The 72089-nt window shown below is 36.1% G+C and overlaps 4 protein-coding genes and 1 long non-coding RNA gene across 6 annotated transcripts in view; 2 read left to right on the top strand and 3 right to left on the bottom strand.

Annotated features, from left to right (window-relative positions):
* Positions 1 to 20232: 20232 nt before the first annotated feature.
* LOC133321375 (26S proteasome regulatory subunit 6B) lies at positions 20233 to 22995 on the top strand. The gene is made up of 4 exons (XM_061530463.1): positions 20233 to 20256; positions 20318 to 20401; positions 20476 to 20923; positions 22312 to 22995. Exons 1-4 carry the CDS (start codon positions 20233 to 20235, stop codon positions 22983 to 22985), a joined length of 1230 nt encoding a protein of 409 aa, XP_061386447.1. The 3' UTR covers positions 22986 to 22995.
* A 3131-nt stretch (positions 22996 to 26126) lies between these two features.
* Positions 26127 to 36707, top strand: LOC133321381 (adhesion G protein-coupled receptor A3). The gene is made up of 4 exons (XM_061530467.1): positions 26127 to 26167; positions 31432 to 31650; positions 31715 to 31925; positions 31995 to 36707. Exons 1-4 carry the CDS (start codon positions 26127 to 26129, stop codon positions 36705 to 36707), a joined length of 5184 nt encoding a protein of 1727 aa, XP_061386451.1.
* A 559-nt stretch (positions 36708 to 37266) lies between these two features.
* LOC133321377 (signal recognition particle receptor subunit alpha homolog) lies at positions 37267 to 39315 on the bottom strand. The gene is made up of 3 exons (XM_061530465.1): positions 39170 to 39315; positions 38437 to 39087; positions 37267 to 38354 (listed from the first exon to the last, which is right to left on the bottom strand). Exons 1-3 carry the CDS (start codon positions 39284 to 39286, stop codon positions 37278 to 37280), a joined length of 1845 nt encoding a protein of 614 aa, XP_061386449.1. The 5' UTR covers positions 39287 to 39315; the 3' UTR covers positions 37267 to 37277.
* Positions 39316 to 39614: 299 nt separating this feature from the next.
* Positions 39615 to 40177, bottom strand: LOC133321378 (uncharacterized). Its single transcript, XR_009754011.1, has 2 exons — positions 40075 to 40177; positions 39615 to 39713 (listed from the first exon to the last, which is right to left on the bottom strand). It is a non-coding gene; the product is annotated as an uncharacterized LOC133321378 (long non-coding RNA).
* Positions 40178 to 59304: 19127 nt separating this feature from the next.
* LOC133321382 (spectrin beta chain) overlaps positions 59305 to 72089 on the bottom strand; it is a 19794-nt gene continuing 7009 nt past the window's right edge. Inside the window, exons 2-9 of one of the 2 annotated variants that reach the window (XM_061530468.1) lie at positions 67195 to 67675; positions 61489 to 67075; positions 61198 to 61394; positions 60955 to 61123; positions 60324 to 60374; positions 60096 to 60199; positions 59848 to 60014; positions 59305 to 59771 (exon numbers count right to left, since the gene is read on the bottom strand). In XM_061530468.1, coding sequence (XP_061386452.1) covers positions 59585 to 59771; positions 59848 to 60014; positions 60096 to 60199; positions 60324 to 60374; positions 60955 to 61123; positions 61198 to 61394; positions 61489 to 67075; positions 67195 to 67656 — 6924 coding nt within the window. In that variant the 5' untranslated portion in view covers positions 67657 to 67675 and the 3' untranslated portion in view covers positions 59305 to 59584. The remainder of the gene's footprint in view (positions 59772 to 59847; positions 60015 to 60095; positions 60200 to 60323; positions 60375 to 60954; positions 61124 to 61197; positions 61395 to 61488; positions 67076 to 67194; positions 67676 to 72089) is intronic. The other variant, XM_061530470.1, reaches the window with a different exon arrangement.

Here is a 72089-nt window from a genome sequence, read left to right on the forward strand (position 1 = left end):
TTCATAGTAAATATTACTATAATTTAGAACGACAAAGGTTTTTATGTATTTTTGACCTAAAAAAGAACAGTTCCTGACAAAATTATTATAATATTGATTCAAACATTGCCGCAGAAATCATGGAAGCAGTGAAATATGTATATATACGTAAACGAATAACAGCTGACAAATCAACTATCATAAAGGAAAATTTGTTATCGTAGTAAAAAGGAAATCTCATGCATACATATCATGGTATAATAATAGAAGGTAACAGCAAGTGTTGTTGTACAACAAACGATACAACAACCACATGGAAATTTGTTGTTGTAAGTTATACAGTGTCAACATCTTTTGACAGAAAAATGTATACAAACATACAAATTATAAACAAATTATTGGTCTGTTCCCGTACTGCAAGAATCTACTAGATTATACTATTTTCTTCGATATCAGAAAGGAAAATTCGTTATCGTAGTAAAAAGTAGTAGATTCTTGCAGTAGGGGAACAGACTATATATTTTTTTTGAAAATGTAATATTTTCGAATCCTCAAAATAAAATTGAAAAACATGAATGAAAATCTATCAAATTTATGTTTCTATCGCTTCCACATCTTTCCTATAATTGAACCATTGCTATTTCTATGTGTAACAAATATGAAAATGCTGGGAACTGCGAGTTATTCCATGAAGAAAGATTGGCTTCCTCAAACTTTCCCAGCTGGCAGATTGAGTAAATTGAATACGGGAGAATATTTAATAAAGAACAATTTCGAATTGTATGCGTTCCCAATTTTCCTGTTGGATGATTTTTAAAAACATAATTTGTCATATTCATATTGACACTAGTATTACGTTGAAATCAAATCAGTTGGGTTTTGCTGTCACCTTCTATAATTTTACCATACATACATATGTTTCCAATTTGTTCATAAATTACTTTTGACAACATTCATAATTGGTATCATGGTACAATAATACAAGGTAGGGTAGCTTGAGGTAAATAACAAAAAAGCAACTATGCACGTGTGGCCTCTTCCGCCAAAAATAAAATAAATATACGCAACAAGTGTTTGTGTTTATTTGACATTTTTTCAACACAAAACTAAAAGCGCGAAAAATGAATGAAAGGTTATGATTTCTTCCCAAAATCCAGTAGGGAATAACATAAAATGTTTGATTCATCCATAACAAAGTAATTACTCCCAGAAGAACGTATTAAAAACATCATTTTCATTTCAATTAAACTTGAATATATTTCAACTTATTTTGAATTTATTTGACATTGTATTCAAAACATGTATTTTGATTTGATGGAACAAGCCACCTTGAGAAAAAATTGTAATCAGTTGGTAGCTGTGCCCTACCTTGTAATAATTATAACATGAACGGAGCTACATTCCCCTCTGCCCAAATTATCTTTATTATCTGCATTGTCCCATCACCATTCGTTAAAGGGGTATTGATTTCAGTGCCCATTTGCCTTGCTTGTTTAGATGCTTCATTATTAATATGTTTAAATGGTCGGGAATGTAATGTAGCTCAATTTCACCATCTATTTCTTTCGCCAGCACAACTAGTTCTCCCACCAGTGAATTCCTCTTACCACCATTCTTAACCGCCAAAATGCCACTGAGACTATCCGTTAGCACAGCTATTTTCTTGAAGTCACCCACTTCGCCGATATAAATGACATATTCCGCACCAGTGATATCGGACATTACTACTGATTCATCACTACAGAAAATTTCAAATTTGTCATTTTCCAGCTTCTTGATTTTTTCTTGAAACAAACTGCTTATCACTTCACGGCTACAATTTTGTTTATTCTTCGCCACGTCCAGAAAGAAGTCATCATAGGCTGAAACAATTTTTTGCTTTAAATCCAAACGGACACTCTTTTCTCACTAATGAGATGATGTCCTTGTATTTGTTTGCAGTTTTTTTTTAATTCCGGTATTCCATTCATGATGTACATCTTCCAAAATTCGGACAATAGGTCTACTGTGTTCATATACCTTAATAACTTCTTTCGCCGCATTGAGCTGCACTCTGTACAAAGAGTGGGAGTTGATTTCATAAGATCAAAAGATTTCTTCAAAAAAGAGTTTGCTGTGGTTTAGAACCTTGTAATGGACTTTTTGTCCCCAATTGCTTAAGCTGCTGAGGCTGCAAGTCTAGTTTTTTTCGAAATTAATCCCAGATTGAGCCTTTCACAAAGATTCTTGAATTCATTCAGCTTGGATTGTAAAATAACCTTGGCTTCATCAAAGTCCCTATGTTTAGCTAGGATGAAAAAGTCATCCGCAAATTGAAACCTCTTGCAGTTATCATCCACAATTCTATTAAGCTACACGGTATATAAATTAAAAATCAATGGGCTCACACAACTTCCTTGTGGCAGACCGCCTTTAACGGTGACCCTTCGTTTTCCAAGACAGATTTCGTCTACTAATGAAATCAACAATCCAATATATTAGTCGGCCATTAATAGCCAACATGGGACACACACAACCATACGCTTTCTCCACATCCAAACAGGTTCCGACTACATGATTTCCAGCCGCTTTACTTTCTTATACTTCAATAATCAGATCATTGATGCACATTGACGTTGAGTGCGTTGAAAATACTCCTGAATTCGAATTTTTAACGTACTCATAAGTGATTGCATCTAGGCCAGGAGCCGAACCAGAGCTCCTTGAATTCAGAAACGCTACAATGTCATCCAAAGTGAATGGCGAATGTAATTATGGCAGATAATTCGGAGCAGAGAAAGGATTTGTAGTTATACAGTTATCGGACAAAAATCCCATGGCTTCATTATCCCATGACTGGTCACTGGGCTTGTTTTGTTTGTATTTCCTAACATTTTTAATTATTCCCCAGAATTCCTTACTTGACTTAACTGCAGACAAATTATCCAGACATTAGTTAAACTTGCTAATTTTCCGGCTTGAAACATCCTTCCTTAACTCGACTTCGGCTTTCTGAAAAGCATACAAAGGTTCAACTTTGTTGGTCTTCCGATACTTTTTCCTAGTACCATTTTTACGTCTAAATAAAAGGGATGTCTCTTCATTTCATGTCCCAAGTCCACAGTAGACATATCTCTCAAAATAGCCTTATGACAAATCTTAATCGATTTTTTTGGCACATTATTCAAAGCTAAAATGATAATAATCGGCATGTGGTAACTGTTTGTAAGTTTATATACACCAACTTTCCACTCAGATACGTAATTGAAATTTTTCGAGAAAGCCAAGTCCAAAACCGACGAATGATTATCCCCTAAAGTTGGACTCTGTTGTAATATTATTTACCACAATGTATCATAATTACTGTATACTTCATGAAATACAATAAATGAATTCATTCCGATAAACTACATGGTGTCAGGTGGACGAACCGCGAATGTAAAAGTGATAGTAAAAAGAAAAAGATACGAAATGGAATCATCAACTATAAGTAAAATTAATTTCAAAGCCATTAATATGGCTGACGAATGGAAACACTGGATGGCTCTGTTTAAAATATATCTGAGAGCAACAAGTTTGGAAGAAAAAGATAACAAAAGAAAAGTGGCACTGTTGGTGCACCACATGGGGCCTGATGCGTTGCAGATAATTAATTCCTTTGACATAAATTTGGATGAAATCAAATACGAAGATTTGATCGCCAAGTTTGACGTATTTTTTATACCAAAAGTAAATTTGGCCATGGAGCGGCATAAATTCTTTACAAGGAAACAAAAAGATTGAGAAAACATGGAAAGTTTTATCACTGATTTAAAGAACTTAAGCCTTTCTTGCGAATTTGGAACATTGAGAGACAGTCTGGTAAACGGTATTTTTATTTGTGGAATGTCCGTTAGTTTTCAACACATAAAAGAAAGACTATTGAGCGAAGGCGAAATAACACTCGAAAAGGCAATTGATATCGCAAGAAACAGAAGCAGCCCGTGAGAATGCATCGCAATTCTCACAGAACAACGAAACCGGTATGAGTGTAGACTTATTAAAGAGAGGTGGTACTCAAAAGAAGCTTTGTCGCAAATGTAGTTTCTCTCATCAGAACAGTTGTCCAGCCTAAAACACAATTTGTTATAATTGTAAGAGAAAAGGCCACTATGCTAGGATGTGTTTTTACAAACAACAAAATCAAACGCATGGTACTGCAAAGTCAAGATATGTAAAAAATGTATATCAACCAAATGATGACGAAGAGAGCGGTGAAGAAGAGGATTTTTTTAGTTGGGAGTTAGACATCTGTGCGAAAACCACGGGGTGGTACAATAAACAAACTAAAAACTAGTTTTGAAGGAAAATCGAATGTTTGGATTGTGGCTGTGATGATAAATAACAACAAAGTAGAATGTCAAGTTGACACAGGAGCTGATGCTAATATATTGTCAGATAAAGTTGCAAAGAAGCTGGGATGTAAAGCACAACCAACAATAACAAAAATATACACATTTAGTGGAGAGGCCTTGCCGATAACTGGTAAAGTTATGATAAGTTTTAATTTTGAAAATAACATTTATACTAATTTGTTCTATATAGTAAATTTACAATGTAAAATTATTATTGTTTTAAATCTAGCAAAGGTAATGAATTTGGTCAAATAATTTGAACCACGAACAAATAATTAACAATTATTCAGATGTATTTGATGGTTTAGGACTGCTAAAAAATCCATGTAAATTAATAATAGACCCTGGAATAGTACTAGTAGCCGACCCACCAAGAAAAATTCAATTTTCATTACACAATGCTCTTAAATTGGAACTGGATAGAATGGTCAAGTTGAATGTCATATCTAAAGTTGAAAAACCAACACCTTGGGTTAGTTCCATTGTGCTGGTATCTAAGCCTAATGGTAAAATTAGACTTTGTCTTGACCCGCGAAATCTAAATAAAGCTATACTTAGACCACACTTTCCATTTCCTAATGTAGATGACTGCAAAGCAAAATTGTCAAAATCTAAAATTTTCAGCAGCCTTGATGCCAATAGCTGTTTTTGGATTTTTCCTCTAGAAAATGAATCTTCAGATTTGTGTACATTCAATACTCCCTTTTGGGCGATATAAATTTTTACGTCTACCATTTGGCATAAATGCAGCCTCAGAAATATTCCCGGGGTCCAGGATCCAACAAATTCCAGAAACTTAAAAAAAAAAAAAAAAAAAAAAAAAAACAACGCGCAATCGAGAACCTTCCAAAAATATGTATATACATAGTACAGTAGATATCGGTTATAAGAAACTCAAAAAAGCCGATGATTTCTTTCTTATATGTGTTTTTTCTTATATGGAATTATCGGATATAAGAAAGTTGTTTCTTATATGCATACATACGCATATAAAAGTACAAAATTACTAAATTAAAATCAGTTAACAGTTTGGTTAAAAATAGGTGCATATGTTTCTATTCATATATAAAATATTCTTTCAAATACAATTAAAAAGTATTTTATTTTATTACCAACAATCTTACATATTTTCTTATATGCAACGTTTTCTAATACCTTTGGCAGTTTGGTGTTTGACAAACATTTCTTATATCAATTTTTACACTAATGAGATGTAAAAAGGCTCGGTGTTTTTGATAATCTTTCTTATATGCGATTTTTTCTCATATATGTGCTTATATCCGATATCTACTGTAAAAGCAAATCGTGGTAGGCAGTCTCGGTTTGTTGTTGTTCAATGAATAGCAATTGTCTGCTATTATATAGTTAAATAGTTAGTTACTATGTTCTCTAGTTACTTTATACCCAAAAGTGGAAAAAATTATCTAATTCTATAGTTACTGGTAATGCAAAAAGTAATGAATCGATAAACAAAACAGAAAAAAAAATTAATTTTCTTCATATTTCTTATATATTTTTTATTGCGAAAGCAAAAGTTCATAGCTTCATAATTTGATGATGGCAACCCTTTATATTAAATATTAAAAATAAATTTCATAAAATTTTATGTAAATCGATTGACATATTTTCAATAAATTAAACAAAATATATTTTTTGAAGCTGAACATTGCTCTCAAAATTTTACCGTAGTTGTTACAACTTATATTTAAAAGTTTTATAAGCAGTGAACTTAAAAATATTTATAAATATAAATATTTGAAAGCTGAATACTGTAAAAAGCAAATTTATGGAAAAATTGGATACATATGACTGCATGAGACTACCTTGTATAATTATGCCATGGTAAAAGTTTCATAAAAACGTGGGTTTTATACAAAAATATAAGCAATATATATTCACGATAAACAAGATGAGTGCTGTGGATTAAAAATTTCAAGAATCGACAAAATACATATGATGAATCTTGGCTCAGTTTTGGTATTGCAACACAAAAAATCCATAACATACCCAGCAAGCATTTTCTATCCAAAACATATCCAAAAAGTTACTACCAGGCGATGAAAACATTCGTAGGCGATATCGTATTTTTAACAAATAAGTTATACCGTTTGGGAAAAAATGAACCACGTACTCGTTACCTTCAAAAAGTATCTTCTTCGTCACAATTTGAAGTTAATAAAGCGAAACTCCACATTGACACTGTTTTGTTACCTTAAATATTATCGCCTTAGTTACTTTCAACTTTCACTAAGAAGATACGTTTAAGATGTGACGAATGCGTGCTTCATTTCTTTAATAACAGTATTTGTTTAAGTACGATATCGCCTGGTAGTGACTTTTTGATACCCAAAGTAAATAAAATACTTGTATGACTAATGAGTATGTAATTGCAATTGCAATAACAACAATAATGAATAACGTATATTTTGCAAAAAAAAAGTGAACATTTAATGCTAAACAAACATAAAATTGAAGTTAAGGTTAATACTAAACAAAGCTAAAAAAATTATTTAGTTAAATTATAATAATAGTTAATTTTTCAACAATTTTATTGATTTACAGTCTTCGGTTGTTTTTTGTGTATTCTATCCCGAGACGTCCAGTAGACTCGGACCAACTGTGGAACTTGAGAACTACAACTTCGAGGTAGTTAAAGACTTTATAAACCTTGGTACCGCCATAAATAAAACGAATGACACCAGTTTTGAAATTCGGAGAAGGATTGTGATGGCCAACAGATGCTACTATAGTCTAAGTAAGCAGTTTAGAAACAAGGCCACCTCCCGCCAGACCAAACTCACACTCTACAAGACGCTGATACTACCCGTGCTATTATATGGATCAGAAGCATGGGTACTCGCGCAAGCAGATGAGGCAGCTCTTGGGGTGTTTGAGAGAAAAATTATCCGAAAGATCTACGGGACGATCTGCGTCGACGGTGAATATCGGCGTCGAATGAACCACGAGCTTTACAATTTATACGCGGACATCGACATAGTCAGTTGTATTGAGCTGCAGCGACTACGGTGGCTAGGCCATGTTGTGCGAATGAATGAAATGCCCCAGCTCAAAAGGCATATATAAATGAGCCTACTGATGGTTCCCGTAGAAGGGGAAGGCCACGAATTAGATGGAAAGACCAAGTAGAAAACAACATCTTGGAACGTGGTCTTCCAAATTAGTGGACTTGCACACAAGACCTACGCGCTTGGAAATCTTTTTTAAGCTCGGCTTATGGAACAACCGTTCTGTAACAAGCCAGCTAAGTAAGTAAGTATCCCGAGCGTGTAAAATATGTTGTTGACAGAGTTTGTTTAGGTCCAACAACGACGTCTGGGGAAATTTAAGATGGCACATATCTGTAAGAATTAATGTTTTACAAATTTCAAATTAACACAAAAGTAAGCTGACTTGGCTCTTATTATACTATATGTAGTAAATCGCTGAAAACTGGGTTTTTGTATAGTTCCACGCCATGTTATTTCAATTGCTACTTGATCACTTATAACAGCTTTAATTGCTAATTTAAAAAAATGATGACATTTCTTGTACCCCAACACGATTTATTAATATTTTCTGTAATAAATTTTGTATCTAGAACGGTTGCAGAAATTATGATAAAAGTAATATTATTACCTATTGTTCCGGTACTTCATCTTCTATTAGAAGTTTGGCATCAAAATTTTTAAAATCGTCGAAAAAATAAAATGGCTTCTTTTAGACTTTTTATTTCAATTTAAAGTTCATAAACACTCCGACTTTTAACATCTTTAAGATTTAAAAAAATTATATGTAAGTATTGCATAAAAATTTCTTTAGTTTTTAAACATAAATATTGATTGTTAATCAATTTGAGCGTTTTATGTATTGATAATCGGCAGCGGCTTTTATAAAATTATATAGTTAACTCAATTGAAAAAATTTAACAATAATAATAACATAACTGAAATTACCTTGTTTAATGATAAATGATAAATCATTTGTTGACCATTGGTATGATCTAAGTATATTGCATTTTCTGCATAAAATATGTATATTTCAGAAATCATGTTTGCAGTTTGTATTATAAAATATACCTTTATTATTTTTGTGTTTATTATTGAATTAAAGGGAAACCCGTCAGTAATTTCGTTTGGATACTTCTTAAAATAAGAGCCTTATTTGTAATACTTGAAATTTGGAACTCTATTTCGTTTCCAACAATAAAATTGTCACTTTCGTATATTTGTGTGTTGAATCCAGGGGCTGCAAAAATGCAGGACGCAAGTTTTCAAGAAAATTGCCTTTAAAGTGTGGAGAGTTACTAATATTAATCATTTTTGAGATTTGGATAAGTTTCTTGTCGACGTAACAAAAATTGTTCTCGTTGTCCAAGTTAAAGTAAAAATTATCAGTTTTAACAGAAATATAACATTCGCATTCATTACACAAATTTTTCTTCCCAAATGATGAGAATTTAGATTTTCGATTACATGTAATGGCCAAACATTTTTCAACTTCTCTTTTGTAGATTTGAGCGCATACATTATTACTTTTCTTCACTTCCTTTTAATTTTTTGATGGTGGTTTTCAAACCGGAAACCACTAACATTTTCGAGACTTCCATACAATTTAGCATCAGCGTTTATGTGGATGAGACCGTAGAAGTTATGTGATAGAAACGATGAATCGTATAGCTCAGCAACATCACCAGCAAATGATTTTAAAAGAAACTGTGCGTAATCGTTGTTGGATGGGCTCTGTTTACTATCTAGAAGTATTCTTACCGCCACCGAAAGCTTTAAAAAATGTTGATATCTTTCATTAGTTAACACATTTTTGAGTACATATGATCCGGTATATAGAAGAAATTGTCTAAACTCCGTAGCTTTCAACCTCTCTAATTCGTCCAGTGACCTTGGCTTTCTTGAGAATTCATCCGTAATACAAGGTTTTAGTTCGGTTAATTTGTGTGAAAATAGAGAAATGTTCCAAGACGGTACAGATAATTTTTCTCCTTTAACTCGAGTCCACGACTTTAATAATGTTTTGACAACACCTAGGCATATCAAGTGCATGTAGTCTAGGGGTACCTGGTTTACAATGTCAATCTCCAGCTTTTCAATAATACTTTTTTCCAGTCTAACGAGATGTTCTTGTCGATTTCTGTCTCGAAATGAGGAATTTGTTCTCTTCTCGGCGTTGAAATGGGGAAACACTATATGATTTTCCACAATAATCCTTTTTGAACACATTTCTTACAAAAAAATACCCCGTATGTCCTTTTATTCCAAGAACATAGGATTTCGTAGGTGCGTCCATGATCAAGGCTCTCAATTTTATAATATAATTTGTAATTTGTGGAAGATTTAAATAACTAATTTAAATCTTCCACAAATTCACCCAAATATTCATTGGTGTTCTTTGGTTTAGAGTAACCTTCGAATACTCCAATTAAAAAAACCTCATTGTAGGATGGTACATTTCCATGTATGGGCCAAATCTGTTTGGATGAACTTTTGCACAAAGGTAAACCATCAACATTGACATCCAATTCGATTAGGTCACTCTTACAACCGGGATTTTTCAACAAAAAGTCCGTGAGGCAGTCTTTTAACCCATAATGAATATATGATCCCCCTCCAATACTACAAATGTCTACTTCGTTTGGAGTTCCTTTTAATGTCCTGCAGTTTTTAGGTACATTGATTCCTTCTTCTTTTAACAAGACCAAGAGCTTATTAAGTGCGTTATGACTTACATAATTTTGTATTGCCCATTCAGATAATTTTTTCGAAAAGAATTTATTTTTGAAGTTGTGAATTCAGTTTTATCTTCGCCGTCATGTTCACATTCACTATTTTCTGAATTATCATTCACATTAAACTCATCAAAAACACTTATATCATTGCCTTCTGATGTTCTAATTTGCTCAATACGCATTGCCTTTTGCGGTGGATCTATGATGTTGCTTTCTGTTGACTTTGGGAAAAAGGTTGAAAATAATCCAGATGCCTCCCTCTTGTTTCTCAATTCAATTGCCTTTTTTGATGCAATGCGGAAATGAGAGCATTGTGCACTTGGTAGTTAAAACTCCATAGTTTTAATCGTTGATCATTTCTACAAATTCACATTTACACTTAATGAATCTGAAATAAGGTCTGAACGGAATGGACATTGAAAATAAGAAAATTCTAAGGCAAACATATTTTTAATTGAGAATGAGAAACAGATTTAATAATTGTTTACTATTTGCAAGGTGTATTTAATAAGGTGTAAGTGACAATCATATGGTTTCAAACTTTTTTCTTTATTGTTTGTAAAGCAAATTGTCAAAAACATTTTCAATATTACATTTTGATTTCAAAAACTAACTTTTAATTTAGTTTTTTTTAATAATAAAAATTCAAGGAAACTTCATTCATAGAGGCAACGGAAAGGAAACCTAGGCTGCGTTATAACCCCGTACGCCGATATTTAATGTTATGTGTGAAAATCTGTCCAGAAACCCCAGCTACTCATAAAATCGAGTAGATTATGTTAGCCTATATTGGAATCGGCCCCTTGGTGCTTGTCACAATTCTCGGCGGAGGTAAAATACGCCTATGGAAAGATGTTATACGGTCAACACAATTTCCATGATTTAGTCTTTGGCCGGGGATTTATGCCCTTCAAATTTCTTTAAGAAAACAAGATTTGAAGCCACTACATAGAAAAAATAGATTGTAATCCACAATATAAACAACATCACAAGGAGCCATGGGTTACATGTGGAAACTTAAAATTAATCGCGACCAGATCTTAAACTTTATTTTTCACTGACCTAAAACTGCCAATAACCCAAGAATAGAGAAATTCATTAATTATTCCTCAAAGAACAGTTCTTGACAAAAAAATTAATAAATGTTTTTGTTTATTTTTGTCAAAAATTATTGTCAGCATGACAATTTAATTTCTATAACAACAATGTTGTTTTTGTAAAGTATTTGTTGTTGTATCTGATGCATACACCTTATTAAATACACCTTGACTATTTGTGTAAATTACGAAGCTATCGAATTTCCAGCTTCTTTCATTTAACTAAGTAGTTACTACAGACGATCGAAATTGGATAACAATTCATGTGTTATTGTAAAATTACGAAGTATCACCCTATTACAAAAAATAAGTGTCGATGTAGATAATTATTTGAAGATGGAGTTAGAAACTCACTTCCAAATGCTTGCAGGGTAATTACACACAAAAATAATTTTGTGAAAAATGAAATGCGGTCGGGGAACAAAAGATACGCAAATGGCAATATGGCCATAAGATATACATAAATATTGTACAACATAAATTTGGAAATTAATAAAAAAAGTACAAAATCCGAATAAGTTTTATATTTTCAATTTTCCAATATATTATTTTTTTCGAACGAACTACTTTGCTATATATTTGTAACTAGGAATAATACTTAACAATAGTATCTACCTAATTAGAAGACTACTATTCACTACTGAAAGTACTGTAATTTTTTGACTATCGAAATGACTGTTTACTGGTATGACAGACGGGGGACAAATGACTTCTCCAATGGCATACCCATGTTAAATTCACCAGTCTAGGGAATGATGTGGTAACTAGTGGTAGTTACAGGTAATTAGTTAAATGTCTAGTTCATAACCAGTTACTCGAACTACTGGAATGTAGAGACTTCTTGGTGTATATACATGGCATAATTACACAAGGTCTCATTCAGGTATATAACTCCAATTTTTTCATAATTTTACTGTTGACAACATTCAGCTTTCAAAATTTAAAATGAAATAAAAATTTTAAAATACTTAAAATCTTTACAAAATAAAAATTTTTAATTTAAAAAATGTCAATCGACATGCATAAAATTTCATGGAATTTATTTATCAAACTATTTACAATTGATTAATGAGTTCCAAATAAAAAATGTCATTATTAAATTCTCAAAAGAGACTACCTTCTCTAATTATGCCATGATACGCATCTTTACCAGAATTTGGTGGGTTGATTAACAACACCTACAAATAACTTTATTAGCACAAAAAGACAGATCGATTAAGATGTGTTTCAAAATCCATGGTCGAAAAATTGCATTTTTCTGATAGTAGTATTGGAGACCATTGTTAACTATATTTATTATGCGACTGGACTTATTTTTTGGCCATCATCTAATGTCTAAATGAATAATCCATGGAGAAAGAATATCCACTCACTACGTGGACGCACGGGAAAAGACCAAATGCCTATTTCGGTAAATTTAAAGAAAAGCAAAAATTAGGTGTATAATTTTTGTGTTTTAGGTGATTTTTTACTTTCCAAACATTCACAGCATTGCAAAAAAATCCATTCTTTTCAAACAAATATTTTTGGCGCAAATTATAAATTTTGTATGAGTACTAATAAACATCAGCTGATTGACATTTAGATCATGATTAAAGGTATGTGTAAACAATTATGGTGTATTTCTGGATTTCGTTATGTGTTCATATTTTCTTATTGATAAATTATTGACTAGATGGCTGTTACACTATTGACTGGTTGCGGAACCTACACAAATCTTCTATAGACAAAAAACTTATTCGATTTTAAAATAGCTTAAAAAGTTGTATTTGAAAGAGGTTCACGGAACTGAATATTAAAATCAAAAATATATTTATTTGTTTCCCCAAATATATAATTACTGGTTTTCTCCTAAACATGGCATCATTACAGAAGGTAGTCTCATTTGAGAATTCGATCATGGCAACCCTTAATTATTTGGAACTCATGTATCAATTGTAAATAATATGAAAAATAAATTCCACAAAATTTGTTATTTTCAATAAAATAAACAAAATATATTTTCTAAAGCTGAACATTGCTCTCAAGATTTAACAATGGTTGTTACATCTTATATTTATAAGTTTTAGAAGCAGGGAACTTTAAAATATTCATATATATAAATTATTTAGCAATTTTTGACATTGAACACATGTAATTCGTACATTTTGAAGGAATATATTTTAATTTAAATTTTGAAAGCTGAATACTGACAAAGGCAAATTTATGAAAAAAATTATGACATGATGCTACCTTGTATAATTATGCCATTTCTCTTTCAACTGTGCATATACATTAGAACATTTTACCGGGTTAACTACTATTTTTTACTCCGATAACACTTTTTTCCTTTATGATATCAAAGAAAATAGTAAAATCGAGTAGATTCTTGCATTACGGGAACAGACCATTTGATTTATTATGTATAGTAAGAAAGTCAAATTGTTGGAAAAAAAATAAATATATACTTGAAAATCAAAGAAAAGTAGGAAAAGGCAAAGGTAATATAATAGTTAATTAATTTATGGTGCGTTTAGACCACAGCTTTTATAGGGTAATCGAGATAATTTCAAAAACATCCTTGCTTTTGTACTCAACAAATTATCATTTCTCCTTAAAGTATACTTTAAAATTAGTTTATATTCAATATAACTGTCTAACAAAAATACCTCAGCTACTATTTTTTTTTTAATAAATCTTACAATTTGTCAACAAAGAGAAAAGACACCTCTTCCTTGTGAGCTATAATGTCAGAATAAATAAAAAAACAAGCCTTTTTGTTCATTTACTTATTTGTAACATTTTACCAAAAACTCGAAAAATTAATTGAATGTCAGGGTTTCTTTTCAAAATCGTGTTGGGAATATAATTTACAAATTGATTCATTCACAAATAATACATTTCTTCTTGACAATGTTGTAAAAAGTATCTTCTTCTATATTTTTCAATACATTACATACACATTCACTCATTTTATGTACGACTTTGGCATAACAAGCCACAATATGAAATAATTGGAGCAAGAATCTACAAATTTTTTCCATTTTCTTCGATATCATAGAGTCTCCTCTATTGTTATCGTAGTAACAAGTTGTACATTCTTGCAGGTTCTGGAACAGACCAATTGTAATTTATAATACCATGTTCTGACGGACAATAGAACAACGTAGTTCGCTCTCAGAATTACGTATATGAATTAACGCGTTCATACAACACTATTCTTAATTCATGTCATCAGAGTATTTTATTTCAAACTTTTTGTGTCTTGTTTTACACCAAAATTGCAACATATTTGGGGAATCACATATATATCTAAATAGAAAAAATAATTCTCTTTCTCCTATCTAGAGAATGAACCCATATCTATTTACTTTTAATTCATGTTTTCCATTTTTTCTGAAAATATTGTTGTTTTAAATATATTTTCGTGTTTTCTCAATTCAAATGGCACATATAAAAAATTGGATATTTTTTGTTTGGGTTTCTCCTCGTTTTGTATGCTAATTAGAATAACCAAATACCATCGCCATGGTAAAATTATAAAAGGTAACAGGAAATACCAGCTGATTTGATTCCAACGTAATACTAGTGTCAATATGAATTTGACAAATTATGTTATGGTTATTTTGTATGGGGAACTAAGTAATTACTTCATAATTAAGGGTCGAACAACGAATGAGAGAGCGAACGACGCTTGTCTGTACATGGCATAAGTTGCTATAGCCTACATTGAATATTTGTACCATAATATTACTACAATTTACAGGCCTACCTAAAATTCAACTAGCTCGTTCGGCGTTATTCACCACAAAAATTGAATACATGTATTTATATGAATGTTACCGAAATACGTAGAGCGTACGAAATTTCAATTTGAACAATTTCAACTTTGACAGAAAGAATTTTTGTTTTTTCATTTGTTGGAAATAGAAACAAAACATAAGAATATTGTTACGAATATAACTTTAGATTTAAGTTAATTTAGATGAATTCCGTTAATTTAAGAATTTGAATTGTAACGTAAATTTCTACTACGCAGTTTATTTGAATAACTTCACAACAACAACCACTGTATAGATTTTTCTACATCCTTCCATTTCCTCTTTCATTTTCTATTTTGTTATTGTCGTACAATTCTTGTTAAACGTCATTCCTCTTTCTTTGTTATTCCCTCGCCTGTATATGTGTTGTTGTTATTCCTCTTTCTTTGTTATTCCCTCGCCTGTATATGTGTTGTTGTTATTGTAAGTTTGTTTACTCAAGTTTGTTGTTGTTATTGTTCACTCAGTAAGTTTGTTGTTGTTATTGTTACTCAATGTGTTTGTTGCATTGGTAGATTGTTCGTGATCTAGGTGTTACCAGATCGTCTAGAAACTTCTGTAGCGACAGGCAGGGCTCATATAAATAGAGGGAATGGAAAGGCAGTGAGTCAGTTGTGAATCAGATCGCGAATTGAAACCGTCGTGTAAAGTAAAGTGCAAAGTAAAGTTGTGTGAATAAAATCATTGTAATAATCGTAATCCGAAAGAACCTGCGTTTTTATTTGGTACGAATTGTATCGGGAAATAAAACAACGTCTACACGGGATTTAGTAAAACCCAAGAACGTAACAATTGGTGTCAGAAGTGGGATTACGATAATACTACGATGAAGTTTAAGGATCTACGAGTGGAAGACTTGAAGAAGGAGCTCAATAAATTGGAATTGTCCTCTACTGGCAACAAGGCTGAGCTACAAAAACGTCTGTTGGATGAGTTCGAGCGCCGTGGTATGAACATCTGACATATGAGTTTGACAGCAAGGATGAAGTGGATTTATCGGAAATGGGCGAATCCAACGGTGGGGAAGTCTCGTCAGTAGCTGCCAGGGTTGACGATTTGAGAGAAATGCTGGCTAGAATGTTCGAAGAGAATGCCAGAAAGTTTGAGGAAAATTCCAGAAGAAGCGAAGAGAATTCCAGAAAGTTAGAAGAAAACACGAGACGTATGTTCGAAGAGAATTCCAGAAAGTTAGATGAACTCAAGGCAGAGAATTGTAGAATGTTTGACGAAAATTCGAGAGTAATGAACGAGAAACTCGAAAACATTACAGAAGTTATTGGAAGGAGAGTGGAAACCGTGGAGATCCAAATTAAAGAGTTGGATAAGAAAGTGCAGTCGGTTGACGAGAAGATTCTGTCTGTGGATGAGAAATTTCTGGCCCACGACCACAGGTTTACGAATCTGGAGAAGAAAATGTCGGAACTGGAAATCAAAGGTGGTCCGGTGCGAGTTCCTGATAACACACTAAAAATAAAACCTCCTGTATTCGACGGCTCTACGTCATTCAATGTTTTCAAGTTACAGTTCGAGACAGTGGCTTCTACAAATTCGTGGAACGACAGCGACAAAGCGGTTGCACTACTTCTGGCATTGAAGGGCAGTGCTGCGGATGTTATACAGAGTATTCCTGTCGCTTCTAGAAGCAACTATGAAGATGTTATTGCTGCACTGGAACGTAAGTACGGTGGCGGACATAAACAAAACATCTACCTTATGGAACTAAGGGGAAAAGTACAGAGGGCAAACGAGACGCTACAAGACTTTGCAGCTGAGGTGGAACGTTTGGTGCTAATGGCGTATCCAGGAGAGAATCACCCATTGCTGGACCGTATGAAAATCGAAACCTTTGTGAATGGCATACGTGACCCTGAGATTAAATGTGCAACATATGCGTCACCAAAAGCGTCGTTTGCCGAAACTGTGTCGTTTGCCCTTGCCCAAGAGACGGCAAGAATGATTGTTAAGCCCCAGACCTACAAGATTAGCCAACTGGAGACCGAATGTTGCGAACACAAATATCTCGTTAACTTGATCAAGGACGCCATGAGGCGGGTAATAGAAGAAACAAAGTTAGTAGGGATGACTAAGCCCAGGGTTAGATGCTACAACTGCGATAAAGCAGGTCATATTGCACGCGAATGCAGAGCTAAGCGCAAACGATCCAGGTCATCGTCACCACCTCCAACGAAAGATGGTAGAAGAATGGCTCAACAGTCCACCAATGAGTCACCGTTAAACAGAATCGAGCACAGAGAAGGCGGAAAACACGGTAATGCTGATGCCCTGTCTCGTCGGCCATGCAAGGTAGACTACAGCCACTGCTCAAAGGCTGAGTGCAAAGAGAATATCGTGGATGTCCGACGATTGCAGTTTGAGTCGGGAGAAGATTGGTCGACGGAACAACGAAGAGATCCCATTCTGGGCAAAATAATTTCGGCCATAGAAACGGGCAAGCGACCGAGTCGCAAGGAAATTACCTCCGAAAGCCCTCTTTTAAAATCTTATTGGGCCCAGTGGGACAGTCTACTTATAAAAGATGGCTGCCTATATCGCAAATGGGAAAGTGAGGACGGTAAATCTCACCGGAACTTGATCGTCGTCCCAGACTCCAAAATAAGAGATGTCTTGTCGGAGTTTCACGATGGGCCAAGTGGAGGACATCTTGGCATAGCAAAGACCGCTGAAAAGGTAAAGCAGAGATTCTACTGGGTCGGCTGTCAAAAATCCATTGCCGACTGGATCGCCAATTGTGAAAGGTGCATAAAAGCTAAAGGTCCAACACGGAAGAGTCGAGGCTACATGCAGCAGTATAATTCAGGAGCCCCTTTTGAAAGAATCGCAATGGATGTAGCTGGACCGTTCCCCACAAGCGACTCTGGGAACCGGTATGTCTTAGTGGTCATGGATTACTTCAGTAAATGGCCAGAGGTTTATGCTATCCCAAATCAAGAAGCCAGGACAATTGTGGATGTGTTCAGCAAAAATTGGATTTGTCGCTATGGTGTGCCATCTGAGGTTCATTCCGATCAAGGTAGGAATTTTGAATCAGCGATCTTCAAGGAAATGTGTGACTCCTACGGAATTAAGAAAACCAGAACGACGCCCCTACATCCACAATCAGATGGCATGGTGGAAAGATTCAATCGCACCCTTGAAGAACATCTACGGAAAGTGGTGGACAGTGGCCAACGAGACTGGGATGAGCATATTCCAAAGTTTTTATTGGCTTATAGATCGGCCATTCATGATTCCACATCCCGGACCCCAGCCAAAGTTCTGTTCGGAAATGAATTAAAGCTACCTGGCGATTTGATATTCGGTGCTACCCCAAACGACGATGTGAACCAAGATGAAGACAGCCAAAACTCTTTTAGTAAAGTCCACGATGCAGTCCGACATCGAATAAAAATGGTTAGCAACCGCATGAAGGCAAGGTACGATCGAGCGGCAAATACCGATGGGTTTCAAGAAGGGCAACTGGTACTATTGTTCAACCCACAACGAAAGAAAGGACTATGCCCCAAATTGCAAACGCACTGGGAAGGACCCTACAAGATTGTCACGAAAATAAATGACGTCGTTTATCGCATCCAGAGGAGCGACAGTCCCAGGTCGAAGATGAAAGTTGTACATTTGGAGCGGCTGACCCCCTACGGAACGGGAACTGTGCCTATTCGGGACGAACAGGCTTAAGCGGGGGGCAATGTTACGAATATAACTTTAGATTTAAGTTAATTTAGATGAATTCCGTTAATTTAAGAATTTGAATTGTAACGTAAATTTCTACTACGCAGTTTATTTGAATAACTTCACAACAACAACCACTGTATAGATTTTTCTACATCCTTCCATTTCCTCTTTCATTTTCTATTTTGTTATTGTCGTACAATTCTTGTTAAACGTCATTCCTCTTTCTTTGTTATTCCCTCGCCTGTATATGTGTTGTTGTTATTCCTCTTTCTTTGTTATTCCCTCGCCTGTATATGTGTTGTTGTTATTGTAAGTTTGTTTACTCAAGTTTGTTGTTGTTATTGTTCACTCAGTAAGTTTGTTGTTGTTATTGTTACTCAATGTGTTTGTTGCATTGGTAGATTGTTCGTGATCTAGGTGTTACCAGATCGTCTAGAAACTTCTGTAGCGACAGGCAGGGCTCATATAAATAGAGGGAATGGAAAGGCAGTGAGTCAGTTGTGAATCAGATCGCGAATTGAAACCGTCGTGTAAAGTAAAGTGCAAAGTAAAGTTGTGTGAATAAAATCATTGTAATAATCGTAATCCGAAAGAACCTGCGTTTTTATTTGGTACGAATTGTATCGGGAAATAAAACAACGTCTACACGGGATTTAGTAAAACCCAAGAACGTAACAATATTTATTATTTGGTCACATTTTATATTTTTTTCAATTTTGTTACTCGGTTTTATTCAGTTCGCTAAAAGATATGGGCTTGACGTATTTGGGTAATACGGCCGTATAAAACATTTCGCCATAATGGTGAATTTGAATATATTTGTACGCTTCGTTGGAATTTAGGTAACGTTGTTAAAACAACAAAATTTTTACTGGATTTTCGACCTAATGAAGAACAATTCCTAATAAAAGTTGCCACTGAAATTATGAAAGTAGTGAAATACGTATATAAATAACAGATGACCAATTAACTTCATTTAATTTTAATACTAGTCTAAACAGCTATGATTTCGTACCGCAACGAATGGCTCAACGAATCTATTGTGCTTAAAGGGGTAGCAGAAAGATGGGCTAAGCAAAATGCTCGCGTTGAGGCATCCGTCGCGTTATACAACAACCATAAAGAAACGATAACAATAAGGCTTGGGCTAAATGGACTACCTATTTATTGTGTCATGGAATAAATAAACAAAAAATATGTTTATTCGAAGCAAAATATACGTGAACAATACTTTCATTACGTTTTTTGAAAGATATTTTGAGTTTTTATCCTGTTGTGGTCGGTATTTCACGAACCATGAACAAAACGATTGTTCTTCAAAATACAGAAATTTGCATTCATATGATTTTGTTTTTATTTTTAATAACAACTGCATTTTGACAGTTAATTGTGCCAACAGCTGTGCTGATGCAGCTACCGGATTAAATTTGTCTTGAAGTATAATGTGAACGATATGGCCACATTGGACAAATTATCAAGTCATTGTGTCAAGTCATTGAATTTCTTGTGTACAGTGTACAATTGCAAAAAGATTGGTGAAAAATAAAGTAAATATGGAGACTTTACTGCCAGAAAAGGTAATTTTTTAATATTAATAATAATTGAAACATAATTTATTATTTTTTTTTTTTGTTGCAGGAAGAGTTATTCGACTTCAAATTGAAAGACGCACACAGTTCTCTAGACGAATTGGATATAGATGATTTGTATGTACGCTATAAGGTATGATGATATGAGTGTTATTTTACCGGAATCATATTGATACTAATAGATCAAAACATATTGGGATTTTATAGAAATTACAAAAAACTTTGGAGTTTTTGGAAGTTCAGGAGGAGTATATAAAAGATGAACAGCGCAATCTAAAGAAAGAATATTTACATGCCCAGGAAGAGGTTAAACGCATTCAATCTGTACCTTTGGTAATTGGTCAGTTTTTGGAAGCTGTTGACCAAAATACTGGTATTGTTGGATCCACAACTGGTTCAAATTATTATGTTCGCATTCTTTCTACCATTGACCGTGAATTGCTGAAGCCCTCAGCATCAGTTGCCCTTCACAAGCACAGTAACGCCTTGGTCGATGTCTTGCCACCAGAAGCTGACAGCTCAATTTCTATGTTACAACCCGATGAAAAACCTGATGTTAGTTACGCTGATATTGGTGGTATGGATATGCAAAAACAGGAAATTCGCGAAGCAGTAGAACTCCCATTAACACACTTTGAATTATACAAACAAATTGGTAAGTACAATGTTTACGTTTTTACTGGAAATAGTCCTTTTGATACAGATTATCTTCACATCATAAGGGTTGAGTTTAAATTTGAAATTAAAAGTATATGCTCGCGTGTCCCACTTTCCTCCAGTCCCTGCCGAATTCCTGAGTAAAAATTTCAAACGTTTAGGACTTTCGAAATACATGAGCAGACTTTAAATATCTCTCACCTGAATACAAGAACATGCTACAATTCAAAATTATTGTAAAATATTTGGGAACAACTCTAGTTTAGTAAAAACGATCAGATTTTTCTGAAATTTTTTTCCAGAGGTAGGTATTTTTGATCCACAACAGGTACAGCCACATATCGCACCATTTTGGAAAGGGCAAATTATGGTCTATCATTTGATTATGGTTTGGAGAGGAAATATAATGGACCCAAGTTCGACTTTTAGAGAGTTTTTCAAAAAAATCGGAGACCAAAACCCAGTTTTTTTTACCACTCAATGGAAAGGTATTTTTACAACCTTTAAAATGATACCCATATTAACCGGATCCGTAGAACCGGATATATCCGGGTACACGTACCGGAACTTCCGGATCAAATAACCGGGTACGTCCCCCAAGAAAAAAGATATCCCCATAATTAGGGTAAAAATACATACCTCTGGAAAAAAACTTAAAAAAAATCTGATCGTTTTTACTAAACTAGAGTTAAGCCATTAAAACACATTATGTCAAAACCAACATTATTTGATTTATTGTATAAAAATACTACAATTATAAATTTGGTTGCCTTCATAAAGAAAATTACAAATAAAATTTTGAAATTTTAGAAACAAATCTCAAATTAATCCCAAACCTTTTTAACCTATACGTGAGAGTATTAACTTGCCGAGTATTGGATAACTGTTTCTTTAAGACGGCAACCAAATTTATAATTGTAGTATTTTCATACAATAAATCAAATAATGTTGGATTTGACATAATGTGTTTTAATTAAAATTTATTAAAGAAATGATATAATTTCAATAAAATGCGATGTGCCGTCTATAGGAACGTGACATGCCGACGATTGGTAACTGGGGCCGACTTTTGGTTATCTAATTAAACTGTTAAATTGCTCAACTTTAATACAAAATAATTCAAAACTTTTTTGTTATATCGAGTAGTGAACAAAATTTCGAAATAGATGATCCATAATGCATTGTGATGAAAAAATGCGCGCAGAAGTGCCGGCGACTGGTACACTTACCCCATAATGTTTTTGTAAATACCCAAAGTAAAGTACTAATATAAAGCAGATCAAATTTTAAAAATTAGACTTAGCGACATATTTAGGATATTTTTACATAAACTGATACAGCTTATTTTATTACTTTGCAATAATAATAACGAATGAATATTTTCAGGTATCGATCCTCCTCGTGGTGTTCTTATGTATGGACCTCCTGGATGTGGCAAGACAATGTTAGCAAAGGCAGTTGCCCACCATACTACTGCATCATTTATTCGAGTTGTCGGATCAGAATTTGTGCAGAAATACCTTGGCGAAGGACCTCGTATGGTCCGCGATGTTTTCCGTCTCGCTAAAGAAAACGCTCCAGCTATAATATTTATTGACGAAATCGATGCCATAGCCACAAAACGTTTTGACGCTCAGACTGGTGCTGATCGTGAAGTACAACGTATTTTGCTCGAGTTGCTAAATCAAATGGACGGTTTTGATCAAACTACAAATGTTAAGGTTATTATGGCCACAAATCGTGCAGATACTCTAGATCCAGCTCTACTCCGTCCCGGACGTTTGGATAGAAAGATTGAATTCCCATTGCCGGATAGACGTCAAAAACGTTTGGTATTCTCTACGATCACGTCTAAGATGAACCTCAGCGAAGATGTAGATCTGGAAGAATTTGTAGCTCGACCTGATAAAATTTCGGGTGCTGATATTAATGCCATCTGCCAAGAAGCTGGTATGCATGCCGTTAGAGAAAATCGTTATATCGTTTTATCGAAAGATTTCGAGAAGGGCTATAAGAATAATATTAAAAAGGATGAACAAGAACACGAATTCTACAAATAGTTATTTAAATATATGTTTCGCAGTATACTTATAATCGATTTATATATATAAAATCTTTAATTTCATTAAAATAAATGGCGGCGTTCCGCTTTAATAATTCTACGAGTTTATATTTATTTTAAATCTGATATTGAAGATAATCACAGATTAATTTTAATGGGTATATTTCATTCATTTATTTTTTTCATCAAATTTTACCCGAATTATCATTGCATTCTCTTTTTTCATATTAAATTATATTCCTTCGGAACATCAATAAGGAACAAGAATCAATGCTAGGCATTTTACAGATTAACCTGCATCAAAGTACAAAGGAACCAAATTTTAACTATTTTGAGATTTCAAATTTTACAAATCCCGTATCACTAAAAGAAAATATGTACTCTCAGAGTACAAACTAATTAAAATTGTTCGCATAATCAAAAAATTTACTAGTTTTAAAATTTTTTCGACTTCATAAAGGAAAATTTGTTATCGTAGTAAAAGGTTGTAAAATATTTAGGGGGTTCTAATGATCAAATTCATATTGCCTTTTTTTCAATAATAAATCAAGTGTTTTTTTCATAATTTCAAGACCCATATCTCGGGAAGTATGCATTTCCCCCACATACAATTTATATCACCAGCTTAACGAGCACTACATCTGACTGCTGCCCCTAAACTTAACATATGGGTCAATTACGGATGGTAACCATACTTTAGAGGCGTTGCCAGTTGCCAAATTTGAATTATGGATGGCAACTGTTGTCAACTTCAGTTGCTTCAAATAGAATTTTTCGACAGCCATTTATTTCTGGTTGCTGTTTATAACTGAACTTTGTAGGCTTCCCATAATGGTTAATATTACTACTAAAGAACAATTTGAGGTCCTTATTGCCCGGATGGAAGCTCACCCAAATGTAGCACGCGGCGTGCGGACTTTGGTCAAACCAATGCCACTATCGATGATGAGTGGAAGGCCATTTTAGAAGACCTTAACTGCTATGGCCCACCAACACGCATTCCAAATGAATTACAGAAAGTGGCGAACATCTTCTTTTGGGTCCTTGATATGTACGTGTGTATCATCAATATATCCGACACCCTAGAACTTAGTTTTCGAAAAAAAATTTTTTTCTTCCCTTTTTCCTCCTCCGTTAATTTGGATACAATAAAAATTTTACACAGTTTTTCCTCTATTAGCCGGATAACTTCGGTGAAAACCACCAACATTGACGGTTGAGCATTGCCAAGGGTGAAGTCATTGCCATGGGACTTTTGAAAACTTCCCTCCACAAAAACCTCAGAGCTGCACACATTTTTAAGAGAGGAGGAATTGCTGTTGACCGCCAGGCTTTTCGGAAATCAGGTTAAAGGCTTCATCTATGTACACAACGGCATCTTTTGGTAGTCGAAAATACGCCTTCAAGCTAATATGAGCAGTTTACATAGTGAAGGAATTATAACTCAATTTCGAACCTAACATTTTCGTTTTGTATCTTAATACATTCCTTCACCCTAAATAGTAATGGGTCGATTACGGATGGCAACCATAGTTTAGTTGCGTTCCCAAATTTGCATTATGGATGGCAACTGTTGACACACTTCAGTTGCTTCAAAACATAATTTTCAACCATTTATTTCTGGTTGCTGTTTATAATAACTGAAATTTTTAGGCTTCCCATAATGCCTAATATTACTAAAATTTTCTTTCTTTCTGAAATATTCTATTCAGTTTTTTATTTGTTTACAATATTTCTATTTGAAGAAGTGTCAAAAAAGTCTTATCGACGGCAACTGAGAAAAGTTGATATTCATAATGTTATCCATTTCGTGGTTTCAAAAAATATTTAGTTATGTTTTACAGTAGTTTTGATTTAGCTGCTTTGTTCATAGCTACACATTAGAATTAGCTTGCGTTGCCAGTTGAAATCGTAACTGGAGTTTGGTTGCTTTCCATAATCGACCCATTAAGCTGTGGTTGTTGGTGCTTTTGAATAAGCATTTCTCAGGAGTTTTTGCGGTCGAATAAACTATGTAAAGGATTTGCATCTCTACAGACATCATTTCAGTCTTATTACCAAATCTACATTATGGATGTATGTTTTATTTATTTTTTTGTATTATGTGGTATTGGGGTGTCGTTGCAGGTTACATCCAGTTGACGTGCTCTTCTATTAAAGTGGATTATATTAGTTTTGGCAAGGTTAAAATTCATTTTCAGGTTTCTGCAGCGGGCTGTAAATTGTCTCTGTGCTGAATTAGGATGAAAAAATCGTCAGCGAATTGAAAAACGTGACAATTTTCATCTGCTATATCGAGGAGTTCCATTGTATATAAATTAAATAGAAGTGGGATTATGCAACTACCCTGTGCAAGACCGCTGTTGACAGTGATTCTCCCCTTGTCCAAACAAAGGTTTCTTTTGCTTATGAAATCGATGACCCATTTCGTTACGTGTTGGTTTATTTCAGCCTCTTTCATAGGCTTTCTCCACGTCCAAGTATATACCCATAACGTGACAACCTTTCGCTTAATAAGCATACACCCTGTTGATAATATCGTTGATACACATATATGTCGAGTGTCCACGTCTAAATGCGTATGATCGTGGGGGTAATAGTCTTTTAGTTTCTATATGCTGTTGTAATACGTTTTTAATCATTGCTTCTAAGCATTTAAGTGATACGCTCAGGAGTGAAATAGGCCTATAATTTAGAATAACTGTTGGATCTTTGTTGCGCTTAGGAATAGGGCAGATTCGGATGTCCCTCCAGGGCTTTCGCAAAATATATTGAAAAAGGCTTTTTGCGCTTCAATAGATAGCGTTTGAGGGAATGTGAAATTCGATCTAGCCCATATTTTCTTACATTTTTTACGATGTCCCATAGTTGGTTCCCAGAAGATCATTAAAATTTTTACGTTTTTTCCGCTTAGTATATCTTCAGCTTCTTGATATGCTATCAAATCATCCAACTTTTTCGTTTTGCGATATTTTTTCTGGCGCCATTTCTGCATCTAAAAAGTCTTGATGTCTCTTCGGTCCACCACGCCTTTGGTATATATTTGTTATTAGGAGGAATAATCACCGTATGGTTTTTTATTATTGTTAGAATTTTTGAATTAAATTCTTCCATGGAATTTCCTGTATTCATTTTAGAGATGTCTTTGATGACGGCTTTTTGGCTAATCTTGAAATTGCGGTTAGTTTTATTATCATATTTAAAATCCATGATTATAGGGCGATGATTACTGTTTGTGAGCTTGTATCCGGACACTTTCCACTCAGGTACACAATCCAAATTCTTTCGAATGCGAGGTCTAAGACTGAGCAGTAATTCTCTCCTATTTGAAATGTAGGGCTGCCGACGTTCATACACCAGAAACCATGCTTTGTAGAGGTCTCCCAAAGAAAACGAACTTGGTGATCCGTGTTTGTATCTCCCCACAATGATGAATGTATGTGCATTGAAATCGCCTGCTATGATTGTTGGAATTAGGCAGTTTTCAAATGTGCTAAAAATGCCGTCTACCAAAGTATTGAACTGTTGTCTGTTTGTATTGGGAGGAATGTAAATCATAATGAAGTTAATGTGCAAATTCCGATTACTTCCATGTCGAGATTAAATGTTAAAAGTTTGAATGTGACACCTGGTTTAACGTAGATACCTACGCCACCGTACCCATCTGGTCTATTTTTAGAAATTAAATTATAGTTGGAGATATTGGATATAGTGTTGTCTTTCAACCACGTTTCGCAAAAAAGTGCTATATCAATAGAGTGACTTTCTATATATAATTCTAGTAATGATTTATTATTGTTTTTACACACACTTTGGATATTGAATTGCAGTAATTTCATATTAAATATTTAATTTTGTAATGGTGCTGATTTATTTAAGGATTTCTTTATCACTTCTGCGTCATTATTAATTCTTATATGTACAATCAATTTCTTGATGGATTTTATTTTTAGCTACCATTTGATCTTTCGAGTTGTGAGTGTGATAATAATATTCCATTTAACATAATCATCATTTTGTTTGGGACTGATTCGAAACTGGTTGGTCGTGATTTTTCAGCCATCGAAAGTGCTGTTTCATTGGGTGTCACGTAGACCTCTCCCTCGGTCAAAACTTTTTTGTGCATTTCTTGTGTTTTCCTTTCGTTTTCTTCGCGAAGTCTATTGTGATTGATTTGGCCACTTTAGAGAAAGGGTTTGAAGCGTGAATAAATTTGGTTGATTCTTGAATGTTTTCAGCAAAATGTTTTGCGCCAGTGTTAAAAGATTTTTTTTTTTTTGAGTTGGTAGAATTGGGAAATTTTCACCATGATCGCTATCAAGAATTGAAAAATTGTTACTGAAAAGGTATGGATATTTCGTTTTTGTTTTGCTAATTGTGAGATTTTCTAAAACCATAGTGCACTTTATGTTGTATGGCTTTGCTCTTGCGGGACATCTCTTATCCATTGGGTCGTGGTTCCCTTTGCAGTTGGGGCAGATGTAAGGTGGATCGGCACAATCTTGGTTATTATCGTGTACTACATAGCAGACTGAGCATGTCGGGATTTTTTGCTTACAATGTTTTGCAAGATGGTTGAATCGGTAGCAGCTATAACATAGCGACATAGGAACAAAGGGTTGTACTTTTAGGCGTGACACTCCATAAATCGATATATCTTGGGGCAAAATGAGCCTTTCGAATTATATGTTGACTCTTCGGGTAGGATATGACTCTTCACCCTCTCTTCGCATTACTCTGAAAATCTTTAGGTTGGCACATCACTTATGAAGTTTTCTTTTATCTCCTCTTCACTAATAAAGGTATCCACTGGGAATATCATGTCCCATTTCGATACGAAATAGGCGAGAATTTTTGTTCGATATTTATTAGCAAGTAGGCTAGTGTCATTGGCAAAAGCATTTGCTGCCTCTGCTGTTTTGAAAACAACTTTGCCTCTTCCATATCCTATTTTTGTTATTTCTATTACTTTTTCTTCAATTCCCATATTTTGTGTTGTACTTACTGGATTCATATTACCATCATATCACCAGGCATCTTGAAAGTATCAGCTTTAATTTAAATTCCTTTTCACGATTGAACAAAATCATGTTCTAGAATTTGAAAGAATTTCGGCGGATAACGGTAAAAATGCTTGTTGTGTTTGTTTGAAAAAATTCGCACTCACCATGTTTCCACTTCGGACTAAGAGTCTAAACGCAAACATAGAGTCTAGAGTCAGCGACAGTCGTTTGCCGTGTGTTTCTTATAGGCAACGGGAAATGGCAGTGGTGTTAAAAAACAAATATTTTCAACGATTTTGGACGTTTGGAATTAATAATAAAATGAAAAAAAATGGTCGAGGAAACAAAAAATACGGTATTTTGTATAACTTGGAATTTCCTGAAGAAATTGAATTTGGTTGGACAACGAATAACATTCTGTCAAAAAATTAAAGCAGCGTTTAGAGTCTAAACGCAACCAGAGAGTCACGAGTCAGCGTCATACTTTTTCGCCGGCGTGAAAACCAAACTAAAGAGTTGGCAGCTAGCGTCACAAAATGTCAATTATTTGTTTTCATTTTTTGACAGAAAATTTTACGTTGTGCAAACCAAAATCAATTTATTATTTAATAAACAATAATGTCAAGGAACTTGGATAAAATTATTTTTCTTCCATTTTATTAATTCGTTAAAAAAAAGTCCACAATCGTTGAAATATTTGTTTTTTTAACAGCACTGCCATATGTTTTGATATAAATTCTCATTGAAATTTGGTAGCACTGTTGATTTTTACCTAATGCCATGTTCTGACGGGCATTCGAACAACGTAGAATTACGTACATGAATTAACCCGTTCATACAACACTATTCTTAATTCATGTCTTCAGAGTTTTTTTATTTCAAACTTTTTGTTTCTTGTTTTACACCAAAATTCTAACGTATTTGCTTGAATCACATATGGATCTAAATAAAAAAATTAATTCTCTTTCTCTGACTATGTATGAACCCATATCTATTTACTTTTAATTCATGTTTTCCATTTTTTCTGAAAATATTGTTGTTTTCATACATTTTTATATTTTCTAAATTCACATATGTATGTCAATGTCACATATAAAAAATTGGCAATTTTTGGTTTGGGTTTTCCCACATTTGTTTTTGTTTGGGTTTTCCCACATTTGTTTCTCGTTTTGTATGCTAATTAGAACCAAAGGGAAGGAAATGCATATTGCATTATGTAGATTACAAAATTTACTTTCTTCTGCATATAATATAAACTAGAAACTTTTTTACTTTTCATTCATCATTTTAAATTTTACTAAAAAGTTTGAAAATTTTATAAATATTTTCAAGCTGTCAAAATTAATTTATTTTCGATAAATACTCTCAATTGTTAGGGATGGGACAAATTTCTTGGTTATTCAGAAAGTGATTCGAATTGAACAACGTACAAAAGTCGGTGTTCGCTCAGACAATTTTGTATGGGGAACTAAGTAATTACTTCATAATTAAGGGTCGAACAACGAATGAGAGAGCGAACAACACTCGTCTGTACATGTACATGGCATAAAATATGGCAACTCAATTGAGAGCAAGAGAGAAATTTTGAGTATGACAAAAATGAGCAAAAATTAATAAAATTAAAATTAAATATATTTTAACTTTTTGCGTGCGTTAACGCGATAACAAAAAACGCCCAACGCGAACATTCTACACACGGCAAACGACTGTCGCTGACTCTAGACTCTATGGTTGCGTTTAGACTCTTAGACTCTAAATAGCCGCCGCTAAATTTTCTTCTCCCATCGGAGGAGTCTTTAATATACCGCCGTTGAAATTCTAAATTACAGATAGACCTCGATTATTTAGTTTTTATTTAAGAGCAATTTGTCAGTTTTTGGTCTGTTCCCGTACTGCAAGAATCTACTATTTTTTACTACGATAACACTTTTTTCCTTTATGATATCGGAGAAAATAGTAAAAACTCGTAGATCCTTGCAGTACGGGAACAGACCATTTAACTTTTCGTAAGAGCAATTTGTCAGTTTTTGGTCTGTTCCCGTACTGCAAGAATCTACTATTTTTTACTACGATAACACTTTTTTCCTTTATGATATCGGAGAAAATAGTAAAAACTCGTAGATCCTTGCAGTACGGGAACAGACCATTTAACTTTTCGTGTAGATTAAATTCCCAGGAGACTTCATCCATATTTATTTAGTGCGTAAATACCCAATAGGTTCCGGTAAATTGGTTTGAATATCAATTTATTTGGGCATTTACCATATTGAATCGCCAGTAATTTATGCAATAATAGGAAAAACTGTTTAACTGCCGAACAAAATTTGGCTCACATGATGTTTATAGAATCATCTACTGATATAGAAAATTCAATCTCTGGGTCCATGTCCATTATATTGGCGATTCAATGTACTAAATACCAAAATAAACCTCTCCAAATGTGTATTTACCCAATTAAAAAGGCATTGGCCCATTAAATATTCACTCACTAGCCAACTCTAAATATGTGGATGAAATCTTCAGGAAATTTAAATTAAAATAAAAACAAAATAGTCGAGGTCTATCTGTAATTTAGTCAATATTCAACGGCGTTACATAAAAGCCCCTCCGAAGGGAGAAGAAAATTCTGCCGCCGCAGTTTTGTCTCATCAGTGGCTTCATACTCTAGTGTGGCTTCCTTCCAAGGAAAAAGTAGACTTTTCGGTTTTTGTTTTGCCTCTGACTAAAAAGAAGTTGATTTTTTTGATTTTTCGATCTTTCAATTTTATCAAACCTGATCAAAATCGATTTTCGACTTTAACCGATCGCGTTGTCAACCTGCATACAACGCCGTCACACAGTAACAGTATGGCTCGGTTCTCCGGCTGCAGCTGCTGTGAGTGTATGTGTTGTAAACAACACGGTTTCGTTTAGTCTCCCTCCCACCTCATTCGTAAACTTTCGGTTATACCACTTTGAGTCATCTTTATCGGCCATTTTGTCTTCTCTTCCCATTCGTTAGCAGCTGGACCGTTTTTCAATTCAGTCGGTGAAAAGTACAGAATCAGTCCAGGATTGAAATCAAATCAAATTGATTGTATAGAAAAAAGTTAAAATAATTTAGATTTGGTAATGAGACTGGTACAGAGATATTAAAACGATGTTAAAATTATCGACACCAATGGTGTTGCGTTGGGCTATCGTTCTGCAAATCCTTTTCATACTTTATTCGGACGCAAAATGCCCTGAGAAATGCATATGCAAAAGCACCAACACAACGACATCCACCAGGAACTTAAAGGTGCGGTGCGATGTGAACAATGATGATAATGTATGGAGTTGGACATGGCAAAATTTAACTTTTGAGGACGACGCTGCTAATGTGGTGATATTGTGCGTATCTCTTGGAGTATTTGAATTGTATTTCCAGATGATTTTCTAATCAATTTATTTTCTTTTTAGAGACTTAAGTAAAAATGGTATCAGTACCATTGACAGGGAGGTATTCCGCAATCTGACCGACTTAAAGCGTTTAGATTTATCGGGGAATATGCTGAAAACAATCGATAAAACGACATTTGGTGATGCCTTTGAGAGCCTGGAACGCCTCCGTTTGGCTAACAATTCAATAGCACACATATATCCTGGATCGTTTGATCATTTGAAAAACCTAAAGATATTGTATGATGGGAATATGTCTCTGCAAGGCCAATACTAATTAAAATCTTATCAATTCACTTCTTAGAGATATATCATTTAACCCGCTGGCCTGTGATTGTGATCTGATGTGGCTTGTGAACTGGTCAAATACGAGGCTTGTGAAATTACAACCATCCCCCAAATGTGATTCAGAGGATTTTAAGGGCATTTATCTGAAGAAGTTGAAAGTGGGCGTGGATTTGTATTGTGAATCACCTCTGCAACCTTTGCTGGAGTTTATACCAAAGCATAACCAAGTGATTATTAACAAACGTATTTTTTAATGGACAAGTTTACTAATCAATTCGATGATTTTTTATTTATAGGTAGTCTTCGAAGGAGATGAATTAGTACTAAAGTGTAGAGCACCTCGCGTAGCTATTGGCGGACATCGCGAATCCGAGGATCTACCTACAAGAGCTCATGTGTTTTGGGGTTGGTCTGAGAAAATACGCCATCAAAATTCTACTGATGATATTGTGTACCGAGATCCTACCAAGATTTTCAATGACGTATTCTTGGAGAGCAAACATACAACGGACTCGGGTATATTGAATTCGGTTTTGCGAGTAGTCAGTGTTAAAAAGAATCACACCGGAACATTCGATTGTACACTGAGGTCACAACAGGCCAATCTGTCCCATGCCATTTCTGTTATAGTCATTGCCAAAAATACTTTGTATTGTCCGGCAGTAGATGTTAAAACAAACAAAGGCAATTATCACTGGCCTCAGACAGTGCGAGGTCAAACTGTTGAACAGGATTGCGTCGAAGAATCAAATGGTGGACAAGTGGCCACGTATCACTGTGATGAGTCGGGTAATTGGATCGATCTGAATACACAAGCCTGTTCATATGTTAGTCGTACAACAAGGCTTTTAGAACAATTTGCCAAAATGGATCTCAATTTGAATAAGGCAAACGTACTCGAAATCGCCAGAAGCGTACATAATTTTACGCACACCTCTTCAAATCTTCGGCGAATTCAGGACCCAATAGACTTGGAGTTTGTCGCCCGAACTTTGGTCAAATACCTCGATTTCATAAAATACCAAAGTGAATTAGCTCATTTGCTGCTTGACATTGTTTCACAACTTCTGTCTCTGCCCTCGAAGACATTTTACGAAGCACAACGTGAACATGAAAGTGGACTAAAGCTCTTGGGATGCGTTGAGGTGGCATCAAGAATGGCCTCTTTAGAATCCCCTATCCAGGGAGATTCGCATGTCCTAAAAGATGACTTAATATCCATGCCTCGAAGTTTTTACGTGGATTACTTTATCGTCCGGCCTGAATCATTCACTGGTATATCATGTGTATGGATGCAAACACTCAGTTCATCTTCTTCGTTCGAATGTAGCACATCGAACGACTCATTTCCTTCGTTTGAGAGATATATTGATGCTGCCATTGAAATACCTGTCAATTCGTTGTTTGACAATACAACTAGTGCCAATCAAAACATAAAATTAATGGTGGCCGTGTTTCGAAATGCGAACTTACTGCCATATTTGTCCGATCACGACGGCGATGATACTATTTTATCGTCTCCTATAATTGGAGCCAAAATCGTGGGCGAGGAGGATGAAGTCGGCGACTTCAGTGTAGAAGCCCTTACAGATATGGAGGAAAAACATCAGATAGCAGTTATACTAAGAGTACATCCGTATCATAATGAGCGAAGCAAACCAATACCAGCATGGTGGGATCCACAGAAGAAAAAGTGGGTTCCATCAGCTTGCCAACAGTTGTATCTACATCGTGGTCTGCTTATGTTCACATGTAAGCGTTTTGGTTACTTTGGAATACTTCAAGATAGACAATATTTAAATGACTTCCGGAGCGAAGATGCTGGGGCGAGATTTCGTTACCTTCCTTATCCCATTTATATTGGAACATCGGTACTTTTCATATGTTTGAGCATCAATATTGTAACGTTTGTTGTATTCGGAAGGGCAATACGAATTAACCGCCAACAGCGTCACACATTCGTAAACACATGGCTGGCGTTGGCATTGTTATGTCTTGTTTTTTCATTGGGCATATATCAGACAGAACACCAGGACAATTGTCGTGTTATTGGCATACTTATACATTACTTGTCCTTGTGTATACTTCTGTGGCTGTGTGTAAGCCTGAGCACAATGTACAAACGATTGTCTAAACACCATCGCGTTATAGACTCCGATTTGCCGAAAGAGGCGCGATTGAAAAAGCCTATTATGGGCATTTACCTAGTTGGATGGGGTATTGCTCTAATGATATGCGGAATAAGTGGAGCTGTAAACATTAACGAATACTCTGCCTACTCGCATTGTTTTCTTCATAACGCATCTGCTATGAATGCTGTGCTTGTTCCTGGAGGAATCTTGTTAATATTTCTTTCAATACTATTCTTGACAATATACTATCAACTTAATCATCGGAGCTCCGTTGCTAATATGATGCAAAATCATCAGTTTTCGGACAATACACAGGCTACGGAAAATATCGATATGGATTGGCTCGATTCAACGACTCCGGGCAATCAAACTCGTCGCACCAATGCCACCACCAAATCTCTCAACATTGACCAATACACCAGCCTAACAAGCAATACCGCAGCCAGTAGCATTGTTGATGATTTTGAACGATCCAATTTATCGCATTTGAGGGCGCACTTGATCTTTTTGGTGCTCTATATAACAGCATGGCTTTCGGCTCTGGCATTCGTTATGCATTCTTCTGCAGCCGAACATGAATCGAGCCACATGTATTGTGTAATATTTACAATTTCATGCTGTGTACTGGGGGTTTTCATGCTGCTTTTCTTTACCCTAACCAGAAATGATACTCGCCAGCAATGGGCGCAAAATCCATGCTGTGGTAAAATGCCTAATGATGGCTACGATGCAAGTAACTACAACGACGGCATCGCCCCCGTCGCTAACAGTGTGTTGGCATACAAACCTGCATACGAAGGAGCTAATAACTCGGGGGCATCGCGTTCCAACTCTCAGTGCTCAAAACACCGGACAGGCAGCATCCGAAATGGAAACGTTGATTGTACCACGCAACACCTTTTGAGTGTTTCGACGTCGTCTGCAGCACCGCCACCTGCAGCAATAATTAATAACCAACATATTGCAGGCATGGGCGTAATGTCACACGACATTCCTAGCGCCGAAATCTTCTACAATCCCAACCAAATTAATGTGGCTAGAAAGTTCTTTAAAAAACAAAAAAGGTTGGCTAAACGTAATAATTTCGAACTGCAACGGCAGAAGGATCGCAACGAATATGGTGCAGGTGGACATGGTGCCGATACTATGAGCGATGGATCATCCACAACGGGTAGTGCCAATATATATTCAAGAAGACACAATGCAATGACATTGAAGCTGTTGAGTAGCGGCGTGGGCAAAGTTAACAATACCAATATTAACTACAAACCTGACTATAATATGGGTTACAAGAATTGCAACAGCAGCTCCGTGCATAATCCCCTGACCAATTTCGAAGACGATGCCTTCTTCGCGCCTCCAGGTCCTATCAACAACCACAATGACAATTCGTTAAGGAAACGAGCCACAATTCTTTCGATGAACATCTATACAAATGTCAATGAGACAATGGTGCCACAGCATGAGGTGCACAAGGTTAAGCCACGATCGCTCAAGCCTTTGGAGGAGCACCATGAAGAGTTGGAGGAAATCGATAGCAGTTCGCATGATGGCGAAAATGTCCCTCTTTATGAAAATACCAAACCCGCGAATCAAGTTAAGTCTTTATCGAGCAATATATTTAATACTTCGTTTTCGAATGTGCCAGCAACTTCCACCCCAAATAAAATATTATTACCTACCAAAGTCGATGACAATGTACAACAACAGTCGTCTTCGTTACTTTTGGATAATGAAGACAAGGAGGCCATGAACAGTTTGGGCCTCCCTTCGCCCTCTCCTAACAATGTTCTTCCCAAGTTGAGTGAAGTAGTAAGCAGTGATGAGGATGACGACACTACCTGCAAAGAACCGGCGTTAAAACGTGACGAAATCTACGTTTCAAATTCGTTGCAAATAACCAACAGAATCGATGTGGAGGACGATTTCGGTTCTGTGCTCATACGTTGCACGAATCAAACGAAACACTCAAAATCGCTCAACAATTTAGACGTTATTTTTGAAGGCGGAGTAGTAAAAACGAAATCGAGCCTTAGTAACGACATTGACAAAAATAGTGTCAACTATGGTTCCGAAAATATTTTGGCCCACACTTCACCAAGCGCCGTTGCCCCCTCCCGCTGTCCATCATTTTATGAATCGCAGAATGCCGGGAAAAAGAGCATATCGTCGAATTCTCTTTCCGCATGTGAACTCAAGTCACAGCCTTCACAGAAGTATTTAATTGATAATGGTACATCAGACGAACGGGAGGTTAATGTTGCCGGGCCCTTTCATATGGTCGCTGGTTCTTGCACTAGATCTGGTAGCCCAACAAATGAAAGTGATCTGAATTATCAGAATTCGGAAATAAGCATACGTAGCCATGGACTGTATGCTCCGCAAGTCGACAACGACTTGACCTTAACAGATGATTTCCGTTATCAATCGTCCAATGCAAGTGAGGCCGATATGGGCTGCTTGAATGACTTTGAGGATGAATACTCCGTTTTCGGTGCCAATAATTTCAATCATGATCATCATTTAGATGGTGACCACGAAGTTGAACATACGGATCAGGTAGATGCTATCAACACATCAATTGATGAACTATACGAAGCAATCAAGCGTCGACGCAGCCCTCAACAGGAAGAACCAAACACTGGAATTGTCGATGAAACTTTATATGCCGCCCTGACTGATCCAACAAATAATAGCATCATTGATGATCCTGCTTCAGCTTCCGAACCGAATGCCAAAATATCCATGAACGCCGATTCGCAACATGCAATGCCGTTTTTGACACCAGTCGTTGTGGCCGAAAATGCGACAGACAGCAGTCAGAGTAGTGTAATTTCGTATATAGATCCGAAGACTGCAAGGAATCCCACAAGCTGAAGTCGCCACAGCTCTTGAATATGAAAGTGTCTATATATACTCGTTCATTGTATCTCAATTTTGAATTTTTAGATCATCAACTCACTCATACGTACATTCATACGAATGTATGTCCTAAGTACTGAAGCCTAACTGCAAGATTATTGCAAGTATCGTAATTATTTTTAGCGATTTTGCATTAGTTTAATAAGATTATTTATATTAGTATTATTATGTGCATATAATTATATTCATACACACATACACACGATCTTTGTATAGTTGCATCACACTCACACGCCAATATCATTTCTTTTTTTCATCTACATTTCTCTACTCTATTTTATATCAAAAATTTGCCATTTTTCATCATGTGTATAATTATTAAGATTGAATAGCGAAAACAACGAATCGTTTTTAAGATTGTTTTATATTTTTAAGAAAATATGTATTTATAGTTATAAGACTTTTTTAATAAATGTACAAATAGTTCCACAATTTCAACGTAATGCTAATTAATCGAAAAATAAGGAGGCACAAAACAAAACACAAACTCAAAGACTAAGAATAATCGAATCTAAACAAAATGTCCTATTTCATAAGGGAGTGTACAACGGCATTTACGTTGATCGCCTTCAAATCCGAATAGGTTTGACCAGTTCCAACAAAAACTATAGGTTGCCCCGTAATGTAGGTCATGGAGATGGCCGCACCCACTTTGTCGTCAATGGTGTCGAACTTCGTCAGTACAATGCCGTCGATAATGTGTGGATTTTCGTCGGAGGAATAGTCAGCCAATGATTGATTGAATTTTACCAGCTGGTCAACAGCTTCATTGCCCACCAATGCTTCGCCGACAAAGAGGACAAGATCGGGATCATTTACTTTAATGAGCTTTGCCAGTGAACGCATCAACGGTTCATTGTCCTGCATGCGCCCAGCTGTGTCCACCAGCACCACATCGACACGTGTGTCGTGGGCGAATTTAATAGCTTCCATAGCAATTCCAGCCGCATCCTTACCATATCCCTTTTCATATAGTTGCACCATGGTGCGACCGCCATGCTTCTCCGCAGGATGCAAGGCGTTCAAATGCCGCGTATGAGTTCTCAGTTGTTCTACAGCGCCAGCACGGAACGTATCACACGCAGCAATCAACACATTGAAATCGTTTTCTATTAACCAAAAGCAAATTTTGGCTAAATTTGTCGATTTGCCAACACCATTGACACCGCAGAAAATAATGGTATACGGTCTGTTATTTCTCTTGGCTTCCAGTGCATCACGTATGATATCGACACGACGCTTGGGAGACAAGATTCGTACCAGGGAGGTACTTAAGGCCTCTTTAACCATTGTAGCAACCGAATCAAATGTACCAACCGATTTACCTTCCAAACTTGTACATACGGAGTCGCAAAGCTTATGTGCAATATCTGATGCAACGTTTTTCGATATAAGATGATCACGCATTTTTTCCAAAGCCGGTTGAAGTTCTACCCGTGATAACGTCTTGCCACCGACAAAGCCTTTGAAGTAGGACAAAATACCTGACTTTTTCTTGTTATCCGTGTTTGAGTATTGGTGAACATCGCTGTCACCTATTTCTTCTTCATCGTCGCTCTCCACCTCCAAGTCACGAATACTGCCATGCATGGTGCCAACAATCTGCAATAAAAATAAATAAGCATGTATACACATATCCTCTCTGAAACGTTCTCCACAATACTATAAAGCAGGTGATACTTACATCGTTTTGTATATTCCTGTATTGAACGTCTTCTGGTTGATCTTTCGAACGATCAAGAACGACTGCATCTTTTGAACTTCCTCCCAAGTCCCACACTCTCGGTTTCTTACCAGCCTTTTCCTTTTCACCCTTGTTCTTGTTCTCTGGTGGACTCTTCTTGCCAGCCATCTTTCCCATTAGCTTCTTACGATTCTCCATAATTATATCAACATTTGAAATTCCCTTTTCTTCAACATAGGGTTTAGGGCTTTCTATAATATTTACTTGCTTCTTAGTGTGTTCCTTGGCTTTGTTGTCATTGGGACTTTCAATGAGTGATGCTACAGTTTTCTTTGACTTTAGGGATTCGTTGAAAGAACGCATTGTCTTCGGGGCCTTGCTGCTCTGTTTGGCGGAGTTCTCTGCTGCTGCCAAGGTGGTACGGAATTCTCGTTCGAATTCATATTTCAAAGCAAACTTTTGAGACGTCGCCAATTGATCTCCAAACTTGTCTTTGAAAGCAGCTTGTAGTTGGGTTAGAAAGTTGTCCACGTAGGGCAACTTGATGATCTTTTGATACACGACAGCAAACACTAATTCGAGCTCATTGTCCAACTTGAATTGCAGCGCCAAGTTGTCTTCTTCGAAATATTTGGATTCGGTGCTGCGTTCCTAGAAAGAGAAATTATGCAAATATGAACACATATTTTAAATGCAAAAATTTCATATTTCTTGGGTCAATATGAATACTTACCTCCAATATAACGCTACGTATAAGGTTGTTGATGTAGGGCGTCACATTTTCACCAGTTGCATTGCAATTCCACAAAACTATGCCCCCTTTACTAAAAATTACCACAAAATCTAACATGATACCCAAATATTCCCGATGCAAAACAAAAATAAATCTGTACACGTCACGTCACGTCAGGCGAACGTCGACTACATTGACATTACAGCGATAACTTGTTGTTGACATCGATTCGATGACAGTAGTCGGAGTCAAGCAGACACTCAACCACGGCGGCAATTGTTGTGTTCTAAAAACGATATGGCGACACGTCGAACAGCTTGATAGCACATTTACGTTCGCACTTTATATGATGTGGATTTATGAAATGCTGAAAATAAATTATATATTAGGTGTGTCTGGTTACCCTAAAGTTTGTAACAATTGTTACAAATTGTTACTGGAAGTCGTCTGTTAACCCAAAAGTTCTGCAAAAGAGAGCGGTTGGAGAGAGAAATTTTGACAGTTCTTTCAGTGAGAGTTTGCAAATTATGCTGGAAAAATTTTTCTTGCAATCTCTTGCAACTCTTCTTCTTTCATACATCGACATTCAATCAGATGTTTTCTATTGTTTGTTTATTTATTTTTGTGCTTTCAATTTGAAAATAATTTTTTTTGGAATTAGCAAGACTAATTGTTTTTGGAGAAAAACTTTACAAAACGAGAAAAACGTAAGTATTAATATGTAATAGGAAAATAAAAGACTATTTCCAGCATTTTTAGAAAAATGACGGAAGAAGATCAGTGTGTCTCTGTAGCCAGTGCTCATTTTTTATTTTATTTCCTTTTTATTTCAAAAACTTGTTAAACTGGTTGTGTTTTCTTTCTTTTAATTCTTTATAATGGCGGACAAATTGGTTTGTTTTGACAAATCAGCTGATTAGTTGCAAGCTTCTGCAGGGATGTCTGTTTACTTTTCGCATTTTTCTTGCAAAAGAGAATAAAACTACCTTACTCTCTCAGAAAGAAGTTACTGGACAATTCCTGCAGGGAAAGTAACCAGACACACCTATTATAAATTATTGGTCTGTTCCCGTACTGCAAGAATCTACTATTTTTTACTACGATAACCATTTTTTCCTCTATGATATCGAAATAAATTGTAAAAAATAGTAGATTCTTGCAGTACGGGAACAAACCATATATTACCAAAATTTTTAAAAATGGAACAAAAATGATATTAATTCATTTCTCAGAGGTTCTCAGTGTAGTTCAGTTTAGTTCTCAACGTATAACTGTCAAACTAGCTCTCTCTTCGCTTTCTTTTACTGGTCTTTGGAGTAAACAGAAAGCATCCAGTAACATCATTTTTGCTTCCAACGTCAATACGAATTTGACAAATTATGTTTTTAAAAGTCACCCAACAGGAAAATAGGGAACGTATACAATTTGAAATTGTTGTTTATTAAATTTGCTCCCGTATTTAATTTACTCAATCTCTTGCTGGGAAAGTTACATAATGCAAATCTTTGTTCATGGAATAACTCGCAATTCCCTGCATTTTCATATGTGTTACACATATAAGTGGCAATGGCTCAATTATAGGAAAGATGTGAAAGTGATAGATATATAATTTTGATAGATTTTCATTCATGTTTTTTTAAATTTTATTTTGAGGACTCGAAAATATTTCATTTTCAAAATAAATATAATTTGTTGATAATTTGTATTAGTCTGTTCCCATACTGCAAGAATCTACTACTTTTTACTACTATAACGAATTTTCCTTTATGATATCGAAGAAAATAGTACAATCTAGTAGATTCTTGTAGTACGGGAACAGACCATATGTTAGTTTACATTTTTCTGGCAAATGACGTTGACACTAGTATAACTTAAGGGCTAAGCAGAATGCTCGCGTTGAGCCATCCGTTGCGTTATGTGTTATCGAAAATACAACAACCACAAGGAAACAATAACAAAACGCTCGAAGTTGATGTGCGCTGCGCTTCGGAGTTAAATATTGTTACGTTCTTGGATTTTATTTAATTCCGTGTAGACGTTGTTTTATTTCCCAGTACAGTTCGTACTAAATAAAACGCGGGTTCTTTCTGATTACGATTATTACAATGAGTTTATTGACACACTTTACGTTACTTGACGGTTTCAATTCGCGATCTGATTCACAACTGACTGACTGCCTTTCCATTTCCCCTATTTATATGAGCCTTGCCTGTCGCTACAGAAGTTTCTAGACGATCTGGTAACACCTAGATTACGAACAATCTACCAATGCAACAAACACATTCAAACTTACATTGAGTGAACAATAACAACAACACATATACAGGCGAGGGGGTAACAAAGAAAGAGGAATTAAGCGATCATCAATGATGTCGTTTAACAAGAATTGTACGTCAATAACAAAATAGAAAATGAAAGAGGAAATGGAAGGATGTAGAAAAATCTATACAGTAGTTGTTGTTGTGAAGTTATTGGAATAATCTGCGTAGTAGAAATTTACGTTACAATTCAAATTCTTAAATTAACGGAATTCATCTAAATTAACTTAAATCTAAAGTTATATTCGTAACATTGCCCCCCGCTTAAGCCTGTTCGTCCCGAATAGGCACAGTTCCCGTTCCGTAGGGGGCCAGCCGCTCTAAATGTACAACTTTCATCTTCAACTGTCGCTCCTCTGGATGTGACAATCTTGTAAAGTGCGTTTGCAATTTGGGGCATAGTCTTTTCTTTCGTTGTGGGTTGAACAATAGTACCAGTTGCCCTTCTTGAAACCCATCGGTATTTGCCGCTCGATCGTACCTTGCCTTCATGCGGTTGCTAACCATTTTTATTCGATGGCGAACTGCATCGTGGACTTTACTAAATGAGTTTTGACTGTCTTCATCTTGGTTCACATCGTCGTTTGGGGTAGCACCAAATATCAAATCGCCAGGTAGCTTTAATTCATTTCCGAAGAGAACTTTGGCTGGGGTCCGGGATGTGGAATCATGAATGGCCGATCTATAAGCCAGTAACAACTTTGGAATATGCTCATCCCAGTCTCGTTGGCTACTGTCCACCACTTTCCGTACATGCTCTTCCAGGGTGCGATTGAATCTTTCCACCATGCCATCTGATTGTGGATGTAGGGGCGTCGTTCTGGTTTTCTTGATTCCGTAGGAGTCACACATTTCCTTGAAGATCGCTGATTCAAAATTCCTACCTTGATCGGAATGAACCTCCGATGGAACACCATAGCGACAAATCCAATTTTTGCTGAACACATCCACAATTGTCCTGGCTTCTTGATTTGGGATAGCATAGACCTCTGGCCATTTGCTGAAGTAATCCATGACCACTAAGGCATACCGGTTCCCAGAGTCGCTTGTTGGGAACGGTCCAGCTACATCCATTGCGATTCTTTCAAAAGGGGCTCCTGAATTATACTGCTGCATGTAGCCTCGACTCTTCCGTGTTGAACCTTTAGCTCTTATGCACCTTTCACAATTGGCGATCCAGTCGGCAATGGATTTTTGACAGCCGACCCAGTAGAATCTCTGCTTTACCTTTTCAGCGGTTTTTGCTATACCAAGATGTCCTCCGCTTGGCTCATCGTGAAACTCCGACAAGACATCTCTTATTTTAGAGTTTGGGACGACGATCAAGTTCCGGTGAGATTTACCGTCCTCACCTTCCCATTTGCGATATAAGCAACCATCTATTATAAGTAGACTGTCCCACTGGGCCCAATAGGATTTTAAAAGAGGGCTTTCGGAGGTAATTTCTTTACGACTAGGTCGCTTGCCGCTTTCTATGGCCGAAATTATTTTGCCCAGAATGGGATCTCTTCGTTGTTCCGTCGACCAATCTTCACCCGACTCAAACTGCAATAGTCGGACATCAACGATATTCTCTTTATTCTCAGCCTATGAGCAATGCCTGCCTTCTACCTTACATGGCCGACGAGACAGGGCATTAGCATTACCGTGTTTTGCGCCTTTTCTGTGCTCGATTCTGTTTGACGGTGACTCATTGGTGGACTGTTGAGCCATTCTTCTACCATTTTTCGTTCGAGGTGGTGACGATGACCTGGATCGTTTGCCTGGATCTCTTATTTTAGAGTTTGGGACGACGATCAAGTTCCGGTGAGATTTACCGTCCTCACCTTCCCATTTGCGATCTATTATAAGTAGACTGTCCCACTGGGCCCAATAGGATTTTAAAAGAGGGCTTTCGGAGGTAATTTCTTTACGACTAGGTCGCTTGCCGCTTTCTATGGCCGAAATATTTTGCCCAGAATGGGATCTCTTCGTTGTTCCGTCGACCAATCTTCACCCGACTCAAACTGCAATAGTCGGACATCAACGATATTCTCTTTATTCTCAGCCTATGAGCAATGCCTGCCTTCTACCTTACATGGCCGACGAGACAGGGCATTAGCATTACCGTGTTTTGCGCCTTTTCTGTGCTCGATTCTGTTTGACGGTGACTCATTGGTGGACTGTTGAGCCATTCTTCTACCATCTTTCGTTCGAGGTGGTGACGATGACCTGGATCGTTTGCGCTTAGCTCTGCATTCGCGCGCAATATGACCTGCTTTATCGCAGTTGTAGCATCTAATCCTGGGCTTAGTCATCCCTACTAACTTTGTTTCTTCTATTACCTGCCTCGTGGCGTCCTTGATCGAGCTAACGAAAGATTTGGGTTCGCAACATTCGGTCTCCAGTTGGCGAATCTGTAGATAGAACACACAACAATTATTCTTGCCGTTTCTTGGGCAAGGGCAAACGACAAGGTTTCGGCAAATGACGCTTTTGGTGACGCATATGTTGCACATTTAATCTCAGGGTCACGTATGCCATTCACAAAGGTTTCGATTTTCATACGGTCCAGCAATGGGTGATTCTCTGCTGGATACGTCATTAGCACCAAACGTTCCACCTCCGCTGCAAAGTCTTGTAACGTCTCGTTTGCCTTCTGTACTCTTCCCCTTAGTTCTATAAGGTAGGTGTTTTGTTTATGTTCGCCACCGTACTTACGTTCCAGTGCAGCAATAACATCTTCATAGTTGCTTCTAGAAGCGACAGGAATACTCTGTATAACATCAGCAGCACTGCCCTTCAATGCCAGAAGTAGTGCAACCGCTTTGTCGCTGTCGTTCCACGAATTTCTAGAACCCACTGTCTCGAACTGTAACTTGAAAACATTGAATGACGTAGAGCCGTCGAATACATGAGGTTTGATTTTTAGTGTGTTATTAGGAACTCGCACCGGACCACCCTTAATTTCCAGTTCCGACATTTTCTTCTCCAGATTCGTAACCCTTTGGTCGTGGACCAGAAATTTCTCATCCACAGACAGAATCTTCTCGTCAACCGACTGCACTTTCTTATCCAACTCTTTAATTTGGACCTCCACGGTTTCCACTCTCCTTCCAATAACTTCTGTAATGTTCTCGAGTTTCTCCATCATTCTTCTCGAATTTTCCTCGCTCCTTCTGTAATTTTCCTCAAACATTTTAGCCAGCATTTCTCTTAAATCGTCACCCCTGGCAGCTACTGACGAGACTTCCGCACCGTTGGATTCGCCCATTTCCGATAAATCCACTTCATCCTTACTGTCAAACTCATATGTATCGATGTTAATACCACGGCGCTCGACCTTGTTGCCAGTAGAGGACAATTCCAATTTATTGAGCTCCTTCTTCAAGTCTTCCACTCGTAGATCCTTAAACTTCATCGTAGTATTATCGTAATCCCACTTCTGACACCAATTGTTACGTTCTTGGATTTTACTTAATCCCGTGTAGACGTTGTTTTATTTCCCAATACAGTTCGTACTAAATAAAACGCGGGTTCTTTCTGATTACGATTATTACAATGAGTTTATTGACACACTTTACTTTGCACTTCACTTTACAGCTTTACGTTACTTGACGGTTTCAATTCGCGATCTGATTCACAACTGACTGACTGCCTTTCCATTTCCCCTATTTATATGAACCTTGCCTGTCGCTACAGAAGTTTCTAGACGATCTGGTAACACCTAGATTACGAACAATCTACAATGCAACAAACACATACAAACTTACATTGAGTGAACAATAACAACAACACATATACAGGCGAGGGGGTAACAAAGAAAGAGGAATTAAAACGGCATATACATTAGAACTTTTTACCGGGTTAACCTACTTTATGAGGATTTATTTGACATATATGCAAAGGAATTGACGACTGAAACCCACTGGGTTAACGAAATCCGGTTAAATGTAAACGTACTATAAGCGATCATCAATGATGTCGTTTAACAAGAATTGTACGTCAATAACAAAATAGAAAATGAAAGAGGAAATGGAAGGATGTAGAAAAATCTACACAGTAGTTGTTGTTGTGAAGTTATTGGAATAATCTGCGTAGTAGAAATTTACGTTACAATTCAAATTCTTAAATTAACGGAATTCATCTAAATTAACTTAAATCTAAAGTTATATTCGTAACAATATATTTTAACTTTTTGCGTGCGTTAACGCGATAACAAAAAACGCTCAACGCGAGCATTCTGCTTAGCCCTTTACAACAACAAATTTCCATGTGGTTGTTGTACAACAACACTTGCTGTTACCTTTTATACCTTTTATTATTAAGCGGTGTACACACTATCATTTTTGACTGTCAACTTTTTTATCGATTACTGACTGTCCAACAACCATAAATATTTTTGTGGTTGCCTGATGAATGACAAACATGTGAGGCCACACTATCAAACAAGCAAAATTTGGGCAAGAGTGCCATTCAAAAATGATAGTGTGTACACCGCATTATACAATGAGACACAGCTAATGAGTTATAGGAATTTAGTTTAATAACATAACATTCACATTGGCCGTATAATTTAAAACAAGTTATAAGGTTGACGTATTAGCCCAACAATTTTACATCTAAACTTCTGATAATGGCATAATTATACAATGAAGTCTCATGCAGTCATATGTTTCCAATTTTTTCATAAATATGTCTTTGACAGCATTCAGCTTTCAAATTTTAAATGAAAATATCTTCATTCGAATTGTACCAATATCATGTGTTCAGTAGCGAAAATTGCTAAATCGTTTATATTTATAAATATTTTGAAGTTCTCTGTCTCTAAAACTTCTAAATATACGTTGTAACAACCGTGGTTAAATTTTGAGAGCAATTTTCAGATTTAGAGAATATATTTTGTTTAATATATTGAAAAAAATGCCAATCGACATACATAAAACTTTATGGAATTTATTTTTCATTTTGTTACGTACCGCCTACTGCGGCGCTACGGTGGGGTTCCAGCTAATGAGTCGGGGCAACCACTTTCAGGGGGATTCTCAACCCAACCACCGTCAGCCCTAGGGGTCGAACAATCGTGAAAAAAGGTTATCTGGAAATTAACACCAAATAAAACGACACAACACAACAATCATGACAAGGGAACTTGGTGTTTTGGTTCCCAAACTAGCCCATCCATCCTTGACCATTTCGTCCAATAAACACAATTAAATTTAAAGGGCCCCTTTAATCCACAGGCACTCACCTCAGTAGCTTACATTCTAATATCCTCTCTCACACAGATCAATTAGCACTTCATATTTTTATGACTTAGGAACAGGCATTAAAACATTTATTATCATATTTGAAGTTAATCCTAACAAAAGAAGATTTTTACACATATGTCATATATTGATTTCCACATAAATAATTAAATTGATTCAAATATTTCGTTTTTCTTTGTCTCTTTTCAAATATTCATAGATTGGGAATGTTGAAGACTCCGGTCTATTTTCTTAGATTTGGGTACGTATATTTTAAAATTTTTACCTGGTTTTCTCAGAATTTAATGCTTCATTTTCTTCTTATTTCCTTACAGGAATGCACCAGGCTTTGCAGACTGACTTTGCTTGTGGATGATCCTTGGCAAAAATATCAACTCCAAAAGGATATCTCAGGGATTCCATCCAAGGATTTAAATGGAGCTTTGTCGCCTTCCTTCACTTCCCCAGAATATTTGCTGACCTGCTCCGCAAAAATATTTGTAGGGACCAGTATATTTTTTCGATATTGCAGTTTAGTTTTGGCGTTTAATCTTTGTACACCTACAAGCTTGTGTATGCACAACAAAACAAAATTATATAATAATTTCAAAAAAAAATTATCGCAAATAATTGGTCTTATTTTGATCCAAAATTGCCACTTTTAGCTAATACCAATAACTCTCCTTATTTTCTCCGCTTGACCCCTTTTATATGGCCAGAATCAAGCAGAATTTTCCCCACTTTCTACATTTTCGCCAAATTTTCCGACGTTTATTTATGTTTGTTTTGACATACTTCCAAACCTATTACACATTCTCAGAGTTGTATAGATGCACGTTAAGTGAATATCGCCACTAACTGTGCTATCAGTTTTGGCAACCTGTTCATATGCAACTCATTTTTTCATTTTTCTAGAATTTAATAAAAAAAATCACATGCAACAATTTTATTTGAAATTGACCATAAATTGACCATAATTATAGAAGGTAGCTTCATTTGAGAATTCTTCTATAAATTTTAAATAATATGAAAAATAAATTCCATACAATTTTTTGTATGTCGATTGGCATATTTTCAATAAATGGAACAAAATATATTTTCTAAAGCATGGTTCTTACATCTTATATTTAAAAATTTTAGACACAGGAAACTTCAAAATAATTGTAAATATAAATTATATAGCAACTTTTGCCATATTAAAAATGGTTGAGCTGACGAGGCGAAAATTTCGCCCCTATATAACCATCTCAAAGGTCTTTGTCACTACATTTTAAAGTGCCCCCCAATGCGACTTCTTGCCCATCAGCGTTCTATGGTTTGCAGTTAGGGCCCCGACTGCATTAGAACAGAGGCATGTTGATACATGGGCGCCTCAACAAGATTATTCAGGCTTAATTGCCGAGGCTTACTTGCTATGCCATGGTCGACCTCCCACTTCTACAAATAAACGAACTCTACAAGGATCCATCTACAGCATCCACGAAGACGAAGGGTAAGGGACTGTCGAAGTCAGCCCGACGGGAGCCCGTAAAAAGGCCTCCAAAAAGACTGATAAGGCACAACCTCCCTCTGGAAATTCACCCTCTGCCGAATTGTCGAAACCGATATCCAAGGTTGTGACAATTGGGCAGTTGCGCCAAAGAGAGCATGCTCGAAGCAGGTGCTTGCAGGCTGGGTATATCTCTGCGGCGATAGTGACTCCGGTAGCCGAATCTCGATCACAGCCCACAGCTGTGAAAGGAATGAGGTCCTCGGAGGAACAACAACGTGCTGCTAAGAGACCCACGCCGTCGACAGTTACACAAAGTTCTGCTTCGTTCGCGTCGGTAGTTGTGCCGAAGGAGATATCTGATAAGGGCGGTGAGATGGTCTGCGATTAGGAATCATGGATCGACCTGACCCTGACGGGATTATCAGAGAAGATAAATGCTTGCTAGTCGACAGCTATTTGAAGGACCTCTTCCTATTGATCCATGGAACCTACGGTTTGGCCAGATCACCTTATACAAAGGGGTCAAGGTTGTTAATTGTCGAACTAAGGAGTCTGCGGATTTCCATAAGAAGAAAGTTAACAGATGCGACCCTCTTTGGAAAGGTAGCGGACTGGCAGCCGTAGCGGTCCATGAGATACCAAGCGGAATGGAAACCACTGTGTGGATCCCCACACCTTTTAAGGGGCTGGGGAACAAACTACGGTTAGTGGAAAGGCTGAAAGGCCTTTAGATGAGGAGGTAGAGAATCCTCGCCTCATTTGAACGGAACGGCCGTGTAGTCGCAAAGTTCGCTACCGACTCTTCTGGTGAGCAATATTCGAGGAAGAACAAGGGGAGTTGTTTTATGTGATGGGGGACTTTATTTCCGTCCACCGCCATTAATTGTGGTGCAGATTAATCTGCATCGGTCTGCATTGGTCTTCCTCGAATACCGACATCGCGCTCATCCAAGAACCGTATCTCTACAAAGATAAGGCTACTGCGTTGAGTGACAAAAAATACACAGTTTTGACCGCCTCCAAGAGGGAGAAGTTAAGAACGTGTATTCTAGCCAAAAAAGAACTTAAGTTAATGCTTCTTTCTAATTTCAGCAATGGCGATATGACGATAGTCAAGCTGGATAGGGGTAGCACGAGACCGTGATAGTCTCTGCCGTTTGTCTACCCTATGAAGCTCCTGACCCGCCGGTGTTCACGTACGCCGCCTAATGGAGGAGATGAGTAGCATTGATGATCTCATCATCGGTTGCGATGCCAATGCACATCACTTCCACTGGGGAAGCAGCAACGCCAATACGAGACGTGAGTCTATTTTCGATTTTATACTTAGTTATAATCATGGTATAATTATTACAAGGTAGGGCACAGCTACCAACTGATTACAATTTTTCACAAGGTGGCTTGTTCCATCAAATCAAAATACATATTTTGTTTATGTGTGTGTATTGTTTTGAATGCTATGTCAAATAAATTGAAATATATTCAAATGTATGGCCTGTTCCAGTAATTTTTTAATAGTAAATCTAGTAAAAGGTAAACATTTCAAAATTGCTCTCAGAGTACAAAATAATTTGAAAAGTTCGGGAACGCAAATCTAGTAAATTTTCCAAAATTACATGGAAATACTTCAAAACCAACATAACAGCCAATCAGAAGTAGGCATTCCTGTTTACCATTTTTACTCGACCAAATTTCTCGAGTAAAAAGTTTTCAAAGAAAACGCCATTTTGTTTTGTGCTCTCTTAAATTTGAGTCAATGTTTTACCAGTTTTGTGGGTTGGGAACGGTTTTCGAGTAAAAAGTTGCAAAACATGTAAAATGAGTAGATTCTTTTAGGTTCTGGAACGGAACTATAATTTTCATTTCTATTAAAGTTCCGTTCCAGAACCTAAAAGAATCTACTCATTTTACATGTTTTGCAACTTTTTACTCGAAAACCGTTCCCCAACCCACAAAACTGGTAACTATAATTTTCATTTCTATTAAAGTTCCGTTCCAGAACCTAAAAGAATCTACTCATTTTACATGTTTTGCAACTTTTTACTCGAAAACCGTTCCCCAACTCACAAATTGACTCAAATTTAAGAGAGCACAAAAAAAAAATGGCGTTTTCTTTGAAAACTTTTTACTCGAGAAATTTGGTCGAGTAAAAATGGTAAACAGGAATGCCTACTTCTGATTGGCTGTTATGTTGATTTTGAAGTATTTCCATCTAATTTTGGAAAATTTACTAGATTTGCGTTCCCGAACTTTTCAAATTATTTTGTACTCTGAGAGCAATTTTGAAATGTTTCCCTTTTACTAGATTTACTATTAAAAAATTACTGGAACAGACCATATGTTTTTAACATGTTCGTGTGGAAGTAATTACTTTGTTATGGATGAAACAAACATTTGATGGTATTCCCTACTGGATTTTGGGAAGAAAACATAACCTTTCATTCATTTTTCGCGTTTTTAGTTTTGTGTTGAAAAAATTTTCAAATAAACACAAACACTTGTTGCGTATATTTATTTTATTTTTGGCAGAAGAAGCCACACGTGCATAGTTGCTTTTTTGTTATTCACGTCAAGCTACCCTACCTTGTATTATTGTACCATGGTTATAATCTTAGAATATGTAATAGGGGCAATATACCAACGTTCGTTAAAAGATTGAGAGGTGAAGTCATCGACATAACCCTCACTAATATGGACGAATCTGGGGTTATGAACAGGGAAGTATCTGAGAAATGTTCCTTTTCGGACCATAGACTGATATTTTTCCAGATTCCTATCACCAGGGGCTAACACAAGCCTTATAGGAATCCTCGGAAGACAAACTGGGAAAAATTCAAAGACAAAACAGCATCCCCAAATTTTGGGTCATAAAGATCACAAAACGGTTGAGGATGTTGAGGAAGCTGTTAACAATGTCACGGTCACTCTTCTGAAGAGCTATAAGGCTTCATATCCTTTAACCAGCGTTCGAAAATAAACATTATGGTACCGTACCAAGGTGGATAGGTACACTAAAATAACGTACTGTACCGGTACACAAACTCTAAAAATATTTTTAGCGTTACTGTTCCGGAGCACAACGAAAATCTTAGCGTACCAGCTGCGGTACACTAAAATATCGTAGTGTACCGACAGCGGTACACTAAAAAATCGTAGTGTACCGACAGCGGTACACTAAAAATAGTGTACCGACAGCGGTACATTAAAAATCGTTGTGTTCCACTGGTCGGAACACTAAAAATCGTAGTGTTCCACTGTTCGGAACACTAAAAATCGTAGTGTTCCACTGTTCGGAACACTAAAAATCGTAGTGTTCCACTGGTCGTAGCGTTCCACTTATTTGAACTGGTAGTGTACCATACACGTGTGTTTTGTTTTTAGGTAAAATGAGATCAAATAATAAAAAATAAAAATGAATATAACTTTATTTGCAATTACAAAAGGTAGGTATTTTGGCAAGTTTTTGTGACACAATTGTACAGCTTTGGATACAATTTTCATTAATTTACACAACGAACATGATTTTTCCCATAAAATTTTTTTCTTAAAAAACATATACTTGCATTCAACTATGATTCATACTTTTAGGAAATTTTAGCAAAAATATTCAAAATTTGGTGATTGTCACACAATCAAAATAATTATTACCTGCTTATTCGTAAAAAGAGGTGTACAAATTACGCGGATATGAACAAATTAGTTTTATGATTTTGGGATAAATATTACAAAACCACATACAGGTACCATATAAAAAACGAAATTCATATGTCCATTATTGGAATATTCTTCTTTTTATGATTTTTGTATAGGTAGTCTTATGCAATAAATTTTTCCGATCAGCGCAATCGATTATCAGCCAAAATGCAATCTAATGGAATTTTCAGTTACGAGTTGGCCGTCACTAGTTTTTAGTTATAAAATATTTATTATGTTAAACTGTTGATGATAATATAATAACACTAATTTTTTTATAAAATATAAACAAATACAAATTTAGAAATCTTATATTCATTAAATCTATTGAAAAAACAATAAAAATATAAATTTTATTCATACAAAAATTCATGGTATAATAATAGAAGGTAACAGCAAGTGTTGTTGTACAAAAAACGATACAACAACCACATGGAAATTTTTTTTAAGTTCTACTAGTGTCAATATTTGACAGAAAAACGTAAACAAACAAACAAATTATCATCAAATTATTTTTATTTTGAAAATGAAATATTTTCGAATCTTCAAAATAAAAATTAAAAAACATGAATGAAAATCTATCAAATTTATATTTCTATCGCTTCCACATCTTTCCTATAATTGAGCCATTGCCATATATATGGGTAACACGTATGAAAATGCTGGGAATAGCGAGTTATTTCATGAAGAAAGATTTGCTTCCTCAAACTTTCCCAGCAGGCAGATTGAGTAAATTGAATACGGGAGCACATTTAATAAAGAACAATTACAAATTGTATGCGTTCCCAATTTTCCTGTTGGGTGATTTTTAAAAACATAATTTGTCAAATTCATATTGGCACTAGTATTACGTTGGAATCAAATCAGCTGGGATTTGCTGTTACCTTTTATAATTGTACCATGACAAAAATTAAAAGATAAATTCATCTTTTTGTTTTCCGACAAATGTAACACTACGATTTTTAGTGTTCCGGGCAGTGGAACACTAAGATTTTTAGTGTTCCGGTAAGTGGAACACTACGATTTTTAGTGTTCCGACCGCGGCACGCTACGATTTTTTAGTGTTCCGACCGCGGTACACTACGATTTTTAGTGCTCCCACAGCGGTACACTACGAATTTCGTTGTGCTCCGGAACAGGTACGGTACACTACGTTAGTGTACCGTTTTTTTGCGAACACTGTCTTTAACATACCCTGGGAAAAGATCTCAGTCAGTATGGTGTGTAATGGCGCTTGCATTCTACATCATTTTTCGATTTAGTTGAAAGTTTTTCTTTTGCATCTATTTTTAAAATATTTAAATTTGAATGGTAACGGCTTTCAACACAGAGACCTCTGTATTCTATCTCTGCTTATGTGTGCATTTGGTCTATCAGCTAATTGACGTTCCAAGCTCTAATCTAGAATTTTTTGATGCACTCGTCCATTTGGTTAATTGAAGCTTATATAGTCAAGATCAAAATATACTCAAAGTTATTATAAAATCAAAAAGCTTGTGCAAAAGGTGAATGTTGTATAATTATACGAAGTTGTTTAAACATCAAAATTTCAGAAAACTTTTTTTTCTTTGTGCGCTGTAAGTGTTTTCAATTTTCGCTCTCTTTGTTTGGTAAGAAGAACAATCTAATTTAAGTCCTTTTTCTATTAGTTTGCCGCTATTGGATTCCAACATCAGGTTTTGCCCGAATTCCCTATTAGGTTAAGCCACAGGAGCAGCTATTAAAAACATATGCAAAGTGGAATATTTTTTTTCCTTCCTAATTTTATTCTTTGCCACATATCTATTGGTAATTATTTCTTCTTCTATATGTAGGTTATTTGTTTCTCATTTAATGTTCTTAATTTCTCTAGGCTGAATTGCTTAATATTGCCACTGGCAAATTATAGAGGTTAACTGAGATCAACGTTGTGTTGGCACCTAAAACTCTCTCAGTTGTTGGCGATTTCGTAGTAATTTCAGTCCGTCTTTGCCTCTCAATTTTGGATAAAATCATAAATTTTTTTTTCGAAATTTAAAGAGAAATATTGATGGTAAAAAAATCTTTGATTTAAAAATTTTGATTTTTTCATTTGATTGTTGTTGTTTTTTTTAAGAATTTAAATAATATCAAATAATGCTCGAAACAAAAAATTTTTATTGAGCAAATATTTTTGATTTTTTTTATACTTTAAAATTATATACTTATATTATAATTTTCTACGTTTAAATACTAAACTTTTTATAGTTATAAATTTTTATGAGACTAATTTTTTTAATTTGTTTCAATTTTCTAAGAAGTTTTCTATTGTTTAGCTAGTTACTAGTTTTCATTTCGATTTATTAGAAATGATAATATTTATATTTACATTTAAAAATTTCAGTAGTGTTGGCGGTTTATTTGGGATACCATTTGTTTTTGCAAAATAGTCAGGCTGTGTGCATTTGTCGCGATGTGACAACACACAACAGTGGGAAAGATATGGAATTGTTTGTAAATGCCTTGTTAACCTTGAAGAGAGGCACCAGCGAAATTCTCATGCAGTTTATGTCGTTGGTCAGCTAAGTACTTCGCTTTGTTACAAGAGACATTTGGGTATGAAAGGTTTTTGTATAGAAGCAATAGCTTCTGGGGAGAATATCCCAACAAAAAACTAAGGGAACTGATGAGGATCAGTGGCGTGATCCGAAACTATTGTCTAATAATAAATAGTTGTTTTTTATAAAAACAACAAACTGGGATTCAGCCTGACTATTTTCCAAAAACAAAATTTAAAAATTGTAGTATTTATTCTTATGATTGTTTTCAAATTTGAGATTTTTGTAATAAAGAGAAAAATGAACTCTGAATAAACTGAAGAAGATCTGTTTGAGTTATCTGTAATGTAGGCGAAGGTTTGTTATGGACATTTTAGGGGTTGCAACTACAATTTCTCTTTACTTGGATCCGACTTGTTGCAACCAGAGATGGACATGCGGTAGCTTTTTTTGACTTGCGTTATGCATAAAATAAAGCGATAGTAATACTTAACGCAACTAAAAATGATACGGTATAGTATAGTCAACACTCGGTCATTCGTCAAAATACTGCCATTGTTGGCTCTCACTTTACCGATGTTTTCCATTCACATCATATCTTCGTATAAAAACTGCTGTGCCGGCTTCGTTAAGAGTGTTTTTATGCATGTGAGTGCGGGAGAACATAAACAATGCATAAATCAATGCAAACAACGCAAAAGAATTGACTCAATGCGATGCACCGCATCATAACGGTACTACTCTATGAGTGATGTTTGTTTTTATGATCAGTTAATTTTAGAATGAACTATGACAATCCAGTTTTCACACGTATGAAGAAGAGTAAACATCTAATTATAAATTAAATACAGCTATAGTGATAACAAAATTTTTAATAATAAGAAATTATTTTCAAGTAAGTATATCATAAAAGGTCACAAAATTTCGATGCGTAAGTAAAAAAATAAAACAAATTATAAATAGATTTTACGAAATATCGGAGGATCAAACCACTATTGGGGAAAAAATTGCTCAAAAAAATTACACCTTATCCGACAAGCACAAAGGAAGGAGCTTAATGTGTTTTTTCAAATAGTAAAAGAAGATGGAACAATTGTGGATGGGTTTGTGTACTGCCGCACATGCCACAAAATATGTAAACTATATGGTCATCAAACGTCAAATCTACTTAGGCATAAATGTTGCCAAGTGCTGAAGCAGTCGACCGTTTTAAAAACTATAACGGCACAAGAAAAATCTGTCCGTCGTTGATGTATGTGCAACATGGGCAGTTGAAGACTGTAGACCTTTTTCAGCTGTCAATGAAGGTTCTTGTTGAACTTTGTAATGATTTTGAAATCATTTTCAAAAAACTACTACTGTGTTTTGTTTTGCCATTAATTTATAAAATCAAAGGCATTTGTGCACCCAATGGCATATACTTTCCTGCCATTATAGCTTTAAAAGAGAATATTTTAGTTAATATTGAAGATATTTGGGTAAAAACCCTAAGTATATTGCACAAGGCAGCATTTTTTCTTTATCCTCCTGCCGCAAGTTTGCAAGAAAATGACATTAACCAAATAAAACAATTTTGCGTTGCCTGTATTAATAATTCAGACAATAGTCCAAATACAACAACTACTCAGTCATCACAAATGCAGTCGGATATTGTTGCATGTGCAAATTCCAATGGACCATGAAGCCCTGCATTGGCCTCTAGTAGCAGTTTTGAAAATATTTCAAATAGTTCTATCTCTGCCGTCCCATCACCAGCTGCAAAATTCGACATCCAATTTTTTTGCAACCATGGTTGGGTGGGCTCTTTGTGCAACAATACATCTCGTTGCTCACATCATTTGTGTCTCTCTCCTACTATCTCCCCTATGCTAAAATTTCTACATTATGTTATTTGCTCGTGTGCTTTCCTTTTCCGTCTCTGTTAAATCTAATAGCTTCAAGTGATGATTTTACGTTTCCGTTTTCTCTTCTTGATATAAGTCTTTTATTTTACCTTTAAAAAACCAAAATTTAAAAATGCACGTATTTTTTATATATCCTAATGTAAGCACAGTGGTTTAGGGGATCATTGAAGGTTGTTGAATCAACCTATTTCAACCCTATTTCAGCCGAGTCATACGCTACCAAGGGACTATAGACCGATTAGCCCCTCTTTTTCTTTCTACTCAATACTTTAGAAAGGTTACTAGACTCAGAAATTAGAAATACTATTGATCAAAGCAAAATTAGCAACTCCCAGTATGCATAAATCAAAGGCACATCAGTGGATACGGACGCATTGAGAATAATATGTAGTCCTCTGGTTACACCTAGGCAGCGTTCTTTGATATTGAGGAATCTAGTATCCTCAACATAACGCCAGGTTGTGATTTCTTGAAGAGAATTACTCACATAAAATGTTTGTTTCATCCATAACAAAGTAAATACTTCCAGACGAACGTGTTAAAAATTTCAATTAAGTTTGAATATATTTCAATTTATTTTGAATTTATTTGACATATTATTAAAAACAATACACATACATACACAAAATTGGTCTGTTCCCGCACTGCAAGAATCTAAAGGAAAAAAGTGTTATCGGAGTAAAAAATAGTAGATTCTTCCAGTACGGAAACAGACCAAATATGTATTTTGATTTGATGGAACAAGCCACGTTGACAAAAAATTGTAATCAGTTGGTAGCTGTGCCCTACCTTGTAATAATTATACCATGTTTCCTAGGTCTGTCATTTTTCATAGACGGGTCAAAGATGGAGGAAGGCACTGGTGCAGGCACTGTAGGGAATTAGAAATATAAAACTCATATAAACTTAACAATCTTTGTAGCGTTTTTCAAGCAGAAATCATTGCAATTAGGAAAGCGGCCGAGATAGTAAAAAACTTACTTCCGATAATACGGGATATGTCGATAGTCAGGGAGCCTTCAAGGCTTTGAAGTCGTGTACTATAAATTCAAAAAAAGTTCTTGATTGCAAGTCCGCTCTGCACGATATATGACGGATAGTTAACTTATGTTGGGTAGCCGACGAGCTTGCTCGAGGAGGCTCACAATCATCCAATCTTCCGATTGAGAGATCTGTGCAACCACCCATTGGCTATTTCATTGGCAAAATCCGATTGTTCTACGGCGAGGTAGAATCTCAAAAGCTATCTGGCCTGAATTCCTCGCCAAGGAACTTCTTCGCTGTCGGCACATAACAAGAGAGAGATCAAAGTCATTGTGGGGGGATTATAACAGGTCACTGCAGGATTAGATCTCTCACTTCAAAATGGGACTCCAGCGGAGAGGATTACTGTCGTCTATATGAGGACGAAGAAGAGCTAGAAACAATTGAACATATCCGCGATGTCCATCGCTGAGTGGCAGAAGACATTAACCGTATTTCGTTCTTCTCAAAAATAGACCCCAACCAGGATCACCGCAGTCGTTATCGAATTGTTTCTACTCGAAGTTGCACACGATAGGTAGTATGCTATCAAAAACTACATACTTAGTGATTTTTGCGCGGAAAATGTAAGTATTATTTATTTTGGCAAAATACATTTAAGAAAATATATTATTTGCATTTGGGGACACGGAAAGAAAATGCTCAATAGCCGCTTCAAAAAAAAAAAAAAAAACTTCAACAAAGTGAATGCTAAATAGAAAGACGCACTGGCTCAATTTATGTTGGAGCATAAAGACTTAGCCCAAAATAAGTTGCAAAACTGTGCTCAAGCAAAATTAAAGAGCCACTAAATTCCTCCTTTGATGAGTACAATATATTCATAATAAATTGGTACACATATTTTAACCCAAAAACGATATGAATTTCTATGAAATAACATATTTTAATCAGAAAACATTTCTTGACATCCTCTTTCCCTTCCAATTTCTTATTACCATATGTTTACAGCAATGTAAAAAAAGTAGTAGACAAAATAAATTACGATCGAATGCAGTGATCCAAAAATTGACAACGATCGAAATATGTATTACTCTATACGAAACAGAAATCGATGACGAATTCGGTGCTTTGGCCCCAGATCCTAGGTTTTGTCAAAACTCTGGCATGGCTAATCTTCCCCTCTCTGTTCTTTTCCCGTCCTCTTTTCAGGTATAAAGGATGATCACAACGGACAATAGTCTCCGAGTGGACGGTTGTTACTAACAACGGTACATCCCAAACCTAACCTAAGGGTTGCCATTATAAATTTCTGAAATAAGACTACCTTCCATAATTATGCCATGGTTAACCCGATAAAAAGTTTTAATGTACATGCCTTTTAAATGTTAAATAAATCATGGACCATCAAATTTTTTACAATTCACCCTTAATGTTTTTGTAGTATTTTGAGTAAAAAAATTGAGAGCCTCCTGTTTTTGCCTTATGAGATAAAAGCCACAAAAGAGCGGCCAATCACGCGACTTTTGACATGCTTGCAAATAATGGGAAAACTTCTCGAATTGTGTGAACATTTTGAACTTTAAATATTCTTTACATAAATAAGAATTATCAATATTACTGAATTTTCAAATATTCTGCAGTAAATACATTAAATTAGTATTTATTTAGTAAAACAAGAAGATATAAAAAAGTTTGTCTTTTTTGTTATTTTTTCCGTAACTTCACGTACCTAAGTACGATTGAAGAAAAAAAGTTCTACGGCTTTGGTCTACATTTTCCCTGAAATGCCCATATACGACGACTACGATGTTTATCAACAATTTAGTCATATATGCGTTAAAAACACACATATTTATACATACCGTACCGTACTTCTGAAGAAAGCAAATATGCCATTAAAATAATATAGAGGGAATAAATTTATTATTTATTTTGAATACATTGAAATGCATACATGAGTTTTGTATTTTTTTATTTTTGATTGGTTTTCTTATAATTTGTTGGATTTTACGTTTGTTAAATAATAAATAAGATACAATATACGTAAGTTTAAATTTAATAGCAGCATTTTGTTTTGTTTTCTTCGTGCACTTATCGGGGTTCTTTATATTATATAAGCAATATAAATAACTATTATTCTCTTTTCATCTCTCGTCATATATAATTTTAATTATTAAACCTTACAATTTTATATTTATTTAAGCGTTAAATAAATGTTGCTGTGTAAATGTGTGTGTGTGTTGTTTTATGGTGTTTTTGTTTTTTGTTGCCCTACCTAATTTACTTTTTCTTTAAAGTAAAGAATGATCTACGCTTTGGTTCGTCCTTCTGCGATGTGGCTGGTAGTGTCTGGGATCTACTTTCTGCAACAGCTGCCGAATCACTTTGGGCCTTCAAAGCAGAGACCCATTGTGACATCTCATTGTCATCATGGGCTTGCAACAAGAATTCTCCACCGTTTGAAAGTCTGTTTGGAAGCAAGAACAATTCAAATAATGGTTGAACATAAATTTATATTGACGCGTTTACTCAGTTATACATACTTGACTCTTAGAACATGCTTCTTCTTTGTGTAGTCGCTGGCAATTTCAACAGAGGCTCCTTGCAAGTCATACACGGGTTCTCCGCGGAAAGTTAATTCAGGATTACTCTTATAACCCTTTTGTTCTTTGAAGAAAGAAAGACGTCCACTCTTTGCAACTGTATAAACCTAAAGTTAGAAAGACAAACATATCATAGAGTTGAGATGAGATTTCACGCAGAAAGAGGGAAAGATGTGCCCAATACATACCTTGTCCCAGGATCTGTTTGATGCCTTCTTTGTGGTGGACTCCCATTCGTGTTTTCTTGTCAAATAGCCTTCATGAGCTTCGCCACTAGCAGCGGCGGCTCGTTCTGTAAATATTAATATTATGAGTAAAATATCGCAATGAAATATAATTTGTTTTATAAATATAAATATGTATATAATGAACAGCGTGAAGATTATAAACAGTTGAGTATTTAGTACTGTTAATACCTGTTTGTGTTTCTGCAGTGCGCTCAACTTCGGCTGCAGTATCAACCACAGCTAATGTTCCACGAAGCATTAATAAAATAATGTTCAAAATATTTATAAATATTGACATATTGTACACTAACTCAAAGACCAAAATCTATGTAATAATTAAATATAGTGATTTGTAAACAACGCCAAAACTGGTCCAAAAATAAAAAAAATCAAAAATCAAAGATTTTTCCTAATAATTTCTCTCAAATAGAACGAGTACACAGTTTGTTTAAATTAACCACGATGAAATACATGACGGAGTGAATTACAAACAATTGTAGAAATAATAAACAAATCATCAAATTCTCAATAAAATATTTAATCTTGTGCATGCCTATGCACCACCTGAGAGTCTAGTTTTCCTATTGAAATTGTGTACTCTACACAAGATGCAAGTTACCTTAGAGATATAACTATTTCCCTAATACAAAGTATTTGTAGCATATTTGTAATAAAAAAAAATAAATAAATAAAAAGTGCACAATGCAATGTAATAAAATTAGAACAAACACAAGAAACTTCGCTACTACAACAGATATGAACTACAGCTAAGACAACAACACACTAAAGTAATACAAAATATAATAGATATATAACTTACCAGCGGCTTCTTCGGATGTTGCTACATCGACAACGTCTCGTTTCTCAGCCTCACGTTTAGCCTGTTCCGCCGCTTCGGCTGCTGCTTTAGCCTCCATCTCTTCCTTAATACGCTGTCGCTCTGCTTCTTCAGCCAATTCTTGGCGTCTCTTCATTTCTTTAAGCTCAAACTATAGGATGGACATAGACAAAACAACACTTCTTAGATGGTATTCAAAATGCAGCGATTTTCCCTTCAACTTACTGTTGTTAAACGCTCAAGTGCACTGAAACGCTCTTCTTGGGCAGCAGCAGACTTTTCAAATGCTTCATGTTTCTTGATAAGGTTTTCAACTTCATCAATTGTATGGCCAAGTTCTGACGACAATAGATATGGTTCCTGGGCTATCAACCAAGCTTCGGCAACGGCAGCATCTCTGGCAAATTGATATACTTCGAGAACTGCAAACGAACATTACATTCAGTATTGTTTGGTATTTGAAAATGGAGTCCCAAGTAATAGAAAAAAAAACACACACATGAAACAAAAACTTACTTAGTTGTAAATTCTCCCAACGTTCCTCCCATCTTCTTAGCAATGCATTTCGACTGTTATTCAATTGCAAAAGTCTGTCTTTAATATCGGCCGAAGCGTAATGATTACGTGTCAGCAATTCCTTGCCCAGTGATATACAAGCTGAGAAGTTATCTTCACGTGTGTCAATTTCAGCTTTTAAGCTCTGGTGGTTGTTCATAAGCAACTCGACGCCGGAAACGTCACGTGGTTTCTCGGAGGTGTTCATTTGTCTTACCAAATCTTCCATCCAGATCATCAGAATTCGTACCATGTTAAAGAACCGGAACAAATCACCGGTGTCGGCCAATTTCTGTTTGCGTGCATCGCACATGGCCTGCAGATTCGACCATGCATGCAAGACCTCCATTTCGCGATTTGTAATCTCCTTGGCCTTGTCCCCGGCGTAGGAGTCCTGCAATTTTGCCGATTCTTCTTGTATTTGTTGTACTTGGGCGTAGAGGGTCGTCAAATCCTGCATGAAATTATAGTGCTTGCGTTGCAGCGCCGAAACAGAGCCGGCATCACGACCCAATTCGTCGGACACACCATGTTGCTTCTCGATGATGCGGCTAAGGACATCTTTGCAATCGTGGAAGAATTTGTGCAATTCGCGGGAAGCGGCAAGCATCTGTGTGCGCGTTTCGATTAGTTCCAAAAGATCTTGCCAAGACTCGTTTAGATTGTCCTTCCATTCTGCAATTGTGGCCGAGTCAGAATGGCCGGCTTGGATCAGATTGTCGGCAATGCTGTTGACCTTAGCAACACGTTCACCACCAACGGACTCTGTGTCGCGAGCAAATTCACTGAAGCGTTCTGACAACAGCGTCACGTGATCGTAATCTTGACCCAATTCTTGGGAACCGGCAACGACCTCGCGATCGGCTATCCATTGTTCCAAATCATCCACCTCACGATTCAACATGAACAATTGAAGGGCTTCGTTCAGACGTGCCCTTCTCTCTCCAGCCAAGTCTTTAAGACCGGCATATAATTTGTCCAATTGCGACTGTTTCACGGCAACAGCATCCACACTGGACACATCGTCGATGTTGAACTGGCTGGCCACTTCTCCCAACTGACGAATTGTGTTGGCATAGTCTTCAATGGATTGTTCCAGATTTTCGTGCTTCTTCATAAGGTTCTGGGCACTGACTTCATCCTTGCCACGGTCTTCAACCATCATGTACAATTCCTGTTCACTCATCCACGACTCAGCTTCTTGGGCGTCAAAGAAGTACTGTTGAATTTTCTCGGATTCCAATAGATTTTTCTTGCGATTCTCAACAGCGTCCTTCAGTTCTTGCCATTTCTGTGTCAAGTCGCTGATAAGAGCCTCGAATTTCTTGGCGTCTTCGTGGCCTTCGTCAATGAGTTTGCGGCCGTTGTTGCAAATTGCATTGATGCGCGGTTCGTGGTTGTCGATCTCTGTAGCTAGCGATTGATTCTTCTTCTTCAGGACATGCACATTGAAGAGGGAGTTGCCATAGTCGGTGGAGTTGGCAACTGGCAGTTTTTCGTTTATCCACAATTTCTCATCCTCGATATCGCGACAGAATTGGAAGGCTTCCTTCTTCTTTTCCAACTGCTTTTGACGTTCGATCAATGGCGCCTTTATCTTTTCAAAACGATCGAGTACCGCAATCTTCTTGGTAACAATGGGTTCAATCTTCTCCTCGGGCACGGTCTTCTTAAGGTATTCTGTCTGTTTGTCGATTTCTTCGACTTGACGTTCCTTAACGGCCATTTGTGTCTGTATCACATGTTGTTTCTGCATCAAAATGTTTACAGATGTCAAGTCATTACCAGTATCGGCACTGACAATTTGTTTTTCCAATTCGGTAATGTAGGAATCGATGTCATCGCAAGTCTGTTGGACAAGGACTTCACGATTAGCATCGAACAACATGGCGCCCTTCTCTTTAGTGTGGGTTTCAAGATCTTCAAATTGTTTTGCCAACTCCTTTAGTTTTGGTTCAATGACATCTTTGAATTCTGGCTTTTCCTTGGACAATTCCTCAGCGGCCTTTTCTGCCTCATAGAGGCGTTCTTTGTTGGCAGCAATTTCAGCTTCAAATGCCTGATGTCTGGTCCATTTGGAATGAATAGTTTTTGCACTTCTGTATGTCTCGTCCTGAGAGGTAACATATTTCTCCTGCACCCATTCTGACAACTCATCCAAGTCCTGCAAGAATTCGTGGAGTTTTACTTGATTCTTCAACTTTTCGTGTTGCTCCAGAGCTCTTCTGCGGTTATCTTCGCGACGGCTGGCAATATTTTCTGCACGCTTGCCGATCTTTTCGGCATCAAAGTGTTCCTTCTCGACCAATGTGTCTGCAACCTGCAGGAGAGTATTAATTTTGTCGTCATTGGCATCCATTGTGGTGAGGAAGGCCTCGTGGCGTTTAAGTTGATTTTCTGCTTGTTCCAAATTAACAGGAGTGTCGTCCTTGCTGAGGAAGTGTTCTTGCTGACTGAGCAATACCTCGGTTTGACGGGCATCGCGGTTGAATAGTTGCTGATCGAGACTTTGAGACAACAAGACTTGGCGGTTCTCCCACATTTGGTGCAATTCCTCCCAACCATCCTTAAGAGCCTTCAAGCGCTCGCGCAAGAACATGTACTGTGGATCATCGGATGTGTTCGATTCTGAAGTCAATCGTTCTCCGTACTCCATCATGTTCTTGTAATCTTCGGTGTAGTTGTCGATCTCTTCGCGAATAGATTGATGCTGATTGAGCAACTGTTCAGCTTCTGGTAACGATGTTGGAGTATCTTCGGAGGCCACATCGGTTTGTGTCTTGGTCAACCAGGTCTGGAAGTGGTCCAAATCCCTCAAGAATCTGTGCAAATCGCCAGCCTCTTCCAACTTGGAATCGCGTTCCTTCAACATCTGAGTTAACTGCTCCCAAATGAGCTCAATCTGGGCAATGCGATCGCGAATGATTTGCGCCTCTTCTGGATGGTCGGATTCAATGCTGTCGGCTTCCTTGCCAAGACTGGAAAGTTTAGCTTGGATTGCAGCCAGATCACGTTCCATGCCGCTTAGTCTTCGCTGCAATGTCATTACGCCGGTCAAATCCATTTCCAGGCTGTCAGTTTCAGTGAGAATACGTTTCTTGTCTTCAATCCAGGAAATAGTTTCTCGACATTCAATGTAGAACGTTTGGACGCCATGAGCAGATTTAAGCTCGTCCATTTTGGCTTCGGCTTTCTCGCGCAAATTCGACCATTCCACGTTAAGACGATTTTGACGTTCCAAAATTTCATCAGAGTTGGGATGTTCGACGTGCAACAACTGTCTGGCCAATTGATTGACAACGGCGACGCGGGAAGCGTTGGCGTTCATTTCCTTGTCGAAGCCTTCGAAGCGATGCTTCATAATCTCAACGTCTTCGATATCTTTACCAGGTACCATGGTATCCAACATCTTGGTTTTTTCCTTGATCCATTGCTCGACACCGTCAGCTTCAGACATGAGTTTGTACAGGCTGAGAGCGTCCAACAAGCGTTGCTTGCGCAGTTTTCCGAGTTCGGTAAGCTCCTTGTAGCGGGTGTCGATGGCTTCAAGGCGTTTGTCCACATTAGCTTTCTCAGTTTCGTTGAGTTTAAGGGTCTCTGCCTGTTTGTGTAGAGCATCAATGACCTCGGCGTAGTTCTTAAGCTCATCAGCAACATCTTTGTGTTTCTTAAGCAACGATTGGACATTGGCTTCGTCGCGACCCACATCTTCGCTTGAAACAATGCGCAATGTGTCCAACATCCAGTTGTCGACATCGTCGGCATCGGCGAACAGCTGGAAGTACTCGACAGCATTTTCGAGGCGTTGACGTCTGTATTTGGTCAAGTCAAGCAGATGATCCCATTTGGATAAGATTTCCTTAAGGCGATCCTTAATTCTATCGGCACCAAAGTGGCCTTCGGTAATAAGCTCGGCACCAACCTTTGCAACATTTTGCAGTTGAGGGTCGTGCGAGGTAATCTCCGACTCCAAGGCTTTGTGCTTGCTGAGCAACAAGTTCACGGTTGTCAAGTCGTGACCGATATCGTCGGTAGAAACAATCTGTTCCTTCTCCTTGATCCAGTTCTCTTCGTCGGCAGTGTCCCAATAGAATTGCCACAACTTGCGGCTCTCCTCCAAACGACTGCGGCGTTCGACAGCCAATCGCACCAACTCAGCGTAGGCATCCTCCAACTGTTGGACACGACTGACAATAATTTCAGGGTCACATGGCTTATATGACTCTGGATCGTCGCTCAGGAATTTCTGTGAATTTTGTACCACAACTTTGACACGTTCGCCCAAAATATTGATGTCGGCTTCAACCAACGAGTGCTTTTGCAATAGATCCTCAACTCCCATCAAATGTTTGCCGTAGTCATCGGTCAACAACAGCTGCTTGATTTCTTCCATATTATCGAGAATGTATAACATTTCCTGGAAGTTTTGTTGCAATTGGAGGGAGATTTCCAAACGCATACGACGAGCGCGCAAAAGCTCCAACAAATAGTTCCACAGGCGCATTACATTTTCCTTGCGCAATAAGATGCGCTTGACATCATGGTAGCGTTCCGATTCCAATTCATCGCATACAGCTACCACGGCCTGAACACGTTCTTCATAGGCGAATATATCAGTTTCAATGGCTTCGTGTTTCTTGGCGGCAGCCTCAACCGCAGCCAAATCGAAACCGAAGTTATCTTGGCTAACCAGACGTTGATTCTCCGACAACCAAGTCTCACGCATAGAAGCTTTGCGGTCGAAACGAGCAGCCAACTGCTCCAATTTCTCCTGGCGGATCAATTCTTCTCGCAATGCTAACTCACGTTCATGCTCTGCCTTTTCTAAACGCTCCCAGGCCTTGTTAATATCGGAGATCATTTTTCCTTCCTTGGGAGTGTATGGCTTCTGATTATTGGCTCTCATTTTCGACTGCAGTGTAAACAAGAGAACTTCCAAATTTCCCTTCTCGACAAATTTGGGTGGCTTTTCGATGGTGCGATAATTAGAAAATTGGGCCAACTGGCCTTGCACACCCACTAAGGAGTTTTCAAAAACGCGTTCGCCCAAGGCTTGGATTGTTGTTTCGATCCACTTCAACAAGTCACTTGTGAAATGTTCGTAGTCATGAATCATTTTGTCATTTTCCATGGCTATGCCAACAACTTTGCCAATACGTTTGCCCTGCACAGTCTCTTGCTTCAGCTTGCTGAAGTAATGGTAGTATGTGACCACATAGGTGATGATGGATTTCTCATCAGGATGCTCTACGAACACATCCTCTGCGTCCAAAAGTTTTGCCAAGCCAAGCTTGTCCTCAGCCACATCGAAGGCGTTGTTCAAGTTATGAATTGGATTGGCTTTTGACAATTTTTCAAATTGTACCAAATCAGGACGGTGTTTGTGGATAATGGCGTTGAAGGCAAGACCGTCACGCCACGATGTTGTAAAGTTGCGCACATTGACATTGTGATATCCTGCTGTTTTCATTTGACACCACAACAGTAAAGCGTCCTTGGCTGACTTGGTTTCCTTATTGTCTACCTCTTCAATAGTAATATCTTGGATCTAGAATTTGAAAAGGAATGAAAAAAGGGGCGAAACAAAAACGTTAGAATACAATATGGTTATCGTTTGAAAAAGGAAAGGCGTAATAAATTGACTGTGCCGCCTCTTGTTGCACTTACTTGGAATCTCAAAATAATGGTCCAAATTAAACCTAAATTTAACGATGCGTTACCATCGACAATATCGTGGGAACCAATATTTTCCAAATGTACACGTTGCTCGCGCAAAAATTGCAGTGCTTTGTCCACATTTTCCAAACAGTGAATTCTCATTTTGCCCTTTGTTGGTTTCGGCAGCCTTTCGCCGGACAATACTTCCAGTAATTTTATTAAATGCTTGCCATCGCGCATATCAACGTACAGGTCTGATATTCGGCAGTTGACACGGCACAGGTGCGAATTCACCCATTTGGTGAATGTCTTCTTTTGTACACTTTCACGTTCTTCGGCCAAGGCCTTGATACGTGAACGCTCAAATAATCGTGAACTGGAGTTGCCACCATCGTATTCATATTCGTCGATGTATTCGTTGCCAGGACCCTGACTAGGGTCCCATCGAACAATTGAAATGTCCGTCGTCATTGCTTTCGATAGTCAATTTCTGCAATTAAAAAAATTACACGACAAAGGAGATATCAGTAAATGAAAAAGTAATCAATAGCTAAAGATCTTCGAGTTGGCGATGAATATTGGGTAACAAGTCGATGTTTTATTCTTGCCAATCGGCCTCATTGTTATCTAACACATAACGCACACATACACGTCATTAAAACACGACTGACCGTGACGTCAAAAACAATTCCAAACAAATGCCATACGAACGAATATTCTATACAATTAACCAATGCTAATTAAGTAATCTAATATGTTTATTTGGAAATTTGTTTCCATCCAACCCACAACCTACATATTTACAAAGTGCCGGGATGATCTCATATAAAGTGAAAATGCTAAGTAAAAAAAATATGTTATTTAAAAATTATACAATTACTGATGTATAATTTAATTAGTTGTAGCAATAAAAAAATAATGTCATTGGTTCCTCAATTAGAGTAAAAAAAGTGGCCATCCGCTTCTGCTAGTATGATCTGTACATATGTATACTTTTGAACTAGGGATGGATATTAGTACTAATTTATAGCTCTATAAAATTTCGAGTTATTTTTTTCTACGAGGATTTATTTGACATATATGTAAAGGAATTGAAAATTAAGTTTTACAGTTGTTCTATTCCCGCACTGCAAGAATCTACTCGATTTTACTATTTCCTTCGATATCATAAAGAAAAATTCGTTATCGTAGTAAAAAGTAGTAGATTCTAGCAGTAAGGGAACAGACCAAGTATTTAATAAATCCGGTACAATATAAACGTACTTATACTACGTTTATGAGCTTATATGAATTGGGAAAAGAAAACAATTTAAAAAATGTAGAATCAAAAATCAAAACATTTTTCATATATAATTTTTGGCTTTTGCGATTTACATTTTTTAAAAATGCTACGAATATAGCCAAAAATATATACGATATGTTTCAATGAAGAATAATTTCACAATTTTATTTTCCAAAACATTTAATGTGGAGTAGGCGTCTTGCAGCCAGCCATTCCTCCTATATGATGTGAAATACCAGAAATATGAAAAGAAAATGATTCATAATATGTTCTCAAATAAATACGAATCCAATCAAAATGAAAATAGGCAAGGTGTGAAAATGTGTGCTTAGCACTCAATTGAATTAAAATTGAATTTTTCAATTGTACATATTTCATAACACTCCCGACAGCGGTTCCAACTATATTATCTCTAAAAAAACATATACCACAAACAAATACATCATTATTGACATATAAAATAAATATTTAGTGGCTACAAAAGTTAGTATGTTCTTTAGTGCCTTTAACTTATCGTATCAAATGGGGGAATCAGTTAAGAGTCAATAGATAAAATACGCCGATTAGAAAAAAACACACACACGAAGTATTTCTATTAAAGAGTGAGAATAAAATACAAACAAGTATAGAAAAAACAGACACACACACACCATGTATATGTATTAACATATACATGGACCTACATTGGGAATGATCGAAAATACTGCAGGGCAAATATTATTCTCATAGATTGAGAAACCACTAAATTTAGTGTGAAATATTTTTTGTTTATTTCATGAGAAGATTTATAAATGTTCTCTCACAACTCAGGCTCATCTTTGTAACTATAAATAAATTAAATTCCAGTGACTATAATAAACTTCCATAATAATTTAATAAATCGGATTATTGTTGAAAAGTTTGAGACTTTTATAAATTTCAAAAAAAAAAAAAACATGCAAATCCTTACTGATTAAATTTTATCACTTAAGAAATGTTCGATTACTCAAAATTTCTCTCTCAACTTATAATTTCCAATAAATTGTACAAATTGTTAAAAATTATATTGATTTATGAAAGTTTTATAAAGTTATTTTAAAAAAAATACACGGAAGAAATAAATTAAGTAACACAAACTTATGGCAATTATTACCAAATTATTATTAATACTATATAAGGATTTTTATTGTTATTTGAAATGAATTTATTGCGGTATGTTTATACCATATAAATAAATATGTAGTAACAAACTTTTAAGGAATACAAATTTGAAAAGACTTATCAAAAAATATATTGTCAACGACTTTTTTATAATATTTAATTTTAGATGGCATGGATGGATTCAACCCAAAAATCTGACAGCATAGCATAGACAATTATAACTCATGTTTTGCTATAACAAGGGATGAGTGTTGATGACTGGAGCGTAGTAGGGCCCTCCGTAATGATTTCTTCTTACAATAAGTTTAATTTGACAAAAGAGAAAATGTTAATATTATACCATCAGTGTGTGAACAATTTGACACTTTGTGTGAAAAATTTGACACTTAGTGCGAAATATTAAATGGATCATTCAGAACCTTTTGCTGTTTAAGAGTATATAATAGCCAATAATTTATTGTTTCTATATTTTTAATCATAATTTTTGAATTGTAGCATTAAATTTATCTTCGCAATTATTGTTTCTACAAACTTGTTATCACTAAACAACATATATATATATGGAAAATTTTCAATCAATCAAAATGTATTTCCTTCTGCGCACGTTTATAATTATGCCATTTTATTTTCCGGTTTCCGTTTTTTGTTGATACATTGGACAATTTTTAAAAGTATATGTGCATACAGTTTGTCAACAAACTATTTAAATAATATATTCAAAATATTTAATTTCATAGCGTACATGTACGGGGTTTCCGGTTAAGATTAAGACAAAATTTAATAGTAATTTCAGTTTTTATTAAATTCTAATTAAAGGATTCGAGTGTTTTGTTTGCGTAAGAAAATGTTTGACTCAAAACAAAAAATATATATATATCACGAATTCCACAAAAAGGTCAACCACATAGGTGAAAAATCAATTCGTTAAGAGAGATATGAAATTATATAGGAAATATTCTTTGCAATCCGGACAATATATTTTTAGTTGAATATAATATATCGTTAGCTAAAATGCAAAAAGGCGTAACTATATATATATATATATATATATAACAACAGAATCCCGTCGTAAGTGCAGTTAAATAGTGTATGAAAATAAGTAACGCGTGCGTGACAAAATTAACATATGTTTCTATACAGACTCTAATACAAAATAATTTTTTTGATAATGCTGTTGTTAGTGGATCTTGAGATGACAAACTGAAATATAACAAAGTTTGTCTTCTATCTCCATCGAAAATTTTTTTTATCCGCCACGCACATGTTACATTCTTACTCAATAAGTTGATTTAGAACCGGATTTACAGGCAAAATTTTCGTTCATAACTGCATAATGATTTACTAAAGGTCTTGGGGCCACACAAAGCTATAATACCCCAACAACATAGTTGTGTCGAGTATAAGAATTAGCATTTTTAAAATATTCCGTTTTAAATTAAACAGTGTTTAAGTAAAACAGTGCGTTACGAGTGTAACATGTTCGTGACGGTGTTCAAAGTTAAAAGAGTATATGTTAGAATTTTTTTCTCAAAAAAATAAATGTCAATATAATCTTGAATAACCCATTATAGCTGTTAAAAAATCCGCATTTTTATCTCCAGCCAATTCGCAGAAATTTCATATCGAAACTGATATCCAATGTTTAAAGAGAAAATTTTGTAGCGCGTGCGTACGCTAAATTTTTCTTGATATTCTTAATAAAATTTACAAACATATTCATAAAAAAACGACTCTGACTTCAAAATGGAATGTCAGAGCTGTTAAAAACTGCTAGGCACCAAAATTTGCAACAAAGTTATGTTAGCAACAAAAAGTTATGTTATTAAAAAATTAAAAAAAAACTCAAATATGAAAACAATAAATCTGTTTTTATTGGATAATAAGGGAGACAAAATTGTTTTAATTTTGAGTTATGAAAAATATAATAACCGAAACTGTTTTGGAAAATTTGAAAATGTTGGCTAACCGAAACCGTTTTTCCAAACAAAAATGTCATTTTAGAACAGGGCTGTCCACACTAATACATGCAAATGTTTGTTATTGTATTTGTTTCAAATACAGAATTTTCAAATTTATGTTTCTCTCTTATTATGCTGTGAGAAAAATTGTAAAAACTTGTATTTCAAATTTTAAGACAGAAAAACATTTTGTATTCAATGCAAATATGCTTTTTAATGATATATTTTCCTATATAAAGATAGATTTGCTTCTGTTTTGCCAAACTTAATTGTATTTGTCACATATTTCGACTTTTTCTGAACTAATTTTTTCCAAAAATGTCCTAATTTTTTTCGTTTCTATTCTTATCATTGTGTGTGTGAGAGTTTTGACACATACCGACAGCCCATGGGACCTATTTTGGGCACTGCTGTTTTAGAACGAAAGTTTCTTTAATGGATTTCAGATATTTCGACAACCTACGACTATGGATACCTGTTGAATGACAAACATGAAAGCCGGGAAATTGACACGAGCATTACGT

Source organism: Musca vetustissima, unplaced genomic scaffold (genome assembly GCF_032173495.1).
Source record: "Musca vetustissima isolate MV318-11 ecotype Yass unplaced genomic scaffold, APGP_CSIRO_Mvet_v1 utg8425, whole genome shotgun sequence".
Lineage (NCBI taxonomy): Eukaryota > Metazoa > Arthropoda > Insecta > Diptera > Muscidae > Musca > Musca vetustissima.

Bases quoted from the DNA above. Each gene is read 5' to 3' on its own strand.
- LOC133321375 (XM_061530463.1), top strand. From the start codon at position 20,233: ATGGAGACTTTACTGCCAGAAAAG. The intron at 20,402-20,475 runs GTATGATGATAT...GGGATTTTATAG, and splicing joins ATTTGTATGTACGCTATAAG to AAATTACAAAAAACTTTGGA. The intron at 20,924-22,311 runs GTAAGTACAATG...GAATATTTTCAG, and splicing joins TGAATTATACAAACAAATTG to GTATCGATCCTCCTCGTGGT.
- LOC133321381 (XM_061530467.1), top strand. From the start codon at position 26,127: ATGTCTTTGATGACGGCTTTTTGGCTAATCTTGAAATTGCG. The intron at 31,651-31,714 runs GTATGATGGGAA...TTCACTTCTTAG, and splicing joins TTGAAAAACCTAAAGATATT to AGATATATCATTTAACCCGC. The intron at 31,926-31,994 runs GTGATTATTAAC...TTTTATTTATAG, and splicing joins TTATACCAAAGCATAACCAA to GTAGTCTTCGAAGGAGATGA.
- LOC133321377 (XM_061530465.1), bottom strand. From the start codon at position 39,286: ATGTTAGATTTTGTGGTAATTTTTAGTAAAGGGGGCATAGTTTTGTGG. The intron at 39,088-39,169 runs GTAAGTATTCAT...TTCTCTTTCTAG, and splicing joins TACGTAGCGTTATATTGGAG to GAACGCAGCACCGAATCCAA. The intron at 38,355-38,436 runs GTAAGTATCACC...TTTTTATTGCAG, and splicing joins ACAGGAATATACAAAACGAT to ATTGTTGGCACCATGCATGG.